Source organism: Pongo pygmaeus, chromosome 15 (assembly GCF_028885625.2).
Source record: "Pongo pygmaeus isolate AG05252 chromosome 15, NHGRI_mPonPyg2-v2.0_pri, whole genome shotgun sequence".
In the NCBI taxonomy this organism is placed as follows: Eukaryota; Metazoa; Chordata; class Mammalia; order Primates; family Hominidae; genus Pongo; species Pongo pygmaeus.
The window spans coordinates 103,888,189-103,949,136 of record NC_072388.2 but is presented as its reverse complement, the minus strand read 5'-3'; the positions used below and the strand labels follow the sequence as shown (position 1 = coordinate 103,949,136).

Below are 60,948 nucleotides of genomic sequence, written 5' to 3'. Positions count from 1 at the left end.
GGGGCACAGCCTGAAAGTCAACCTAAGCCACCCCCGCCCCGCGCGCGGAGGCAGAAGTCCGGGATTCGTCCCTGACCTGTCTCGGGCCCCTTCTACTAGGGTCACGGCAGAGCGAGCCCAGAAGCGCCGAGTCACTTTACAGACGGGGAAACTGAGGCCAGAGAGGGCGTGGCCCCGGGACGGGCTGGCTCGTGGCCGGGCTCCGTTAGCAGCCCAGCCCAGGGCCCAGGTCGCCGGAGGCTGCCCCTCAGCCCGGCCGCGCGCTCCCCGGGCGCGCTCCGCCCTCGCCGCCGGCCGCGCGGTGGGGACGCCCCGGGCGGCGGAGGCGGATGTGGGCGGGCGGCTCCGGGCGCGGGGCGGGCGCGGGGCGGGGAGAGGGCGGGCCGGCGGCGGCGGCAGGACCGAGCGCGGCAGGCGGCTGGCCCAGCGCAGCCAGCGCGGCCCGAAGGACGGGAGCAGGCGGCCAAGCACCGAGCGCCGGGCACCGGGCACCGAGCGGCGGCGGCACGCGAGGCCCGGCCCCGAGCAGCACCCCCGCCCGCCGCGGCCTCCAGCCCGGCCCCGCCCAGCGCCGGCCCGCGGGGATGCGGAGCGGCGGGCGCCGGAGGCCGCGGCCCGGCTAGGCCCGCGCTCGCGCCCGGACGCGGCGGCCCGGTGAGTCCCCGCCCGCCGTGGCCGCCCGGGCCTGGATTTCCTCCCCGCGGGCCGGGCCGCTTTGTTCGCGGCCGGTCGGGCCGGGGCGCGAGCCGCGGCGCCGCCAGAATGGAGGAGCGGGAGCAGGAAGTGGCCGAGCGGGCCTGGGCGGGGAGGGCGCGGGGCGCGCGGGCCCGGCCAAGGGAGGGCGGCCCCACGCCGGGCGCCGGGGGCGCAGGCTGCCGGCCCCAGCCTCCCTCATGACCTTGGGGAGGCCGCTCCGCCGGGCGAGGCCGGGGCCCGGGAGAAGGGACGCTGCCGGGCCTGGAGCTGGGGCTCGGGGTGCCCCTGCGGGCCGTGGGGCTCCCCGGGCGCTGGGCCAGCGGGGCAGCCGGCGGAGGTGCCCCGGGGTTGGAGAAAGACTCGCCGCGGCCGGCCTTCAAGTTTGTGGGAGGGCCCCGGAAGGAGACTTCATTTCCCACGGACAAAAAGTTGTACGTGGTGGCGGGGTACCCAGGCTAGCCACAAAGGGCTGTGACCCTCCTGGGCCCCGGAACTGCTTCCTGTCTTGGGTGGGCCCTGGAGGTCCTGCCCGCCCATCCCAGAGGCCAAGGCTTGCAGGGCAGCTGGGGCTTGTCCCTTAGATTGAGTATCCTGGGGCGCTAGCGAGCTTGGTCGTGTCGGGACGGCCTCTGAGTGCTGCTGTGGTAAGCGGGTGGGCTTGGGCCCCTGCTCTGTAGCCAGAGGCCGCCCCACATTCACTCCTGGGTCTCTCGGCCTTGCTCCAGGTGGCCACTTCTTGACTGCTTTGAGTCCCTCATCCAAGCAAAGGGCGGAGTGCACTGGTGGGGGTCCGGTTCCCTCTCCCCGGAGCTGTGTAGACTTCTCATACACCAGGGTTCTGGAGGCAGATGGAGGAGCCCTTTCGAAACACAGAGTATTTTTTTTTTTCAAGTTGTGACTTAAATAATAATAGTAGCAAGAATATGTGCTTATGGTAAAGGCAGGCGGCAGGTACAGAGGCTGTGGGAAGTTGGGGTCCCTCCGCCCCCACAGGCAGCCCTGTGCTGGCCTGGTGTATACGTTTCTGTGCAGACGTACACCACCCTGCGTGTGCACAGATGTATTTTTACACATGGCTCTGGACAGCTGTCTGACTCTGTCAGCAGCGGGCCTTGGAGGGGCTCAGGCCCGTGTGGGGGTGGGGGGACATCCAGAGGTCTTTGAGTCCAGCCCTCTGCCTCCAGGCCACGCCCACTCAGTGTCGTCAGAGCCCCCTGTGCCTGAGGCGTGCGCGGCTTGGAGCCCTGCCCTCGGAGTCCTGCGGTGCCTTCCTCGAGTCTGGCCTGCTTTCCATCGTGCTGAGTACTTGGGGCATTTCCCTCTTTGGGCAAGGTGTGGTCTTCCCTGTCCTGGCATTAGACACAAGGCAATGGGCCTTCCTGCCATTCTAAATGTAGCTTAAGACAATCAGTGCAAAGCAACCCTCTGTGGGTGTCCAGCCCTTGCCTCAGGAGGCCAGAAAGGTGGCCTGGCGGGAGAGCATCTAGGCTGGCTGTGGAAAGACCCATGTTGGGATCCATTCCACAGAGGTTGTCAGGGGTCTCTGCCTGGCCTGGAGGTCCCAGAGAGAACCTTCCTCCCCTCAGGAAGGCCCATCTGGAAGGGTAGCAGAGGACTGCTCACAGGAAGAGCATGCCAAATGTTCTTTCTGGGGATGCCTGTAGTTGGTGATGTGGGAACTGGGTTTTGAGGGATGCCTAGGAGTTCATCCATCAGAGGGGAAATGAGGAAGCCATGCAGGATCAATGAATAAAGTGTGCTTAGGTGAGGGTTGGCTGGTGCAGGATCAATGGATAAAGTGTGCTCAGGTGAGGGTTGGCTGGTGGGCCACTGCAGGGCGGGGGCCTGTCCAGTGCTCCTCTACTTACTTGCTGCCTCCCGACTGCTGTAATTATGGGTCTGTAACCACCCTGGACTGGGTGCTCCTCACTGACGGACTTGTCTGAACCTCTCTTTGTCTCCAGCGCCCAGCACTGGGCCTGGCAAAACCTGAGACGCCCAGTACATGTTGGCCAAATGAATGAACCAGATTCAGACCGGCAGGGGCGCTGTGGTTTAGGAGGGGTCTGGGGTTTCTCCCAGGAGGTTTTTGGGCTTGCCCTGGAGGGCTCTGGACTCCTGTCTGCGCCAGTGGCCTGCATCGTGGTCCTGCCTTCCTCATGTTTGAATTTCTTTGCTTTCCTAGTCTGGGGAGCAGGGAGGAGCCCTGTGCCCTGTCCCAGGATCCATGGGTAGGAACACCATGGACAGGGAGAGCAAACGGGGCCATCTGTCACCAGGGGCTTAGGGAAGGCCGAGCCAGCGTGGGTCAAAGAAGTCAAAGGGGCTGCCTGGAGGAGGCTGCCTGGAGGAGGCAGCCTGTCAGCTGGTGCATCAGGTTAGGGAGGCTGGGAAGGCCTTTGGGGATGGGGGTGATTTGTCCAAAGCCTGAGGGAGGTGGGAATGGGGAGGTGAGCAAGGCAGCAGCTCTCAGGGCCTGACTGTTGGGGGTGGTGGTGGCAGGGGCTGGGGGCTCTAAGCCTAGAATGAGGAGAGACCCAGGTCCAGGGAACTGTGTTCAATTACATGGATTTTACACTTGGCAGCCGTGAGTGTTTTAGGGAGAGGTAAGGCAGGCCGGCAGATGGGGGTCAGAGAGCCTAGAGGGATGGCAGCCCACCTGGGAAGGCAGATGCGGGTGGAGCCCCTAGGCACGTGCAGTGGGTCTCTGGCTCACCCAGGGCGAGGATCTGCCCTTAGCCGGGCATGGCCTCACACTCAGCTTCCTTTGCTTCTCCCAGAGGCTGTGGCCAGGCCAGCTGGGCTCGGGGAGCGCCAGCCTGAGAGGAGCGCGTGAGCATCGTGGGAGCCTCGGGCACCATGAGCGACGTGGCTATTGTGAAGGAGGGCTGGCTGCACAAACGAGGTTAGTACCCGCTGCCGGGGCTGGACCTGGGGAGGGAGGGACGGGGGTAGTGGCTGTGGCCCCAGGGTCTGTGAGTGCTTGTGCCCAGGCCTGCTGGGTGGGAGGGGCTGCCTCCCCTGGGGCTCCTGGGCTGGCCTAGGGTGAGTGTCCGGTGCCCCATGTCTTCCCATGGCATGGAGGGCACGGCCTCGGGGAGGCCAGGAGGATGAGGCCCTGTGCAGGGCCGGCCATCTGAGTGGCTTCCTGGTGTGGGCCCTGGCAGGCGGGGGAGCTGCTGCCAGCCTCTCTCCTGGCTTTCCTGGAAGGCGGCGAGGACACTGGGCTGTTCCAGGGTCTGGCACGCTGGCGGCCCAGGGCACTGCCCAAGGGCTCCTGAGGGCAGGGCAGGGCTGCTTGTCTTGGCCTGGTGCCTGCTTCAGGCCTGAGCTTTGGGGGTGGGGGGAATCCGTACCGCCTGGGCGCAGGGCATGTTTGCCTTGGAGCTGCAGAGCTGGCTGAGCCGAGGCCCCCAGCCCCTGTGTCCCCCTCCTCACTCATTTGGCCCTGCAGCCTATGGAGGGGGTGCTGCCCGAGGGGCCTGGCCAGCAGCTGGGTGGGACGGGAGCTGGGGACATAGCCCCACCCCTTCCAACCCTGCACAGGCCCTTCTGCCTCACCCACCCTCCATTGCTCAGGGGGGTGCGGTGGAGGCTGGGTGGCTGTTTTGCTCCTCTGTCCTGCTGGGGTGGGCTTCCTGTTCAGGTCCAGGTCCTCTGGCCAAGTCACTCTCTTCTGCCCCAGGCGGAATCGGTCCACCCTCTCCTGAGTTCTTTTTCCAGACTTGTTCCCTCCTAAGTTCTGGTGATCTCATGCCAGCAGCCCCCCCGCTTTACGTGTACCCTCTAGCAGATGGGTTTCACATCTGGTAGTGGGGAGACCCCAAACACAACTGGAGCAGACAGGGAGGTGTGGCAAAAGTGGGTGTCACAAGATGGGGCATTGTGGGATGTATAGGAGCTCACAGAAGAGCAGGCCCGAGGAGCCACAGGAGCCTGGGGGTGGAGTGAAGGAGTGACGGAGATGAGATGCTGGGGGATCGGGGGTGTGGCTGGCTGTGTGTTTGGAGCGTTTGAGTGGGCAGCTACCAGTGACGGCATGCGGGGCCTCAAGATGAAGACAAGGAGGCTGCAGAGGCCTGTGGTCCTTGGGGAGCTTCTGGCCCAGCTTCCCCTGAAGACCTCCTGCCCCATCCTGCCTTCTCCATCCCCTCCCTGTGTGCTGTCCCCGGCTTGTTCCCCAGGAGTCCTGCCACCTGTGCCTGGAGGTGCTCTGTCACCTCACCTCGCAGCCCTCTTTGGTGTCAGGGACCCCCTGCCCCGACCCTGGCCCTGTTCCTCTCTGTGTCACACACAGTCTGCTGCCTGGGGCTGCTGCTTCTTTATCCTTGGCAAATGTTTGTTTGTTGATAGACTCTTGGATTTAGGGCTGACCCAGGAGATGCCAGGGCCTTGACTGCCCCGGGGCCCAGGCCTCAGTTACTGGGGCACCCATCAGCCAGCTGGGTCCAGGCAGGAGTGCTCCCCCGAGGCCAGGGTGATTTTCAGGTTGCTGCTGATGTCGTGCCTTCAGGAGGGGCCTGGCAGGGACAGGACATCCGGCCCAGTGGGGCGTCCAGAGAGCTGAGTTTGAACCCTGGTTAGCCACTCATCACCATGTCCCTTTCCAAGGGCAAGGTCATTGAGCTCCTTGGGCCTCAGTTTCCCCACCTACACCAGGGAGCGGTGGTGGGAGAGAGACCTAGTGGAGTGGAGAATGCCTTGTGGGGGGCCCTGAGCTGGGGTCCAGCCAGCCTCAGCAGCCTCTGGGCTCTGTCGCCTGGCCCCTAGCCTCAGGCCAGGAGAGAGGGTCCTGTACCTCTACCCCCGGCTCTTCCTCCTCCATCCCCAGTGTAGCGGGCGCTGAAGATGGGAGGTGGCGTGGATATGACATATGCCCTTGGCAGGCATAGCCCCTCTTGTTGCCGAGAGCAGGTGGGCGTCCACCCGCATGGCCGGCCGCTGCTTGCGGAGGAAAGCCTGTCCTCCAGGGCCTACTGCATTTCCCCACTCCCGTCCCCAGGGTCCCCTGTGTGTTGCAGATGTGCTCTGCCACCCTGCTGGCAGGGCCAGCCCCATCCGCAACACTGGTTGGAGGTACCAGCTGCCTTCCTGTCCCTAGCAGGGCTGTGCTGGGCTGACCCCACCCCTGCTTCACAGTGGTCAGGCCTGGCTGGGGGTGGTGAGGGAGGGACGGACGCAGTGACTGTCCTCCAGGCCCGGCCACAGCCCCTTGCAGATGCCCTGTGCCACTCCCCCCGCTTCCTTGCTCCTGCAGGTTAGGGTGCTGTCCCGGAGGCTGGCTCGCACCTGTCCCCTTTGCCAGGACTCCCCACGGCCATGGCCTGGGGCACTTTGGTTCTCAGCTGAACCCCCAGGTGACAATCCCACCACGGCTACTTGGGCTGGCCACACATGGCGTGATGGTGCCTTCAGGGCTGATGTGCTCATTGAGATGAGAGGGGATGAGTATGCCCTGTGTGTGAGGGGTGGGGTGGTAGTGTCTGCAGACCCCAAGCCCAGGCTCCTTCTCCTGCTCCTTGGGAGGTGAGCGTCATCTCTGGGAAGTGGCCCAGGCTGCTTTCTATTGTTCTGATGTGTGTGCTCTGAGTCAGAGCAGCTTCAGGGACAGAAGGGACCAGGCATTGGGACACAGGAGTTCCGGCTGCAGGCCTGTGTGGACCTGTGGCTGGACCCAGGCGAGGCCTCTGGGTCTGCGCATCTAACAGGGAGATGGTTCCTGGAGGGTGAGCTTAGGCTGTTAAGGGCAGGAGCTAGTGAGGAGGCTGGTGGGGCCTATAGGGACAGGCGGCCAGATGTCCCCTACTGTTTCGGCTGTCTCACTGGATAAGCGGCCCAGCTCAGCTCTGGCCATTGGTGGTCTGGTGGGCTCAGTGTTGCTCAGATGTTTGCGTTTTCACAGATTTGTTCTGTTGTGTGAAGTCTCCTGATTTTTGAAGGTTGACAATTTTCAAAAATCAACCCTGGGCCAGGGCACAGGTCTGGCTGAACTCGGCCTCCAGCCTGCAGTTTTCCTTCCTTTGATAGCTCCGTGCCAGGCTTTGGCCAGAGGCCGCACGGCTCTTTTGAGGTGCTTTCCCCCAACAGCTTGCTCACCTTGCCCGCTTGCCCCAGTGCTCCTGGGGCCGCGCACCAGCCTGGCTGCAGCCTAGCCCCGTGGAGAACTGCCCTGGTGCAGCCCCGGCCTGGGGCCCGTCCTTGTCCACTCGCGGCTGTCTTCCTGAGCGTCCCCCCGTCCACTTGGCTGGACCAAGTGGGTCAGGAGAGGGCTGAGGCGGGTGGCCGGGATGCTGGGACCCAGGATGAGGCGCTCTGGGCTCTCGAGAAAGGGCTGGGCTAGGCCAGGAGCGTGTGCCGGCCGCAGGGGCACCTCCTGAACTCCCTCAGGCTGGTCGCTGTCTGAGAGGGACCGGGGAAGAGCCGCGGGCCTGGCTGCCTTTGGCAGGCTATGACCCCACAGGCCAAGGCCGAGTGGGTGGGGATTGAGGGAAGCTGCCTGTGGTGTATGGGTCTACGCGGCAGATGCTCCTGAGTGTGCGTGGGCGGCGTGTCCAAGCCACGGATCTGGGTGCCTGGCTGGGCCCGGGTGACACGGGACCGTGTGTCCACACAGCTCACGGAGGGTCCAGTCTCCGGACATCTGAGTCCTTGCCATGCCCCACCCCGGGCCCATGCCTGGCATAGACCCCCCAGTCCAGGCCTCAGGGCAGCCCCCTCACCACTCCTGCTGAGTTAGCCCCAGGCGTCCCGGTGGGGAGTATGGAGGCTGGTCTCTGACCCCAAGCAGGTGCCCAGGCTGGGCCTCCTTCCCACCCCCTCTCCCTGCCTTGAGGTCCTGGCACTGGCTATCCCTGTGGGGTGCACTGAGGCAGGGAGAGAGTGGTTCTACCCCAGTGTGTTACTTCACATTGGTGAGTGACACAGACCCTCACTGCAGCCCCAGCTGCTGCTCAGCCATCCAGCTGGTCCTGGGGTCCCTGCGTGAGGTGGGGGACCTCAGAGGGTACAGCCCATTCCCCTTCATCCTGGAGGAGGCCTTGGCTTTGCTGAGTAAACACCCTTGAGAAGAGGTCTGTGGGGGGCTCCGAGCCCACTCCAGAGAGCAGCTGCTGCGGAGGGCCCCGCAGGGCTAATTGTCTGTGTGCAAATGGAGGCTGCTCATTACCCTGCCAGGATGAGGGGCCCAGCAGGACCCTGAGGGAGGGAGCCCGCAGACTCTCCCCTCAGCCTGTGGGAACCTTTGGGCTCCAGGCCAGGGCTGCCTGTGCCTCCTGGGCCTCAGTTTCCCAGGCTGTCAGGTGAGGGTCAACCCCAGGCTGCGTCTGGGTGGCTTCAGTGTGAGTCCCGCGGGCCCTGGGCTGGTTAGTGCCAAGCTCCGCCTCCCCTGGGGGAGCATTGAGGGTCTGGAACAGCCCCCGTGGGCAGGCCAAGGACAGAGATTGGGAGGCAAGTGTGCTGGCTCCTGGTGGGAGGGCTGGGCAGAGAGTGGGGGTCCCAACAGACCTGGGCCTACCTGGGAGAGGGGCAGGAGGCACAGGCTGGTGGAGGTCATGGTGTGGCTGTGGTGGAGGCCGCCAGCATCGGGGAGGTTCCTGTTTTGGGAGCTTGTTGAGTTCTCACTTCAGAAACAACAAAAGAGGAAGCCGAGGTGGCCTTGAGTGGGGGTGAGGGGTCACTGCTGGCCCCAGCCCTGGACCTCAGCCCCACGCCTGGTGGCTCCTGAGTGGACAGCTCTTCTTCCTGTTTCTTGGTCACTGGCCCTCTCTGGACAGGGATGCCCTGTGGGGGGCTGGACTCCAGGAAGGGAAACTGAGGCCCAGGAGAGTGGACAGAATGCGGGTGGAATAGTTCCTGCGCTGGGGCCTAGACCCCTGCACACCTTCCACTCTCAGAAGAAGCCTGGCTGGGTTGCATCAGGCCGGGTTCCTAGAAGTCCTGCAGGAGGCTGAGCGGAGGGAACTGGCGCGGCCCCTGCTGGCGTCCCCTCTGCCTGGGCACACCCGGCCTGGCTTGGGGCCAGCACCCTGCCCTCGGGCCCTCCCATAGCTAAGACTGGCGGCCGTGGCTCTGGGCCTGCGCCCCAGGCCACCCTTGGTGGGCAGATGCCTGCTGCTTCTGTCTGCTTGGACCACTGTGCCCAGTCCCATGGCCTCAGGAGAAGGTTCCCCCAGCCCAACTCTGGGGCCCCGGGCAGGTTGGCAGAGGGCCCTGGGGCTCCAGGCCAGGATGGGGCTGTTGGGCGAACCCTAGGCCCCTCACTTCCTCATCTCCAGTGGGAGTTCCCTTCCCTGCCATGCCGCCTTTAGGTGTGTTTTCCTTGAACCTTAAGGAATGATAGGTTCGGATTTCAGAAACATTGGAATTGAGGGGGTTGGGAGTTCATTGGTGACTCTACTGCCAATGTTGGGGGCTTTGGGGTGGGATCCTTGGGGCGCTGTGTTTGGGCTCACACACCCCCCGGCAGGCCCGGTGACCGCAGACCCCACCCGTACCCTGTAACCTGGCAGGCCCACCTGCCCAGGCCTTCAGCTGGTTGTCCAGCTCAGGGGTGGAGACACCCCCTGGGCAGGCCTGGCAGGGAGGTGGCTGCTCCCTGGGCCTGGAGAATGCAGAGAGGCCCTTCGGCTGGCCAGGGACTGGCTGGCTTCCCCACGGACTGGGGCCAGGGGCACAGCAGCCAGGCGTAGGGCGCGGAGATGCTGAGCTGCACAAGCTTGGTGGGGTGGGGGGTGGGGCCGTGGGGGTCAGGGCCACAATAGCCCAGCAGGCCAGGGGATCAGAAGGAGCAGCCTCCGCAGCTGGCCGTGCTCTGGGGGCCCTCCTGCCCCAGGTGTGGCTCCAAGTTGGGGCAGAAACAAGAGCAGGCCGATGGTGGGGAGGTGGAAGGCCCCTCTCCGGCGGGTGCTTCCTGTGGTCGGTGTGGAGGACGAGGTCCCTACTGCCTGGTTCCAGTCCCCCCGGCAATGCAGGGCACTTTTCCTGGGGTGTCAGGGATTGAGAGGCCAGTACTGGAGCCCTTCAACCGCCAGGGGCCCTGCCCGAGAGAGACGGGAGGAGGGAGGGGCTGTGGGCATGGCTGCGTGCCCCCGGCCGAGCCCCGGAAGGAGCCTGTGCCCGTGCCCACTGCCTTTCCCGAGGGCAGTGTCTACACGTGGGACACTGTGGCCAGCCCTCCCTCGCAGCAGGCACTGTGTGCTGTCCCCATGCCCAGCTTCCTCCCACACAGGGAGCGAGGGTGAGGGCCCTGGGAACCCACTGGGTGGAGGGCACTAGGCAAAGCCTGCTGCAAGTTATGGGGAGAGTGGGCGGGGCAGAGTAGGAGGTGCCAGGGAGGGGCTGCAGCCTCATCTGCAGGGGTCCTGAGTAGGCAGGGTGGGCCGTGACATGGGTGGGGCTTGTTTGGGGCAGACCAAAAATGAAGTGGGGGACAGGGACAGGGACAGGGCCAGATCCACAGGGTCTTGGGATGTGCCCCTGCTGGGCTCTGCGATGGATGGGTGTGTGGCAGGTGGGGTGCCTTTGCCGGCCCAAGGGGTGGGTGACGGGCAGTGCCTGTGGGGGAGGACATCCAGGCTCAGGTGGTCTGTCAGGGGCAGCACCAGGCAGGCCCAGTACCCCACCCAGTAGAGCCCCAGGAGAATGGAAAGCTGAGAGCCAGGTGCTGCCCTGGAGTGGCAGGAAGAGGGGCCCCAGCACCTCCAGCTGTGCCTCAGCGAGGTGGACGGGGTCATGGTGGTGCCGCCTGCCGGCACCCGTGTTCCTCCCGATATGTGTGTGTCGGGCTGAGGCCTGCTCAGTGGTGGAGCAGAAGGAGGTGAAGAATTTGCAGTTTGTGTCAAGTTACAACCCCTGCCTTGGCGGCAGGACCTGGGGTCTCTGGTCATGATGTGCCTCTGAGGGTCACCTCCCCTAAGTCTCAGTTTCCCCAGGGAGCTGATGGGCATGATGAGCCCTGCCCGCCCTGCCTGCCTGGTGGGCTTTCTGGGAGAGCAGAGTGGGTCCTGGGCTGGGAGAGGCCCAGGCAGGTGGAGCGCCAGCCCTCTGCCCGGCGGGAACAGACACCTCTCCTTGTGCAGACTGGCCACTTGTGCCCCCTCAGAAGGGCTTGTGCCGGGAGGAGCAGTGGATGTATTTCACCCACAGACATGGGGGCTCCAGCCGAGTGGGGTCAGCTGGCCTCCGTTGTGTGGCGCCTCCCCTGCCCCCACCCCAGCCTGGTTGTTTACAGGGTTTGAGGGCTGCTGGTAAAGGGGTGTGTACTCCCGGGCCCGGGCAGAGGCCTGGCAGGCCGGGTCCTTCGCGGTGAGCTGTGCGGTCTCCTGGCAGGCAGGGAGGGTGGGTTGCGGGCCCCTCATGGGCTGCCGTCAGCAGAGCCGTCTGCTCAATGTGCTGGAGAAGGTAAATGGGCCCCTGGCAGCTGTCGGGGCGATGGATGTGTCGGCAGTGGGGACCACGGTGGCCGCTGTCAGCTGGCGCCCGCTCCCAGGGCCTGCTGGGCTCACTTCGCTGTGGAGAAGCAGCTTGGTGCCGCCTGGCACCCTGCCAGCCGCTGCCACCACCGTCTCTGCGAAGTGTTTATCCAGCAGTTTCCTGAGAACTGGGGACTTTGAGAGAATGTTCACGGAGCTGAGGACGTGGTGGCCTAGAGGGGCTGACACACCTGGTGGCTCAGGAGGTGGTCAGTCCTGGGATGTGGAGGGCCACCAGCTGGCCCTCAGGGGCCCACCCAGTCCTGCCCATGGCACGTGGGTCCTGGCCCCCATGTCTAAGTGGGTGCTGCTTTGGGGGGCCTGACCCACAGTGTGGCCTGGGACACATGTGTGCGAGGCGTGGAGAGGGTGGGCTGCCTGTGACTGTCCATATGGTCCTCGTGGTGGTGGTGTGGGTTGGGGGAGGCCAGGCAGGAACAGCTTCCTCTCAGAACCCCGGTATTTGGCCCAGGAGGACTTCTGGGAAGGAACCCTCTTTCCTTGGGGGTGCTCCAGCCCCTTCCTGGGGATGAGCGGGGTTGGGGATGGAAGATCACTCCTGCTGGAGGGCCACCCGGGACATCGGGATGTCAAAGGGACCAGGGCTGGGGGTGTGTGGGGCCCAGGAGGTGCAGGAGGAGTCGAGGGAGCCTGGTCCCCGCTGTCCCCCCAGGCAGGGCACAGGAGTCTGGCCAACTGCCTACCCCCCACCGAGGGCAGCCACCTCCCATGCCTGGAGCCCTGGGCCATGGATGTGCTGGCTGGTGGGGAGGGTTATGGGTTTCATCAGGCACAGGAGCCCCTTCCCTCGTGGCTTCGCAGGACTTGGTCTTGGATAGGTGCAGTGCCCCAGGGTTAAGGGTCAGGGTGGCTCCCACCCGGCCCAGGGCTGGCCTTGAGAGAACCCTGAAGGGTGGGACCGGAGCTGCTGCCTCCCACTGCCCAGGGGACCAGCAGGAGGGTGGGACTGGAGCTGCTGCTTCCCTGCTGCTGAGGGAACCCACCATGGGGCAGGAGGGTGGGACCAGTCCCCAGTGCTGTCCTCCACTCAGTCCCCCACTCAGGTCTTCTGGCAGTGGTGTGGGGTCTCCCATCCGGACTTGCTGACATTTCTGAAGGGGCACCGAGCCCTCTTTACTGCTAGACCCTGAGGCCCAGGCCGGGGCTGCACTGGGACCCTGCCTGCTGCAGGTCCCAGGTCTGAAGCATGTACAGCGGTTGGGGACTTGGGGGTTCTCGAGCCAAGCATGGGGGTGTGAGAGTTAGAGACTGAAGAGGCCCCCTGGGCCTGAATACCGGGCGGTCTCCACTGCCCTTGGGAGTGGCTGCTGGCAGGAGATGACTCTGGCTGTGTGTGGGGTAGGGCGTGCCCTGGGCTCCCCATTTGTTGCCTGCTTGTACCCGTCTGGAGTGAGGGCCTGGCGTGGCAACCTAGGGGTCTGTGCCCACTCTGTGTTTGGTGCCCTCAGCTGTGTAGGCAGGTGGGTGGGGTGGGGTGGGGTGGGGTTGGGGGGGTGAGTGGGGTGGGGTTGGGGGGGTGAGTGGGGTGGGGTGGGGGGGACACCAGCTGGCCGATGGTGGGGAGATGGAAGGCCCCTCTCTGGTGGGTGCTTCCCATGGTCGGTGTGGAGGACGAGGTTCCTACTGCCTGGTTCCAGTTCTCCCGGCAATGCAGGGCACTTTTCCTGGGGTGTCAGGAATTGAGAGGCCACTCTCCAAGTGGACCCACTCCTGCCTTGAGTGGGGGGCATCTGAGACCCACAACAGGGTGGGGAACTCAAGAAAGTCCTGGATGACAGGTTCCAGTTCCCCTGGGGACCCTCAGGATAGCGAAGGAGAAGACTCCATGTGGGTTGGTCTCTTTGTCTGAGGGGTCTGGGGGGGCGGCCCTGGCTGATGTGTCTGTGCTCCCACCCTCCTGAGGGACCCGGAGCAGGCAGGTGCTGGCCTGCAGGCATCCCGCGGCCATGAGGACAGTGATGCTGGGCCCCGGGTGGCTGTCTCCTCCACCTGCCCCGTCCTGTGTCACCCTAGTCCTGGATCAGGGAGTAGTGGGGCCCTGGGGCATCTGCTGTCGGGGCTGGCCGCCCACCCAGCATCCTGTCTGGGCTGAACTCGTTAAGATTCGAGACACGGCCCTGGCTGCAGCTGGCACCCCCGAAGTGGTCCTCTAGCTGACCCTCTGGGCGAGAGATGAAGAAAGAACTGTGTGTCTCCGGACCCCTTACCCCGGGTCCCTGGGGATTCTGCTCCTCCCCTGGGGGGGGTCTGTGTGCTGGGCTGGGCTGCCGAAGACAGAGACCACGTGAGGCCCCTTCACTCACACCTGTCTCCTGGGCCAGGCCCTGATCCCCGTCTGTTCCCTGGGTCTGTGGGGCGAGGCAAGGGGAAGGCACTGAAAACCCAGGGCCCATTTGGGCCTCTGCCCATCCCAGGACTTTCCAGGAGTGCTTGGGGCTAGGCACCTGTCCTCTCCCACCCCCCACGCCTGGTAAGCGCTGCTCCTGGGCCTGCCCCTCCCGCACCCCCAGATCCAGCTCCCAGAACCCCCCAGATGCAGCTCCCAGAACCTGGGGCTGGGCTTGTGGCAGCAGGGTCAGGGGCGAGGCTGGGGTTGGGCACGGGAGCTGCGTGCTCGGGGGCAGCACGGGGCCATGCTGGATACGGTGGGGGCTGGCAGCAGTTGGTGGATCAAGATGGGTTTCAGGGGTGCCGGGCCTGGGCGCTCATCAGTCTTCCCGCTCAGTTAGCATCCCGGGGAGTGGCAGCTGGCAGGATGGGAGGCACTCCATCAGGGGCCGACAGCTCCAGACTGGCACGCAGGCGGGTGGGCGTGAGCGGCAGGGTGGCCCAGGATGGGGGACGGGTGGGGTGGGCTGTATGCAGCCCCCTGAGCCTGCTCTGCTCTCACTGAGAGCCCCTGCCCTCCTGCTGCACCTGCAGGGGCCCTGTGGCTGAGGGAGGGGACCTGGGAGGCGGGGTGGAGCTGCGTGGCACATATGTGCGTGTGTGTGCACACTCGGGGGTGTGCGTGTGAGATCCCAGGTCAGGGACAGGAGCCAGCGCCCAAGGGTGGCAGGACCACGCCTGCCCGGCAGCCCACTGGCAGGGGCATGGAGGGCTTGTGGAATGGGTGGGGTCCCCTGATGAGTGCTCTTGGGCACAGGGGCAGATTCTGGGCCCTGGATCGTCCTCCCTGCAACTGGGTGTTGGCCATCCTCCAGAGGTGTCAGGCAGCTATGAGTGGGCTGTGGCTGTCCCCTTCCTGGTCCACCCCAGACCTGACAACAGCCTCTCCCCACACTCACGCCCTGCTGGGTGGGGTGTCCCCGCCCTCCACCAGCATCCCCCCAGCAGCCCTGGCTTGGGCAGAGAGAGGGCTGGTCTTGTGGAGACCTCGCCTCGTGGTGCTGGTGGGAAGGGCATTAGGCAGCTGGGACTGGGGTAGGAGGGAGAGGTCACCTGGCCAAGGGGTGGCCATTTGTCCAGCCTTGGTGGCTCACCTCTTAAAGAACTCGCCCGTGGCTCCCTGGAAAGTAGAATGCCTGCTGGGGTACCCATGGCCCATGTCCTCTGAGCTCCCCTGGGGCTGCTGCCCTTCTGGGACTTCCCTGTGCACCAGGGAGGGCTGGACGCGTCTGGGCTCACTACAAAGACCCAGCAGGACTGGGTGGTGGGTGGTCTGGTGATGGGACAATTGCTTGTCCCCCACATCCCTCCAGATGTCCCTGTCTGGGGCTCAGTGTGGCAGGAAAACCCGGGCCCCAGGGCTCAGGGACCCCAACCCCCTACCCTGGCCCCCTCCCCAACCCCTGCCCAGCGGCCCCCTCCCCAACCCCTGCCCAGCGGCCCCCTCCCCAACCCCTGCCCAGCGGCCCCTCATATGAAGCAGTTGCCTAATTAGTAAGTTCCCTGTTGTTCAAACTCCTTGCTTGGCAAAATGTAAGTGCAACATTTTTTTCCGAGTGTCAGTATGAAAAATGGTACTTGCTGGGCTATCACCAAGGACAGCTGCTCTGATTCTGAAGTGTGAACGCTGCGTACGGCTGATGCTGCAAAACTCGAGGGAAAATGTTCCCGTGTACCTGAATGACCCACGGGTGGGACGCGGCAGGGCCGACGGCGGCAGGGCCTGAGTGTGGGTCTTAGCCTGGGGACTTGACACCCCCTGTGCCCTGGGGCCCCTGCCCAGCTGGCTGGGCCACCTCCGTGTCTGATTTCGTCGGCAGTCCCCAGGACGGTGCTCCAGGCCCCTAGACAGAGAGTGCGGTCCCACGGCAGTGGGCAGTCCTGTCCCGCTAGCCCGGCCCTCAGTCTGAGTGGTGCTGACCTCTAACTGCGGACGCCATGCTCCGTCCTCTTGGCGGGTGGCGGCGGGGGTGGGGGCCGGCCATGCTGGGCAGCCCACACATGCCACTGTCACCTGCTGTCGCCACCTGGCCGACCCTGGTTGATTGGGGAACGCTCTCAGCCCCGCAGCCCCTGTGGCCATAGCTGGAGCCCGAGCTGCTGCTGGTGCCTGCTGGGGACTGGCTGGTTTGGGGCTGCCTCCTCCAGGAAGGCTGTGCAGACTGGCCCAGACCTCTTCCTGGCCTCCTGTCCATGGTACTCCATCCCCTGCGTCCAGCTGGCCCAGCCCGTTTTCAGACACAGCTCGGGGTGGCTCTTCTGAGAGGGGCGCTGTGGTGGGGCGAGTCTGCCTTCCCATTGACCCAGGGCCGTTTCTGTCGCTGGCCCTAAGAAACAGCTCCCGCACCACGCCTGCCCCCGGGGACTCAGGCGTTCCAGGCACATCTGTCCTGGCACACCCAGTTGCTGCCTGGCTGCCTGGTGAGGGTCTGACGGGTAGAGTGTGTGTGTCTCTCACCACCCGCACATCTGTAGGGGAGTACATCAAGACCTGGCGGCCACGCTACTTCCTCCTCAAGAATGATGGCACCTTCATTGGCTACAAGGAGCGGCCGCAGGACGTGGACCAACGTGAGGCCCCCCTCAACAACTTCTCTGTGGCGCGTAAGTGTCCCCTCGGCCTCTCGGGATTCAGATTTGGGGGTTGGCTGGAGCCCTCTTTGCCCACCGGGCCCCACGATCGGGGTCCCCTGGAGCCTCCATGTCCTGGGCTGGCAAGCAACAAGCACTGGCTGGGTGGGGGTCTCTGGGCCGAGTCCCGAGGCTGGCTGGGCAGGGGTCTCCGGGCTGAGTCCCAAAGCTGAGGCTGGCTGGGTGGGAGTCTCCAGGCTGAGTCCTAAGGCTGAGGCTGACTAGGCGGGGGTCTCTGGGCCGAGTCCCGAGGCTGAGGCTGGCTAGGCGGGGGTCTCTGGGCCGAGTCCCGAGGCCGAGGCTGGCTGGGCAGGGGTCTCCGAGCCGAGTCCTGAGGCTGGCTAGGCGGGGATCTCTGGGCCGAGTCCCAAGGCTGGCTGACCCTGGAGCAGTTCCCTGGTGCCCATGCTCTGGAAGCTGGAGGGTCCGGACAAGTGGCAGCAGAGCCCAGTCTCAGGGTGGACAGCTGACCCGGGGGCCCCTCCTCCAAGGCGGGTAGATAGAGCCCATCAAGGCCTCTCCCTGGGAAACCCCTTGGGTGAGGGGGCAAGAGTCCATGGGGGTCTCCAGCTCTGAAGCCTCCATCACTCGAGGAAGAGCTCATGCCTCTCCCTGCACAGGCTCTCAGCCCCCAGACCCCGTGGCGGAGCCTGTGCTTCCCCTCTGTGAGGCTGCCTCCTTGCCCATGGAGGGGCAGGTGCAGAAAGGCCAGCGGGGGCCCTTGGCTGGAGCATCCCACAGAGATGAGAGACATGTGACACTCCCTGCTCCGCCCTGCTGTAGCTTTATTCCCTACCTGTAGCGGGGGCAGGTGCAACCCTACCCATGTCAGACGGGAACCCTGGCACGGAGACCCAGGCGCCCTGCTAGGTGGGAGGCTGGGGACACGTGGGCCTCCCAGCATGGTCCCCATTTTCTGTGTCCCTGTCCTGGAGCCCAGCTCTGCCTGTGGCAGCCAGAGACACGGGTTGGGCATGCAGGTGTGGCCGAGTGGCTAATTAGGGCCCAGTTGTGGGCCATCTGTATGTGGCAGGGCTGGGTAACTGCAGGCCTCCGGGATCTGTCTCAGGCAGGTCTGTGGTGCAGAGCGAGGTGCTCACCAAGGGCTGGCCCTAGGTTCCATCCCCATGTGCTGCATCGGCCCCTCCCCTCCAAGTAGCTCCGCCCTCCTTTCTTTGAGGCCTGTGGTCCGACTCCCTTGACTTCGCTGGACCCCCAGGTTCTGGTCCAGGGTCTGGGAGGAGGTTAAATGCAGGGAATCCGTCCCCAGGCTGGACAGGGAAGGACTCCCAGCCTTGGTGCCTGCAGGTATAAGGGGAGGTGGGGTCAGTCTGGCACCCTGGCTGCTAGGTGGCCTGTGGCCAGCAAACCCTGCCCTGAAGCTTCTAGTTGGGAGGGGCAGAGGCCTTGCCCTGCAAAGCCCCAGGCTGAGGGGCTGGGGTTGGGGTGGGGTTTACCAGGACCTGGTTCCTGTAAGCCGAGGTCTCCTTGCCTGGCTCTTCTAGCCTCAGGCCAGCAGCAGCAGGGCAGCCTGATAGAGTAGGGCACCCCAGGGGTGAGGGGAGACCAAGAAGGCAGACACCCCTGACAGCCTCGTAACCACGCAGGAGACTCACTGTGACTTGTCCCACGCCCTCCCCAGTGTCTCCTCGGTTGGGGCTGGGGCTTCAGGGATCAGGAAGAGGCTGGGTACCAGCTGCGTGCCTGGCGGCACCTGGGACAGGGCCTTGCTGGGGGCGGGTGCTGTGGGTGTGCTCGCCAGGCCGAGGCATCGGGAAGGAACGAGGTGGGGAGCTCTCTGGAGAGGCACACGGGTGTGTACCAGCTGGAGGTGTTGCCTGAGCAGCCGGCAAGGCTGGGGCCTTCAGATTAGGCCATAGGTGGGTGGCCTGGAGCGCCTGGCCAAAGAGCAGAGCTGGGCAGGGGCCAGGGGCCGTGCTGGGCCTCTGTCCAGGGGCTTTTCTCCGGGGAAGGGTTCCGGGGCAGTGGGCTCGAGACCCTGGCCCTGGGGATTGCATATTGGAGCACATCGGACCATCCAGGAGCCAGTGGGAGGTGGGTGTGCCGGGGCTTCACACCGGTTTCCACTTCTCTGGCCTGTGTTGACACAGGCCACCCTCCCCACCAGGCTGGTCCCGAGCCCCCTCCTGGCCCCCAGGCCTGGAAGACAGCTCCCTTGCTGCCTGGCCAGGCCCCCTTGTGGTTGCCAGGGCCCCGATGCTGGAATGTGAGAGGCCCCCCAGTGGCCTCTCAGCCTCCTCCTGCCTTGCACAGGCTGGGCCAGAGCCTGCCATGGAGCCCCAGCGGCTACACACTCCACTCACTCACACCTCTCAGGGCCCTGCACGTTCCCACAGCCCTCAGGGTGTACGTGCTGTAGGTGTGGCTGTGCCCCAGGTATGTGTTCCCCAGATGTGCATGTGCCTCAGGTGTGGCTGTGCCTCAGGTGTGGCCGTGCCCCAGGTGTGCGTGTGCCTCAGGTGTGGCCGTGCCCCAGGTGTGCGTGTGCCTCAGGTGTGGCCGTGCCCCAGGTGTGCGTGTGCCTCAGGTGTGGGTGTGCCCCAGGGGTGCATGTGCCCCAGGTGTGCGTGTGCCCCACGTGTGTGTGTGCCCCAGATGTGGCTGTGTTCTAAGTGTCTGTGTATTCCAGCGTGGCTGTGCCCCAGGTGTGGGTGTGCTCTAGGTGTGGGTGTGCCCCAGGTGTGGGTGTGCTCCAGGTGTGGGTGTGCCCCAGGTGTAGGTGTGCTCCAGGTGGCTGTATTTCCCAGGTACTCAGGGTGAGGTTGGGAAAATAGGACATTTCTACACTAGGTGGGACAAGCTGCTTTCTGGGGTGCCCCCCTCATGCCAGCCCCTCTGTGGGATCTCCATATCCCTCATCCTCTGAGGCCTGGCGCACAGTGGGGCTCAGAGACTGAAGGAAGGACTGTAGGAGTGGATGATGGTGGGGGTTTGACCTGACTCTGGGCCAGATACCCTGTGGGGCTGCCTCAACCTGGAGTAGAGTGTCTGAGCTGGAACGGGGGTCCTAGCCCCACTCTGTGAGGCGAGAAACAGGCTTGGAGAGAGGAAGAGATGGGGCTTCCCAGGACCTGGGGGGTGGTATGCAAGGGGAGCTGGCTGGTGCGGGGGGGGCCCTGGGAGGGGCAGGGGAATGCACGCAGACAGAGGCTCTGCCTGCCCGCAGAGTGCCAGCTGATGAAGACGGAGCGGCCCCGGCCCAACACCTTCATCATCCGCTGCCTGCAGTGGACCACTGTCATTGAACGCACCTTCCACGTGGAGACTCCTGAGGAGCGGTACGTGGGCTGTGGCGGCCAGGCCAGGCGCTTGGGCAGCCCCAGCGCTTAGGAGGGACACGGGGATGGCGGGGTGCTGGCACCTCTGCCTGTAGCCGTCCTCACTCCCCAGTGCTCCCAGGCCCTCCTCAGAGCCCAGTTTGGAAACTGGCCCAGTCCTGCCTGTGGGGTTTGGGTGGGGAAACTGAGGCTGGAGTTAAAAACTGGCTAGGGACCGGGTGCAGTGGCTCACATCTATAATCTCGGCACTTTGGGAGGCCGAGGTGCACGGATCACTTGAGACCAGGAGTTTGAGACTAGCCTGGCCAACATGGTGAAACCCCCGTCTCTACTAAAAATATAAAACTTAGCTGGGCGTGGTGGTGCACACCTGTAATCCCAGCTACTTGGGAGGCTGAGGCACAAGAATCGCTTGAACCCGAGAGGCGGAGGCTGCAGGAGCCGAGATTTTACCACTGCACTCCAGCCTGGGCGATAGAGCAAGACTCCATCTCAAAAAAAGAAAAACCTGATGGAGAGGGCCAGTCATGCTTGGGGGGTGGGGTCCTGCTGGGGGGCTGAGTCCTGCTGTGGGCCTGAGTCCTGCTGGGGGTTGGAGTCCAGTTGTGGGGACAGAGCCCTGCTGCGGGGCTAAGCCTGGGTGTCCCCCACGTCCAGGAGGGCTTCCTGACCCTGAGTGTGTGTGGCCAGCCCAGGTCAAGTGGTGGCCTCCTCAGGGCTGTCTCTGGGGACCCCGACAGCTGCGGGGCCATGCTTGTGAGGCTGGCGGGTGGGCGAAAGCCATGGGGTGGAGCTCCTGATCTGGTGCAGGGCTGCAGCCTCACCTGACCTCCTGCAGGGAGGAGTGGACAACCGCCATCCAGACGGTGGCCGACGGCCTCAAGAAGCAGGAGGAGGAGGAGATGGACTTCCGGTCGGGCTCACCCAGTGACAACTCAGGGGCTGAAGAGATGGAGGTGTCCCTGGCCAAGCCCAAGCACCGCGTGGTGAGGCCTGTCCCCACTTCTGCCTGTTCCTGGGGCTGCCTTGGGCTGTGAAGGGCTGGGTGGGTCGTGGGGGTCCCAGCTCGGCCCAGGAGACACTCAGCACTCCACGGCATCTCCACCTAGGCCGGTTTTCTGTGTAGGGTGCAGCTGCCTCCCAGGTGGGTCCTCTTCCCTATGTCAGAGGAAAACTGGGGCTGCTGAGCCCTGCCAGGCTTGGGCAACGTTACCCCACCCTTCCCTGAACCCCGTGCTCTGAGCTGGGGCCGCAGCTGTGTGTTCCCTGTAAGCCCGGACTCCCCGCTGAGCCCAGCAGGCCACCAGGTGTGAAGCGGGCGCCTGTCCTGGCTCTGCCTCCAAGACTCTGGGGCCCCTCATGCCACCTCACGCATGCCGACGAGCTGGGCACTGTGGGCAGCGCTGCGTGCTGACCCTGGTGCCTGCCCACAGACCATGAATGAGTTTGAGTACCTGAAGCTGCTGGGCAAGGGCACTTTCGGGAAGGTGATCCTGGTGAAGGAGAAGGCTACAGGGCGCTACTACGCCATGAAGATCCTCAAGAAGGAAGTCATCGTGGCCAAGGTGAGGCCGGGGCGGTGGGGCAGGGTGCAGACGAGGGTGCGGGGCGGCAGCTCACCCAGCCCTGCCTTACAGGACGAGGTGGCCCACACACTCACGGAGAACCGTGTCCTGCAGAACTCCAGGCACCCCTTCCTCACGGTGAGTGGGAGCCCAGATGGGGCTGAAGGGCTGGGGCCAGATAGCGACTCCTGGGACTGTCTCTAGGGGACGATGTCCTGTCTTCTTGGGCACGTGAGGGCTTTACACACTGTGGACTCCACCGCTGGTGAGACGGGCCTGCCCTGGAGGGTCAGGCTGTGGAGGTGCCCAGTGTGGGCTGGGGGCTGTGCTCGCCCCTCCCGTGTGCAGGCAGGTGGGTGGAGCAGGTGGCCCTGGTCTTCCTTGCACTCTGCCGAGGCTCCAGGAGGCCCCAGCTCCTCATGCCCTGCAGCCCTGCCTGCCAGGCTTCTGTTGAGGCCCGGGCTCTGTCCTGCGGAGCCTGTTCTGGGGACTCAGCCCAGGAGGTATTTACTGTGAAGGGGGCCAGGCTCCAGCCACTTGGTTAGTTCCAGGTCACTGTGTTTGGGGACGATTCTCCTGCAGATGGGGCCTTTGCTTTAAAAGCACAGTCGCCTGTGGTGGAAGGCCGGAAGGTGGGTCTCGCCTGGGAGGGTGTGTCCTCCCCTTGCCAGGGCCCTGGTGCTGGGAGCACTGTCCCCTGCTGAGGTCCCAACTCGCCCTGGAGGACCTGAGCCCAGGCCGCCTTGCTCACCTTTCAAACACTCCTTGGCACCTCAGGGGCTGCTGGGGCCCAGCCTGATGGTGGCGTGGCATGAGGCAGTGTGGTGTGGGGCAGTGGGTGTGAGGCAATGTGTCGTGGGGCAGCGTGGCGTGGGGCAGCATGGCGTGGGGGCAGTGTGGTGTCGGGCAGTGTGATGTGGGGGTGTGTGGTGTGGAGCAGCGTGGTGTCGGGCAGTGTGGTGTGGGGCTACGGGCGGTGTGGTATCAGGCGACGTGGTATCAAGCAGCGTGGTGTCGGGCAGCGTGGTGCAGGGCTGCCGTCCTGCCTGTGGGGCCGCAGTTGCAGCTTCGCTTCCTTCCAGGCCCTGAAGTACTCTTTCCAGACCCACGACCGCCTCTGCTTCGTCATGGAGTACGCCAACGGGGGCGAGGTAGGGGCTGGGGCTGCGGGGGATGGACTTTGTGGCCTGTGGGCCGCCCATGGTGGGGCTGGTCCTTCCCAGAGCCTCGGCTACTCTCCATGGCGCCAGACGGTGCTCCCTGCTGGGTGGGTGGTGTGATGCCTGCCCAGGCAGCTGCCTGCTGTGGGGTGACTTGTTCCTGCTGAGTTAGGGCTTCTGAGACTTTCCAGGCCCCCGTGCCTTCTGGGGGCTGGTCCCTTCCCTGTGCCAATGCCCTGAGACGCTGTCTGAGAAGCCCCAGCCCTGCAGGCCGTGGGGGCGGAGGCCCCAGCCACGGCTGTGCCTCAGGTCGCGCCTCCCGCAGCTGTTCTTCCACCTGTCCCGGGAGCGTGTGTTCTCTGAGGACCGGGCCCGCTTCTATGGCGCTGAGATCGTGTCAGCCCTGGACTACCTGCACTCGGAGAAGAACGTGGTGTACCGGGACCTCAAGGTGCGCTGGTGGGCAGGCGGCGGGGCAGGGCCCCGGGGGCCTGGTGGCACTGACCTGAGGCCACCTTTCCCCTAGCTGGAGAACCTCATGCTGGACAAGGACGGGCACATTAAGATCACAGACTTCGGGCTGTGCAAGGAGGGGATCAAGGATGGTGCTACCATGAAGACCTTCTGCGGCACACCCGAGTACCTGGCCCCTGAGGTGTGCGCCCCACCTGCGTGCATACGCGTTGCTGTGTCCCCGCGTCCCGAGCACACGCAATGCTGTGTCCTCTCTGTGCCCCAAGCACGTCACACCTCCCTCGGCAGTGTCCCGGACACTCCTTGATGCCGAGTCCTGCCCATCTGCCACCCGTGCAGGTGCTGGAGGACAATGACTACGGCCGTGCGGTGGACTGGTGGGGGCTGGGCGTGGTCATGTACGAGATGATGTGCGGCCGCCTGCCCTTCTACAACCAGGACCATGAGAAGCTTTTTGAGCTCATCCTCATGGAGGAGATCCGCTTCCCGCGCACGCTTGGTCCCGAGGCCAAGTCCTTGCTCTCGGGGCTGCTCAAGAAGGACCCCAAGCAGAGGTGAGGGCCGCCCATCCCGGCTGCAGGCTCCACCTCCATCCCCTCATCCCCAGGCTGCACCTGCCCCTGTGCCAGGCGGTCCTGGCACCTCCCAGACTACACTGATAGCCAGAGCTTGATGTCCTTGGCCAGGGCTGATCCCCAAAGCCTCAGGCCCAGGCAGAGTGGCGGGCAGGCCGGGGTCAGTTGGGCCTCTGTCCCCAACCCTGCAGCCCCCACACACCCACTCAGGAAGCCCCTGCCCTGCCGTGAGCTCTGTAGTGCTTTGCTACCCACAGCTGCTCAGGGACGCTGCACCACCGGCTCCCCTCCCTGGCCCCAGAACGTCCTGTCTGGCGGGCCCTACATCACAGGAGGAAGCGGCCTGAGCCCAGGGCCTGGGCAGGTGGCGGTACCGACACTAGCCTTTCCTGCCTGCAGGCTTGGCGGGGGTTCCGAGGACGCCAAGGAGATCATGCAGCATCGCTTCTTTGCCGGCATCGTGTGGCAGCATGTGTACGAGAAGAAGGTGCGGCTGCTCCCCGCATATCCACGCACACGTGTGCTCCCCACATAGCCACACTCACGCATGCACGTGGCACACTCGCTGGATTTCCCACACACTCGCCCTCATCTCGGGAGCCTGCTGCAGTCCTGGTACAAGGAGGGCCTTGCTGCACCAACCTCAGCACCTGGTGCTCAGAGGCTGGCACTGCTGGGCTCCACCAGGAAACTGGCCTGGTCCTCCTTATTTCCTCCTCCCCTCAGAGGTGTGTCACACTCTGAGTGCCAACCTTGGGGGTCCCTTCCCTGACGCTGTGCAGTGAAGGCTGGCTGGTGGTGGACCAGGGGTGCTGCCCCTTGGTCTCTATGAGTTCCTCCTGTTTGACTTCAGTCCCTTCTGCCGCAAGGAGAGCCCAGCCCTACTGTCTGGCTGTGCAGGGACGGGACAGCACCTACTTTTCTGGCACATGGGGGAGTCCGTCCTGGAGGGAGGCAGCTCTTTCTGCATGAGTCGCCATCCTGGGTGCTCATCTTTCAGGGACGCTAGGAGCCCTGGCCATCACCCCGGCTGATGGGGTCTGCCAGCTGGGTTCGGAAGCCTGCACTCTGAGGTGCTGGGTGCCCTGTCACCAGGTGTGCTTCTGTCCCATTCCCAGCGTGCCCCTCCCTGAATGCCTGTCCTAGGCCATGTGCAGCTGGTTGGGCTAGGCAGCCCTGGGACCCAGCTGGGCACCTGTCCTCCCATTAACACAGGGTGCCCTGGCCCTGGTCCCAGTTCCTGCCTTGAGGCCTGCCACCCTCCAGCCCTGCCCTGCCCTCCAAGGGTATGGGGGGCCTGGGCAGCACTCAACCTCTGCCCAGCCTTGACCAGAGACCTTGCTAATTGACAATGGACAGTGCTGGTGCCCAGGCCAGACTCTGGGGTGGGGCAGTGCTTGAGAGGGTCCTTGACTGTGGGACCTGAGGGGCTCTCTGGCAGCTCCTCAGGTGGGCACATCACCTTATAGTCACCCTTGATCCTGGGTCAGTGAGAGTCCTGTCTGCAGCCAGATGCCAGCAGGCTGTGGTCCTGTAGTCCCTGAGCTGTGGAGGCAGGGTGGGCTCATCCTGTGCACCTTGTTCCACAGTCTCCCTCTTTCCCAATTTACAAGAAGACCAATAAGAAAAATAAAACAAGAAAGAAAAAGGAAAAATAAAGTCATCACCTCCTGGTAGCAGGGAGGGTCTCAGAGCTGGGCTGCACTACCTCCTGTCGCCTGCTGGGGCTGCTGTGAGGGCAGCTTTGCGTCTCAGCTGATGAGGGTTGTCTCCATGCTTCTGCACCCCTCATGTCCCTCCCCTCCCAGAGCTGCCTCTGTTGGGGGCTGGTGGCTTGCTGCTCTCTGACATCAGTCCTGCCTGGAGACCCCTTGGAGATCCAGGTGCTTTGAGGGTCTTGAGCACACTTGAGGGTGTGTTGGGAGTGGGGAGCGAAGCTCATGACTGTCCCGTCTGCCCACCTCTGCAGCTCAGCCCGCCCTTCAAGCCCCAGGTCACATCGGAGACCGACACCAGGTATTTTGACGAGGAGTTCACGGCCCAGATGATCACCATCACACCACCTGACCAAGGTGAGGGGCCACTGTGCCTGCCCCTGCCCACTCCCTTTTCTCTCCACACTCAGAGAGGCCTGCAGTGTTCAGCTTTTTTGGCTTCAGATGTTTTAAAATCTAAATCTTTAAAAAGGTTCCTTTTGGAGAGTGCCAGTTATCAGGGTGGGAGGCAGTGCTCTGAGGGCCCAGGTCCCTGTGTTAATCTGTGGGGCCCTGCCTCAGTTTCCTGGCAGTATGGCAGCGTGCTGGCCGCGCTTTAAGAGGTTGGCTCCCTACTGGAGCTGTGGGTGGGTGGAGGTGGCAGAGAGGTGGGGCGCCCGGGTCTGAGCTGTCTACACCCACAGACGACAGCATGGAGTGTGTGGACAGCGAGCGCAGGCCCCACTTCCCCCAGTTCTCCTACTCGGCCAGCGGCACGGCCTGAGGCGGCGGTGGACTGCGCTGGACGGTAGCTTGGAGGGATGGAGAGGCGACCTCGTGCCATGATCTGTATTTAATGGTTTTTATTTCTCGGGTGCATTTGAGAGAAGCCACGCCGTCCTCCTGAGCCCAGGTGGAAAGACGTTTTTGTGCTGTGGGCAGCACCCTCCCCCGCAGCGGGGTAGGGAAGAAAATTGTCCTGCGGGTTTTAATTTATTTCATCCAGTTTGTTCTCCGGACGTGGCCTCAGCCCTCAGAACAATCCAATTCACATAGGGAAATGTTAAGGACTTCTGCAGCTATGCGCAATGTGGCGTTGGGGGGCCGGGCAGGTCCTGCCCACGTGTCCCCTCACTCTGTCAGCCAGCCGCCCTGGGCTGTGTGTCACCAGCTATCTGTCATCTCTCTGGGGCCCTGGGCCTCAGTTCAGCCTGGTGGCACCAGATGCAACCTCACTATGGCATGCTGGCCGGCACCCTCTCCTGGGGGTGGCAGGCACACGGCAGCCCCCAGCACTAAGGCCGTGTCTCTGAGGACGTCATTGGAGGCTGGGCCCCTGGGATGGGACCAGGGATGGGGGATGGGCCAGGGTTTACCCAGTGGGACAGAGGAGCAAGGTTTAAATTTGTTATTGTGTATCATGTTGGTCAAATGCATTTTGGGGGTTTTTAATCTTTGTGACAGGAAAGCCCTCCCCCTTCCCCTTCTGTGTCACAGTTCTTGGTGACTGTCCCACCGGGAGCCTCCCCCTCAGATGATCTCTCCACGGTAGCACTTGACCTTTTTGCCGCTTAACCTTTCCGCTGTCGCCCCGGGCCCTCCCTGACTCCCTGTGGGGGTGGCCATCCCTGGGCCCCTCCACGCCCTCCTGGCCAGACGCTGCCGCTGCTGCTGCACCACGGCGTTTTTTTACAACATTCAACTTTAGTATTTTTACTATTATAATATGAAAATTTCCCTCCAAATTCTTCAATAAAAGTTGCTTTTCAAGTTTTTGGCTCACTTTGCTGGGTGCAGGAGTGGGTGGCCAGGGAGGGCAGTGGGGCATCCTGGGAGGCAACCAGCATCCTCAGAGCAGCTGGTCCTCCCCAGCTCCTCCTGGTGGGCACCGCCACCCCAGCAGGTTTGGGGACAGGCTGTGTGGTGGGCTGAGGCGGGAGTCTGCAGGCCTGTGCCCAGGGGCAGCCTCCCATGGAAGGTGTTCCTCCCCCATCTCCAGGCGGGGCCTGAGAGGAGATGGGAGGCCCTGGCTGGCCCTGCCCCCGTTGGGAGCCACCTCTTCTTCCCTTGACCCCACCCAGCTTCGCCGCCGCCATGAGGGAGACCACTGGACCACGTGGCCATCTGCCCCCAGCCCCAGCTGCTGTTCCCCTGGGTAGGGAGTGAATGACAGACCACCAGGAAGGACAGACAGGGCAGGGCCCAGAGTTGGGGCCAAGGTCATGACCTGGGCCACGGTGGAAGAAAGGCTGGGGGGCCTGAGTGGCGTGTTGGAAGCTGGACAGAGCGGGAGGAGGGGCTGCCGGGGTTGGGAGGGGATAGTCTGGGGCCCAGGTTACCCCCAGAGCACTACATCGAGCTCTGAGCCCGAACAGCCTGCAGAATGTGCTGGTGCTGCCACCTGGTGGACGCCTGCTGGAACCGCTCCCTGAGCCAGGAGAGGAGTCCACTGCCAAGCAACTGACATAGCGGGTTGGCCACCAGGTTCCGGGCGGTTGGGTGACCAGCAGAGGGGGTGGGAGCCAGGGGCCTGGCGCCTCAGCTTCCTCATCTCTCAAATGGACTCCCCGTAGGTGTGGACGGTTGCAGAGTCAGGCCCCTGGCGATGGCAATTGGCCCCTCTCTAAGGCATTCCCAGGGGTGCATGGCTGCCCTCACTTCCACTGGAGGGGGTGCCCCATAGGGAGCACAGGCTGGCGAGGATGTTCTGGGTCTGTGGGAGCCAAGAACAGCCACATCTGGAGCAGCCCGAAGCTCTCCTCTGAGTGATCCCTTATTGCTTCAGTTCTAACAGGCTGCAAAACTGACACCGCTTTTCAGGAAATACACGAAACATGACACAGTGATGTTCCGAGGGTAAGAGGCATCTGGATTTCAGATCTATCAATAATGTGACTCTTAGAAACAAAAAAATACAGCAATGCCCTTCCAATATCCTCAAACTTTGAGCAAAGCATTACTGAAAGTAACCAAGGTATGGAAATGGTTAGGCAGAGGCAGCATCTCCCAGACAGCCCGGCTAAGGAGCATGAGCTGCTTCTCCCAGCAGGGCCCCCTCTGACAATGTAGGACTGCCTTAGGGCCATTTCTTACCTTTTTTGTGGTAGAGACAGGGTCTCGCTATGTTGTTCAGGCCGGTCTTGAACTCCGGGCCTCGAGTGATTCCCCTGCCTTGGCCTCCCAAAACGTTGGGATTACAAGGTGTGAGCCACCACACCTGGCCTCTTAGGGATAGTTCTATAGTCCAGAGAGAGAGAGGCTTCAATGTCATTGGCATTAATACAGACATGACCCTGTGTTATGTCCCCGTTACAAGTGGCTGAGGACCTAACAAAATGAACGCAGAAATGGAGACCCTCTGAGAATTTCCCGACCCTCCTAGCTGCCCCAGACAGAACCATCTACAGCAGGAGGCAGCATCCCAGGGGTGGGGTGGAAGGTGTCAGTGAGGGGTGAGATGTGCAAGGAGATGCACATCTCAGAGGGAAACTCCAGGAGGTGCAGATGCCCTTGCAAGGGGCAGTCCAGTCCTGGCCAGCAAGGCCAGAGCAGGTGGAGAGGACCAGGATCCTGCAGCCCCACCAGGGCCTGCTGAACAGCAAGGGCTGTCTGGAGAGGTTATAACAGGAATACGCCAACCAAGAGGAAGCTCTCCTTCCTGTGTCGGAGGTACCCCGAAGGAAACAATGCATAAAGTGTCCATTTCCAAGACAAAGTGCCTAAAATCAGCTTAGGTCAGCAAACTACAGAAGCAACAGGATACACTAGGCCCCTGCTTGGATAGCCAATGCCTGTTTGTCGCCGCCATCCCCCGTCCCTTAGTTTCCCTCACCTGAACCAAAGTTTAGTCTAAAATGAAAGCTTACTAGCCTCCAAAATAGCTCGCTTTGTCTGTTCTTATCAGCCTGCCCAGCTACTTAGGTCGTAAGTCAAATACTTGAAGAGCCCCTGCGCTAACTAGGATTGCAATGCATTGTGGGCTGCAACAGAATGCAACAAGACAACCCTAAAGAAAACACTTAAAGCCCCTACCCAACAACCAATAGGTGACGTCCAGGAAGGTTGTGACCCCATAGTACTCAGCCTATGTGGAACCAGGGGAGGGACCTGCGCACTAGGGGATGAATTGCTTGTTGAAACTGTGCTGGGTGTGCCAGCTCATCAGACACCCAATCTTGCAAGACCATCATTAAAAGTCTCACTTTCACTGTTCTCCGGTCTCTGAGTCCGTTCTTCGGGTGTAGATGGGTGAGTTTGTTTCTCACATACCCACGTCGTGCTCTTTCCAGCACAAGGCTGACCTGGAAGGGAGGAAGATAATAAAAGTGACTTTAGCACTTAGACCTCTCACGTTTCAGCCGGTGTGGGTAACTGAAGGCTCTGCAGGTCTCTGGGTCTGGGGGCCTCAGTGTTGTAGACGAGGTCCCAGGAGCTGAGAGTGCTACTGGGGCATGTCAGGATAAGGGCTAGGCCTGCCTTCCCAGAAGATGTCACTTCCAGTGAATGTCTGTTCAAAGGCTGACTTTATCACACAACAGATAATTATTTCATCCTTTTGCTTCTAGCAAGTCTGGGAAAGAGCTACAGAAGGGGCTGACAGCATGTAGGCTTTTTTGTTGTTGTTGTTATTTTAAAAAAGTCTAACAATCATTGCCCGTTAATTAAGGTGTCTAGACCATTGACATTTAATGCAACTATTGATATGGTTGAGCTTAAATGTACTATCTTGCTCTTTTTCTATACGTTCCATTTGTTCTTTGTTCCTCCTTTCCTTTCCTGTCTTTTTTTGTATTAAATAAGTATTGTCGATTGTCTCATTTTATCTCCTTCATTGGCTTATTTTTTGGATTTTACCAGTTTTCCCACTGATGTTCTTTTTCTATTCCAGTATACACATACAATCCAGGATACTGTGTTGCATTTAGAATAAATATATTTTGAATAAATGAATGAATGTAGCTCCCCAGCCCTCTGGGGATTTCATATATGTGAGATCATGCAGTGTTTGTCTTTTTGTGTCTGGCTTATTTCACTCAGCCATAGTATCTTTAAGGTTCATTTGTGGCCGGGCGTGGTGGCTCATGCCTGTGATCCCAGTACTTTGGGAGGCCGAGGCAGGTGGACCAAGAGGTCAGGAGTTCGAGACCAGCCTGACCAACATGGTAAAACCCTGTCTCTACTAAAAATACAAAAAAAAATTAGCTGGGTGTGGTGGCGCGTGCCTGTAATCCCAGCTACTCGGGAGGCTGAGGCAGGAGAATCGCTTGAACCCAGGAGGCAGAGGTTGCAGTGAGCCGAGATCGCGCCACTGCACTCCAGCCTGGTGACAGAGCGAGACTCTGTCTCAAAAAAAAAAAAAAAAAGTTTCATTTGTGTTGTAGCATGTCAGAATTTTATTTCTTTTTAAGGCTGAATACTATTTTATTGCATGTATAGACCACATTTTGTTTATCCATTTGTCCCGTGATGAACATTTGGGTTGTTTCCATCTTTTGGCTACTGGGGATAATGCTGCTACAAACTTGTGTACAAATACCTGTTCACGTCCCTGCTGTCAATTATTTTGTGTCTGTACCCAGAAGTGGAACTGCTGGATCAAACAGTAATTCTGTGTTTAGTTTTTATTTTCCTTTCCTTTTATTTTATTTTTTTGAGACAGAGTCTTACTATGTTGCCCAGGCTGGTCTCAAACTCCTGGGCTCAAGTGATCCTCCTGTCTCAGCCTTCCAAACCACTAGGATTACAGGCATTAGCCACTGTGCCAGGCTTATGTTTAATGTTTTGAGGAACTGCCTACTGTTTTCTGCACTGGCTGCACCATTTCACATTCCCACCAGTAGTGCACAAATGTTCCAATTTCTCCATATCCTCCCCGACACTTGTTTTGTTTTCAAATAGTAGCTGTCTTGATGGGTGTGAGGTGGTATCTCATTGTGGTTTTGATTTGCATTTCCCTGATAATCAGTGATGTTGAGCATCTTTTCATGTGCGTGCTGTTTTTATATATTCTTTGGACAAATGTTTATCAAGTCCTTTGCCCATTTTTGGATTTTTTTTTTTTAATTGTTGAGTGTTAGGAGTTCTTTATGTACAGATGGTCCCTGACTTGCAATGGTTCAACTTATAATTTTTCAGCTTTACAATGTGCAAAAGCTATACACATTCAGTATGATCCTTAACAATATTTTCTCTTTTTTTTTTTTTTGAGACGGAGTCTCGCTCAGTCACCCAGGCTGGAGTGCAGTGGCACGATCTCGGCTCACTGCAAGCTCTGCCTCCTGGGTTCACGCCATTCTCCTGCCTCAGCCTCCCGAGTAGCTGGGACTACAGGAGCCTGCCAACATGCCTGGCTAATTTTTTCTATTTTTAGTAAAGATGGGGTTTCATTGTATTAGCCAGGATGGTCTCGGTCTCCTGACCTCGTGATCCGCCTGCCTCGGCCTCCCAAAGTGCTGGGATTACAGGCATGAGCCACCGCGCCTGGCCCTTAACAATATTTTCAACTCGTGATGGATTTATCTGGATGTAACCCATTGTAAGCTGAGGAGCATCTGTATAGACAATTTTTTTTCTTTTTTTTTTTTCTTTGAGACAGAGTCTCGCTCTGTCACCCAGGCTGGAGTGCAATGGCGTGATCTAGGCTCACTGCAACCTCTGCCTCCGAGGTTCAAGCGATTCTCCTGCCTCAGCCTCCTGAGTAGCTGGGATTACAGGCGCCCACCACCATGCCCAGCTAATTTTTTTTTTTGTATTTTTAGTAGAGACAGGGTTTTACCATGTTGGTCAGGCTGGTCTTGAACTCCTGACCTCAGGTGATCTGCCAGCATCAGCCTCCCAAAGTGCTGGAATTACAGGCATGAGCCACCACGCCTGGCCTTTTCAAAAATTAAGATAGTCTTGCTCTGTTGCCCAGGCTGGAGTGCAATGGCGCGATCTCAGTTCACTGCAACCTCCGCCTCCTGGGTTCCAGTGATTCTCCTGCCTCAGCTTCCTCAGCAGCTGGGATTACAGGTGTGTGCCACCACGCCTGGCTAATTTTTGTATTTTTAGTAGAGATGGGGTTTTTGCCATATTGGCCACACCTTGAACTCCTGACCTCAGGTGATTCGCCTGCCTCAGCCTCCCAAAGTGTTGGGATTACAGGTGTGAGCCACTGCAGCTGGCCTAGGCAATTGTCTTTTAAAGAGATTATATTTTGTAGGTTGCCTGTTCACTCTGATGGTAGTTTCTTTTGCTGTGCAGAAGCTCTTTAGTTTAATTAGATCCCATTTGTCAATTTTGGCTTTTGTTGCCATTGCTTTTGGTGTTTTAGACATGAAGTCCTTGCCCATGCCTATGTCCTGAATGGTAATGCCTAGGTTTTCTTCTAGGGTTTTTATGGTTTTAGGTCTAACGTTTAAGTCTTTAATCCATCTTGAATTAATTTTTGTATTGTAAGGAAGGGATCCAGTTTCAGCTTTCTACATATGGCTAGCCAGTTTTCCCAGCACCATTTATTAAATAGGGAATCCTTTCCCCATTGCTTGTTTTTCTCAGGTTTGTCAAAGATCAGATAGTTGTAGATATGCGGCGTTATTTCTGAGGGCTCTGTATCTCTGTTTTGGTACCAGTACCATGCTGTTTTGGTTACTGTAGCCTTGTAGTATAGTTTGAAGTCAGGTAGCATGATGCCTCCAGCTTTGTTCTTTTGGCTTAGGATTGACTTGGCGATGCAGGCTCTTTTTTGGTTCCATATGAACTTTAGAGTAGTTTTTTCCAATTCTGTGAAGAAAGTCATTGGTAGCTTGATGGGGATGGCATTGAATCTATAAATTACCTTGGGCAGTATGGCCATTTTCACGATATTGATTCTTCCTACCCAGGAGCATGGAATGTTCTTCCATTTGTTTGTATCCTCTTTTATTTCATTGAGCAGTGGTTTGTAGTTCTCCTTGAAGAGGTCCTTCACGTCCCTTGTAAGGAGAAAATTTTCGCAACCTACTCATCTGACAAAGGGCTAATATCCAGAATCTACAATGAACTCCAACAAATTTACAAGAAAAAAGCAAACAACCCCATCAAAAAGTGGGCAAAGGATATGAACAGACACTTCTCAAAAGAAGACATTTATGCAGCCAAAAGATACATGAAAAAATGCTCATCATCACTGACTATCAGAGAAATGCAAATCAAAACCACAATGAGATACCATCTCACATCAGTTAGAATGGCAATCATTAAAAAGTCAGGAAACAACAGGTGCTGGAGAGGATGTGGAGAAATAGGAACACTTTTACACTGTTGGTGGGACTGTAAACTAGTTCAACCATTGTGGAAGTCAGTGTGGCGATTCCTCAAGGATCTAGAACTAGAAATACCATTTGACCCAGCCATCCCATTACTGGGTATATACCCAAAGGACTATAAATCATGCTGCTATAAAGACACATGCACACGTATGTTTATTGCGGCACTATTCACAATAGCAAAGACTTGGAACCAACCCATATGTCCAACAATGATAGACTGGATTAAGAAAATGTGGCACATATACACCATGGAATACTATGCAGCCATAAAAAATGATGAGTTCATGTCCTTTGTAGGGACATGGATGAAATTGGAAATCATCATTCTTAGTAAACTATCGCAAGGACAAAAAACCAAACACCGCATGTTCTCACTCATAGATGGGAATTGAACAATGAGAACACATGGACACAGGAAGGGGAACATCACGCTCTGGGGACTGTTGTGGGGTGGGGGGAGGGGGGAGGGGGGAGGGATAGCATTAGGAGATATACCTAATGCTAAATGACGAGTTAATGGGTGCAGCACACCAGCATGGCACATGTATACATATGTAACTAACCTGCACATTGTGCACATGTACCCTAAAACTTAAAGTACAATAATAATTAAAAAAAAAGAGATTATATATATACATATTTAAAGACAGGGCCGGCCGGGCGCGGTGGCTCACGCCTGTAATCTCAGCACTTTGGGAGGCCGAGGCGGGCAGATCACGAGGGCAGGAGATCAAGACCATCCTGGCTAACATGGCGAAACCTCATCTCTACTAAAAATACAAAAAATTAGCCGAGCGTGGTGGCGGGCGCCTGTAGTCCCAGCTACTCAGGAGGCTGAGGCAGGAGAATGGCATGAACCCGGGAGGCGGAGCTTGCAGTGAGCCAAGATCAGGCCACTGCACTCCAACCTGGGTGACAAAGCAAGACACTGTCAAAAAAAAAAAAATAAATAAAAATAAAATGAAATAAAATAAAATAAAATAAAATAAAGACAGGGTCTTGCCATGTTGCTCAGGCTGGCCTTGAACCCCTATCAAGTGATTCTCCCAGCTTAATCTCCTGAGTAGCTGGGACAATAGGTACTTTTAAAAATCAGAAAAAACCCTGCCTTTTGTGTCCTCCCAAACAGTGACCATTTCAGGTGCTCGTCATATCTTTGTGTACACGCAGTTTCCATCTGGTGTCATTTTCCTTCTGCCAGAAAAGCTTCTTTTGACAATTTTTGTAAATCTTTCAGCTTTGTATGTCTGAAAAGTCTTTATTTCACCTTCATTTTTGAAAGATATTTTCACTGGGTACAGAATTCCAGGTTGACACTCTTTTCTTTCAAAACTAAATTTGGATAAATGTTTATTCAAGCTGGGCTTGGTGGCTCATGCCTGTAATCCCAGCACTTTGGGAGGCTGAGGCAGGCAGATCACCTGAGGTTGGGAGTTTGAGACCAGTCTAACCAACATAGAGAAACCCCGTCTCCACTAAAAATACAAAATTAGCCAGGCATGGAGGCGCATGCCTGAAATCCCAGCTATTTGGGACGCCGAGGCAGGAGAATTGCTTGAACCAGGGAGGCAGAGGTTGCAGTGAGGTGAGATCGTGCCACCACACTCCAGCCTGGGCAACAAGAGCGAAACTCCGTCTCAAAAAAAAAAAAAGTAAGTTTATTCAAGTTCTTTGCCCAACCCACAGGTGTTCACTGTCTGCTTGCAGTTTCTAGTGAGAAGTCTTGCTGCCATTCTTTGTTCCTGTAAACACAAAGTGTCTTTTTTCTCTGGCTGCTTTTAAGATTTTTATTTGTCACTGGTTTGAAGGAATTTCATGATGATGTGCTTCATGTAATTTTCTCCATGTTTCTTTTGGGGTTTGTTGAGCTTCCTGGATCTGTGGCTTAATGTTTCCACCAAATTAGGAAATTTTACAGTCATTATTTTATTTATTTATTTATTTAGAGATGGAGTTTCGCTCTTGTTGCCCAGGCTGGAGTGCAATGGCACAATCTCAGCTTGCTACAACCTCCGCCTCCCGGGTTCAAGCGATTCTCCTGCCTCAGCCTCCCAAGTAGCTGGGATTATAGGCACCCGCCACCACGCCCGGCTAATTTTTGTATTTTTAGTAGAGACGGGGTTTCACCATGCTGGCCAGGCTGGTCTCGAACTCCTGACCTCAGGTGATCCGCCAGCATCAGCCTCCCAAAGTGCTGAGATTACAGGCATGAGCCACCACGCCCAGCCTACCATTTTTTTTCCAAAAGTTGTCTCCACCCTGCTATGCCCCTTGTCCATGGGTCTCCAGTTAAAGGCACAGTAGGCTGCTTGAAGTTGTCCCACAACTCAGAGGGACTCTGCCTTTTTCCTCATTTTTTTTCTGTTCCCTTTTGGATAGTTTATACTGCGATGACTTCAAGTCCCCTAAGTTTTTGTTCTGCAATGTCTATTTTGGTTTTAATCTCATCAGTGTATTTTCCATCTCAGACACTGTATTTTTGTCTCTGGAAATTGGGCCATTTTTATGTCTTTCATTCCTTTTCGTAACATGCTCGTTTTCCTCTATCCTTCTTAATAATGGCCATTCCGATGTCTTTGTCTACTTAGTAGACAGAATTATTCTATCACCTTGTGTCATTTCTGGGTCTGTTTCTACAGACTAACTTTTCTTCTCATTGTGTGGTGTAGTTCCTGCTTCTTTGCATGTTTGATTGTTTTTTTTTCTTTTTTTGAGACAGAGTCTCACTCTGTCGCCCAGGCTAGCGTGCAGTGGTGAGATCTTGGCTTACTTACCTCCACCTCCTGGGTTCAAGTGATTCTCCTGCCTCGGCCTCCCAAGTAGCTGGGATTACAGGCACATGCCACCATGCCTGGCTTATTTTTGTATTTTTAGAGATGGGGTTTCACCATGTTGGCCAGGCTGTTCTCAAACTCCTAGCCTCAAGTGATCCATCCGCCTCGGCCTCCCACAGTGCTTGGATTACAGGCGTGAGCCACTGACACCCGGTCTCGTTTGTTCTAAAAAAAACAAAATGTTTTCCCCCTTACTTTTGAGTTTTGTTCTGGATGCTATTCAAGTACTTGCAACCGTTTGGTCTTTTTGAGGCTTGACTTAAATTTGTTAGGAAGGCACAGAGCAGTCTCTACTCTAGGGCTAATCTAGCCTGAATATGGCATCAATATCCTTTTGAGTCCTCTACCCTGTTCTCCATGAATGATGTTTCTCCACACTTAGTGCTGGGAATGTGACTTGCTTCCCGCTTTCTTCCAATGGCTCTTTCCCCAGCCTCAGACAGTTTCCTCACACACAGGAGCCATCAGTCGTCAGCAGGAGCCTTAGGGGAACACTGAGGCAATTTCTACTCCAGTGTTCCAGCTGCCCTGGGCTCCTGGCATTTGTTCCCTCTCTCAGGCGTTACTATCCTGCACTGGCTGCTGTCCGATGTCTCTCTCTATATATAGTCATCTATGGGCCAGTTTTTGTTGCTCCACCACAGCTGGAAGACCGACAATATTTACTGCAAACATATATGCCAGGTACTGCTCTAGGCAAAGTCCCACCCCTCACGGAAGCGATACCAGTTAGTAGAGTTAGAGTAAGTACCTTTGCATATTTACTTATATATGCATTATGTCCAGTGGTAAAGTTAGGTAAGGTGAGAGGGAGAGTGATGGAGGGGTTGTCCTACACATTAGGGCACTGGGAGGCTTCTCTGAGCTGAATCCGGGGGAGCCCTATGGACGTCCAGAGGAAGAGCTCCCCAGGCAGAGGGAGCGAGGGGGGTGCAGGGGAAACATGCTGAGCATTCTCAGAACAGCAGGAAGGCCTGGCTGGGGCAGAGCAAGCCTTGGGATGGGGGAGGAGGGGTGAAGCCAGAGGCCGTGGGGCCACAGACTTTTACTTTTAAGGACACATTTAGCCACTGGAGTGTTGGGACAGGGGAGTGACAGATCTGGCTGCTGTATAAGGACAGACTGCCAGGTGCAGGGCAGAAGCAGGGAGCCTGGAGGGCACTATGTAGTGACCCTATAGGGGAGCGAGGCAGGCTGGCTGGAGTAGTGTGGTCCTGTGGGGCAGGGATGCGGCCAGAGGATGTGAAGAGAAGAGCCGACAGGCTCGAGGGGGCAGTGACAGGAGTAACAGAAATGAGGGCTTGGGTGGCAGTCTGTTGTGGAAACCTGGAAGGAGTCAGCACGTGGCTGACCATGGCCACTTGCTCCCGCTGCTCGCAGCAGGCGGTCAAGGCCATCCTCAGTGCAGGAAGCCCCCGGCCAGTCCTCTGCAATCCCCTTCTAAGTTGCCCCCTGGAATTTTACCATGCTGACCACCTCTCTGAGCGCCCCCTCTACCCGTGACACGGGAGTGGTATATCCTTGGCCCCAGGGCAGCAAATCCCACTCTGGGCCTGGCTCCAACCCACCACTTGGGCACCACTGACTTTTCTCTAAGAATCAGCATAATTTGCTCTTCTAACAGCTCCCCAGGAAGAGCGAAGGCTCTTCTCAACTGTCCCCAGCACACGCTCCCACCCACCCTCTGCCCCAAACCTTTACTCTAGTCCAGAGCTTCTCAGAGGGGCTGTGGCTCAACTGCTCACTCATCCCTGGAGGGGCTGGGACCTGCCTCAGTGGACTTGTGTGGGGACCAGCACTCAAGCAGCCTGCCCTCTTCTGTCCTCCAGGCCACCCCACCTCCTCTCGTGTCAACTCCTCTTCCTTCAAGGCCCCACACAAACTACACCGACTCCAGAGGGAGCACTGCTGGGCCCATCTCCCCTGCTAGAGCAAAGCTCCTGGAGGGCAGGGGCCTATCAATCACACGGGGCCTGACCACACAGGCATCAAAAAAGTAAAGTGGACACCAAGATGTGATGGATCAGGTGTGCATGACAGTGGCGTCTGGGGATGGTGTGCGAGTATCACCTCTCTCCGTGAGGGTCTAGTATACTGGTTGTGTACCCTGGAGCCAGACCTGGGTCCTTTCTCCCCATTTACCAGCTGGGCGAGCTGGGGAGGAGCGTGCTCTGGGCTGAGCCTTCCCATCTGTAGCAGGGGGAGAGTGAGGGGCCTCACACAATGCACAGTGGGGTCTCTAGGAGCTGGCGGGTAGACAGCAGGTGCAGCAGGCCCTGCCCACTGACTGATCCTTTGGCCTTCCCAGGTGGAGGGTCACAAACTCCACCCTCAGAAGTGCTGACAGACAAGAGTCCTCTTGTGCAAATATAAAGAGGTTTATTCATTCTGTTATTAGGATACAAAATAGAACACGTAAAAGGCACCCCTCCCGTCGACCCCACAGTTCAGTGTGAACACCGAGCGCTCGTCCAGGGAAGGCTGCCATGCACGGCGTGGCTCTCGGTGAAGGCAGCCGGCTTGAGCCAGCCTCAGGTCTCGAACATGGCACAGCTGGTGCACAGCACTTTCTCGTACATGTCACTGCAGCTGCGACAGCGTCAGGGAGGGGAGAGAAAAGCTGCTGTCAGGGGCTGAATTGTGTCCACCACCCCCCCACCATTCAAACGTCAAAGTCCTAACCCAGAACACCTCAGGACATGACCTTATCTGGAGACAGGATCACTGTGGGCATAATCAGTCTAAATGACGGCACTGACATGGGGGCCCTAAGGCAACACGACCAGCGTCCTAAAAAGACTATGTGAAGAGAAGGATACAGAGAAGGAAGACGACATGAAGATACAGGGAGGGGGCAGCTGTCTACAGGGAACACCAAAGATAACCAGCAGATGCCAGGAGAGAGGCCAGGACAGGTTTCCCATTGCAGCCTCAGAAGGAACCAGCCCTGCCAGCACCTTCCTCTCAGACTTCTGGTCTCCAAAGCCATGTGGCAGTACCTCTTTGCTGTCTACGCCACCGGGTCTGCGAACTCAGTTACAGCAGCCCTAGCTGATTCCCACTGCCGATCAATCCACATGGGGCCCAACCTGGGTTTCCAGTAGGATAGAAGCTCTCCAAAGAAACCTCCAGATGACCTGCCAGAATTCACCGAACCACAGTGGTTTACACTGAAGCACATCAAACAGTGCTTTTCTGATATATCAAGACTAAGGATAGGGCCGGGCATGGTGGCTCACGCCTATGGTGTGGCTTACCTCAGCACTTTGGGAGGCTGAGGCCGGAGGATCACCTGAGGTCAGGAGTTCGAGACCAGCCTGGCAAACATGGTGAAACCTTGTCTCTACTAAGAATACAAAAATTAGCTGGGCATGCTGGCGCACGCCTGTAACTCCAGCTACTTGGGAGGCTGAGACAGGAAAATTGCTTGAACACAGGAGGTGGAGGTTGCAGTGAGCCAACACTGCACCACTGCACTCCAGCCTCGGTGACAGAGCGAGACTCCGTCTCAAAAAAAAAAAAAAGAAAGCTCTAAAAGTAAAGCCTAGGGAACCCGGCAAAACACAGGGAGAAAGTGATTAAGAGAGATGTTGCGAGGAAACAAGACTGGCAATGGCTACCCCAAACACGACAGGACCGTGGAGTCAACAAGGCAGCCAGAACTGCTTGCCACCTGGTGTTGCAGAGTTTGCCAGTAGTATTGTGGGTGAGCCGTGAAGACGCCCCCTCCCTGCCACCAGCAGCCAGCTGGAGAGCCCTGCAGAGGACGGGCCAGGCGTGGGCCAGTGCAGGCCATCAGGCAGGATGCCAGTGGCTGCTGGGCTGCATCTGTGTTAAACCAGAGCCATGTGGACAGATTCCTGTTTTCCCCCACTCACGCGACTCCTGGTCCTGAACTAGGAAATGGCAGGGGAGGGGGTACAAGACTGCGGGTGCCACGGGCCGGGCTGCCTGGCCTGGGAATGCCACTTCTGGCTTGTGACCTGGAACAAGTCATTTATTTGTGAAAGAGGGCAGAGCCCACCTCCTGTGCTGTGGCTGCAATAAAAGAGTGTGTCCACGGTGGGGACAGCGGCCCACTCAGTTCAACGTGAACTCTGCGGGTATGGGAGGAAGAAGCAGCAGAAAGTAGGTAGAGGCCAGGAGGAAACGGGCGTGAGGGAGTCCCTCAAGGATGGTGTGCAGGGCAGGAGGGGGAGGCCAGCCACGCAGGGCTCTGGGACCCACCTCTCCGCTGAACCTGCCCATGGCTGTGTTCACTTCCGCTTTGGTGAGAGGGCCGCCAGACACTGAGAAAACCCTGCCCTTTTCAGTTTACATGTAAGTAGGAAAGATGAATTCAGTGGGTGAAAAGCAAAGACAGAGTATCCCACATTCATAGCTAGCCCTGCAGATGATTCCCAACCTGGATGGGGTGCGTTACCCCACTCCTGCCCATGCTGAAGCCATGGGAGCCGATCACTGGCATGCGGTGCTTCTCCCTGGTGCTGCCCACCCCCTGCCCGGGGCTCTCCATCTCCAATGAGCCTGGGCCTCTGCCCCGACTGAAGAGAGGCTCGAGAGAAAGGACTCGAGATGTAACATGTGGTTTCTATTTTAGATGGACAATTTCAGACATTGTTTGGACTAAGCTTGCTTTGGGTCTATGGAGCCAGTTCCACATGTGTCTGGATGAAGTCATCTTTCTCACGGGGCAGGGCAAACAGGCTCCACACTGTCCACTCCCACCAACCAGCTGAGTAGCCCCTGGGGTGAGAACGCCCCTCCCCACCTTATGAGTAAGGATGGGATCCAGCCAGCTGCAGCAAACCCATCCACAAATGGGAGACTACGCAAACACTCCACTTCCTGCCTGAGAGGGTCTACAACCAAATGGCACGCATGACTGTGGTGAAGCTGCAGTGTGCACCTGTGTCACCAACCAGGGGCTCCTCGGACAGTGGGGGGGGGAGGTGCTCAAAGACCAGAGGAGGAGGAGGTGGGGGGCTCAAAGACCAGAACAGGAAGTGGCTGAAGACAGGGACTAGAGCTGGATACAGAGCAGGTCATCTGTGAGGTTCAGCTTTCCCTTAGAGAGGATTACTAACCACTAAAGTTGGGCCAAGCATCTATTGCCACCATGTCCCGTTAGGCAATGCCAAATGGCACTGCATCAGGAGCCACACATGTGTGTGCTCTCGGCCCTTCCCCACATGGGTGACCCACCCATCCCCCATCACAGCTTGCTGGGGCTATGGGATCTCAGCAGCTCCAGGGACTGAAGTACTTACTCCACGAGGCCACACAGGGTACAGGCCACGGAGCCGCAGCCCCAGCAGGTGCGCACACACTGCCCGCACAGGGCTCGCTCACACTGGCCGCAGACCGCCTTCCCATCCACGGCTCGCACACATGAGGAACAGGCGATGGACGCTACCCCGGATGGGTCTGTGAGGAAGAAACGCCATGCTGTCAGGCTGCAAGTAGACTGGAGTTTCCGGGACTGCCGGGCTACCTGCCTTCATGCACACCTGAGGGCAGAGGGCTCTGACCTGCCTACCCCATCCCCACCTACACTGGATCCTTCTGACAACCCGTGAGCCTGGTACAGTGCACAGGACCCCTGTTTTACTAGAGAGATCCAAGGTGAGATATGCCTGTAGTTGACTCCAAGTTCAGTGCTCCTTCCCTTACCAGGTCCCTCTGCTACCTGGAGGCCAGTGCTGGAAGGACCATTCTTCCCCTGTTGCTTGTCAGAACTCCATGTGTCCCATCCGGGTCTCAGTGTGGCCTACTGCCTTACTGGTTAACAAAGAGGTGCCTGGGCTCCTTCTAGACACACCAACCAGACTTGAGGTAGGGTTGGCGACTGCGTTTCTAACCAGCAACACAGGTGATGCTCTGAGACCCACACTGCACAGGGATGGGACCGGCGTGTTTCCAGCCTTGTGGGACTATCTGAGGGGGCTGCAGGCGGAAAGCAGATGGGATACCCGTGGAGTCTCTGCTGCTTTTTTGGCTCAGTACTTAGAAGCTGTTTAACAACTTCCAGTCTTGAATGTGAGACCTCCTGATACCAGGAGCCTTCTGAGCCAGAAGGCCAAGCTCTGGGTCAGACTCCTGCTTGCCCAGGGAGGAAAAGTCTGAGCTTGCAAATGAAGAAAAATGCTCGTGCCACCACCTGCCCTCAGTGCCACAGCCACAAAGGGCTTCTGGTGCCACTCACCAGCTTCGGAGGCCTGCCCAAGGCTCCTGATCAGGCGGCCGTCTGGTCCAATCAGCATCTGCCCACGTGCAGCCCTCGGGGCCCCTGTAGGGCCAGGCTTTGGGGACTCTGGCAGGTGAACGACGGCACAGCCTTCATCCCACACATGGTCCAGGTAGGCCTGGGCCCCGAGGAAGAGGAGTCGCTTGGTCTTCTCTGGGGGAAGACAAATCATTCTCACGTCCTTCACTGTGTACCAACGAAGCCCCTGCATGGCCATTGAGTCTTTCTAGCCTCACATGAACCCCATCGTCCTCCTGTGTGCCATCTGTCTCCCAGTAACCCCAGCCTGCGTTGTGTCCTGGAGAGCTGGGTCCTGCTCTGCCTCTATGCTGAGAACGCTCGTGCCTCCTTTCCTTACCTGGCTTAGCTGTCATCTCCTCCAGGAAGGCTCTGGCCCTGCAGCCCCACCTGTGTCTGATGCAAGGGTTCCCTCTCCTATCACTCAGTTCATTTTCTGCAATTCACGCTGGCCTCGCCTCACTGAGCTTGCTCCCCTTTCTCCCTTTTCTGCTTCCCCAGCACTCCCCACCTGGAAACCAGGCTCTGTGGAGTGCACAGAGGGAGCTCTGCACTGTGGGGCACTAATTCACAAAACTCGTCCCCTGCCAAGGAAGCAGCCAGAGGCTTGGAGCTGGGCCTGCAGCCTCTGGCCAGCGCACACCCCCTTCACCTGCTACAGAGTTGCTGGCAAGACAAGCATCTCAGAGCCTTCCAGACCTCTTGTTCTAGAACACCCACCCATCCCTGAGAGCAGTGGTTTTCCATCAGGCCACAGTTCAGTCACCTGGGGAGCTTTGAAAAATCAGCTGCCCAGGGCCAGACCCAAAAATGCTTTGTTTTTTGTTTTGCACCCCACCGTAACACAGTGAAGGCAGAGATCCCAGAAACTCTATGTGGCTCTACATGAAATGGGCAGCAATAATACTGACAGGGTAACTCAAATGGAATAGCTGATGCCAGCCCACAACACCCTGCACCTCTTCCTCCTGGACCCCCACACCTTCCCCCCTCTATAATGGGAAAGGAATGGGACAGACACGTGGTGAAGCTAATCCTTGTCCTCAAGGCCTTGTGGACAATTCGAGGTTAAGAGATAAGGGTAACAGCTGTGGCCTGGAATTTGGAAACTGTCACACAGTTCAAAGTAGGTGTCCTGCATTTACCATGGAAGGCCCACTGCACCCAGCAGACCTCCCTGACCTGACCCGGTGAGTGGCACACACCTGCCAACGCCCAGGTCAGGGCACTCGGGAAGAGTAAAGAGGCAGACTGAGCCAGGCCCCATTTCCATCTTCCTCTTCTTGCCTGCAGTGTTTGAATTTTTCAACTGTCCTGAGAGGGCACACGCTTGCGGTCCTGCCACAGTTCCCACGGCACCATTCCTCTTACCTCCCCAAGGCCCAGGATAGCACTCGCTTTCACAGCCCTAGCACACTGGAGACACGGCACAGAAGAACCTCGGGAGGCAGAGTCTTTCCCTCATTCCCAAGGCACAAGCGGCACCAGGTAAATCACACACCCCGGGTCATCCTCTAACTGCTCTACAGGTGCAGACTTTGTGCCCCAATCACTAGGCAAGATAAGCTCCACTTTTTACCTGCCCCAGGATATTAATCACCCCAGTCAGAGTGATGATCAATAAGATCAACACGCCTGAAATCCACAGGAGAAAGCCAGAGAAGGCCTAGGAGCTCACTGCCCTCACATCCCACCCAGAACTGGACATTCCAGCCACACGGAGTCCTATTTCGCTCTCCTGCTGCCTGGCTTCTGCCTCGTCCTCTTCCTTCCCTTCCTCTGCCTGGCTAACTCCTACTCGCCCACACAGGATTCCGCTCAGACTGTTCTTCCAAGAAGCCTTCCGTGCCATCCCTGCAGGTGCGCCTGCACAAACCTGCGCCTGCGCCGATCACCTGTGGCGATTCCTTCTCCTGCTGGTCTCCCCAACTAGGCTGGGAAGCTCCCGGGAGACGGGGCACATCTGTCTTGCCTGCCTTTGGTCTCCCGAGACAGCCGCAGTGCCTGGCAGGGGCGGCGCGCTCCATGAATACCTCTTGGGTCAGGAGGGGCACTCTTCGGGTTGACTCCATGCAGGACGCCCCGCTCCCCAACCTCTCCCAGGACATCCTGCACGGGACAGTCCTGAGGAAGCACCAGGCGGGTGCCGCTCACTGCAGGGCGGCGACTAACCGGGATCGTGGAAGAAGGCGCGGGGGCTAAGGGCAGGGACCCTTTTCTTTCGGGCTGTTGGACAGGGTGGGTGAACGCTGGGGTCCTCACATCCCCCTCACTGACCCCAGCCCTGGGCGCGGCCAGCTTGTGTCCCCGGGGCCTCCCAGCTTCTGGGAACGCGGGGCCAGAAAGCAGGGCCCTCGAGCCCCCCGCTCAGGCCTCAGAGGGGACGCTGAGGCCCGGCCCGTTCCAGGTCCCGACGCAGCGGACCCTCGGCAGCCCGCCCGGCACTCACCGAAGACCTCCTGCGAGTAGCGCTCGGCGCACACGCCGCGGCTCAACTCCCTCTGGCCCACGCGGACCTTGAGCTGTAGCGGGGCCGCGTCCGCGAAAGGGCAGCCCCGCTTGGGCATGGCCGCGGGGCCGGGAGCTACGCAGCTCCCCTGCAGCCAGCCCCTTACCAACGACACCGTGACGTCACAGCCGCGCGCCCATCCGCGGGCGTGGGCGGGTTTGAGGCGAGGGAGCGACGCAGCGCGTGACAGGCTGCGGGCGAAGTGGGGGGCGGGGCTCCTGCGCGGAGCGGCGCGGGATAGGCCGAGGGAGAGATCGGGGGTGGGACTCGTGCGTCGGTGTACTGGACTGGACGCCGCGGGAAAGGCCAGGGGCCAGGTTGAGGATCAGGGTGGGCGGGTCCGTGGGAGAGGTTTGTGCGCGCGCGGCTCAGGATAGGCGGGAGGAGAGACTAGGGGCGGGGTTCCTATGCGGCGCGAAGCGACGTAGGGTGGGAGCCAGGTCGCGGCATTCGGCAGCGCGGGAAGAGCCAGGGGGCGGGGGCGAGGCCGAGGGTCAGGACTGTGCAGCGAGGGCGGAGCTTGTGCATCGGGGGCGGGCCTCGTTTGAGGATCGGCGTGGGATAGGCCAGGGCGACGTCGGGGCGGGTCTAGTTTGAGGAACGGCGCGGGATAGGCCAGGGCAACGTCTGGGGCGGCTGGGTCGGTGGCGGGATTCCTGTCAGCTTTTGTTTGGTTCCTAAACGGTAGACACTGGTTATAGTTCCTCGTTTACTTCTCCGAAGTTAAGAGGCAGCCCGCTTCTTCCTAGCTCTTTTTTCCTTTTAGAGACAGGGTCTCGCTCTGTCACCCAGACTGAGTGCAGTGGCACAGTCTCGGCTCACTGTAGCTTGCGCCTCCCGGGCTCAGGCGATCCTTCCTTCTCGGCCTCCCAGGTAGCTGGGACCGCAGGCGCGCGCTTTTTGGTTTTGGGTAGGAACGGGGTTTCGCTGTGTTGCCTCAGCTGGTCTAGCTCCTCACTGTGGCGGTCCCCGCCTTCCGGAAGTAAAGGCGTGTGGGGGCTGCGCTCTGAGGGCCGCGTGCGGCTGCCGAGCGCCCCCGGGCGGGGGTATGCGCCGCTGTGTGGAAAATGTTCTTGCACAGCGGGTTCGTCTGACTTGGTGTCCCCAGGCTGCGCGGTGCACCCGCGTCGTCCCTTCTCCGGGGTTCTGCTCACCAGAGGCGGCTCTCCCCTGCCCCGACGGGTGCAGAACCGACCCGTCCTGTGGCGTGGGCTTCGCCTGTGAGAGGTGACAGCGTGCTGGCAGCCCTCGCTCGCTCTCGGTACCTCCTCCGCCTCGGCGCCCACTCTGGCCGCACTTGAGGGGCCCTTCAGCCTGCTGCACTGTGGGAGCCCCTCTCTGGGCTGGCCGCGGCCGGAGCCGGCTCCCTCAGCTTGCAGGGAGGTGTGGAGGGAGAGGCGTGGGCGGGAACCGGGGCTGTGCGCGGCGCTTGCGGGCCAGTGCGAGTTCCGCGTGGGCGTGGGCTCTCGGCGGGCCCCGCAATCGGAGCCACCGGCCCCAGGCAGTGAGGGGCTTAGCACCCGGGCCAGCAGCTGCGGAGGATGCGCCGGGTCCCCTACCAGTGCCGGCCCACCGGCACTGTGCTCGAGTTCTCACCGGGCCTCAGCTGCCTCCCCGCGAGGCAGGGCTCGGGACCTGCAGCCCGCCATGCCTGAGTCTCTCCCCTGCCGTGAGCTCCTGCACGGCCCGAGCCTCTCCGACGAGCGCCGCCACCTGCTCCGTGGCACCCAGTCCCATCTACGCCCAAGGGCTGAGGAGTGCAGGTGCACAGCATGGGACTGGCGGGCAGCTCCACCTGCAGACCGGTGTGGGATCCACTAGGTGAAGCCAGCTGGGCTCCTGAGTCTAGTGGCGACTTGGAGAACCTTTATGTCTAGCTAAGGGATTGTAAATACACCTATCAGCACTGTGTCTAGCTCAAGGTTTGTAAACCCACCAATCAGTACCCTGTGTCTAGCTCAAGGTTTGTGGATGCACCCATCGCCACTCTGTATCCAGCTAATCTGGTGGGGATTTGGAGAACCTTTATGTCTAGCTGAGGGATTGTGGATGCACCAAATCAGCACTCTGTGTCTAGCTCAAGGTTTGTAAATGTACCAATCAGCACTCTGTATCTAGCTAATCTGGTGGGGACTTGGAGAACCTTTATGTCTAGCTAAGGGATTGTAAATACACCAATCAGCACTCTGTGTCTAGCTCAAGGTTTGTAAAGACACCAATCAGCACCCTGTATCTAGCTCAAGGTTTGTAAATGCACCAATCAGTGCACTGTGGGGACTTGGAGAACTTCTGTGTCTAGCTCAGGGATTGTAAACACACCAATCAGCACCCTGTCAAAACAGACTAATCAGCTTTCTGTAAAACAGACCAATCAGCCATCTGTAAAATGGACCAATCAGCAGGATGTGGGTGGGGCCAGATAAGGGAATAAAAGCAGGCCACCGGAGCCCGCAGCCGGAACGTACTCGTTTATTTTCCACATGGTGGGGGCTTTGGTCTTTCACTCTTTGGGTCCACACTGTCTTTATGAGCTGTAACACTCACTGTGAAGGTCTGCGGCTTCACTCCTGAGGCCAGCAAGGGCCCAAACCCACCGGGAGGAATGAACAGCTCCAGACGCACAGCCTTAAGAGCTGAGCTGTAACACTCGCTGTGAAGGTCTGCAGCTCCACTCCTGAAGCCAGCAAGACCGTGAGTCTTCCAGAAGGAACAAACTCCAAACACATCCAAACATCAGAAAGAACAAACTGTGGACATACCACTTTTAAGAACTGTAACAGTCACTGTGAGGATCTACGGCTTCATTCTTGAAGTCAGTGAGATCAAGAACCCACCACTTCTGGACACACCTGGACTATGTTCTCACGGCTCCATTGGTGCTGCCTCCGGTGTGAGGAGGTGATGGCTGGAGCCCTGCAAACGCATCCCACGTGACTCCCGCATTGCAGCTGCCCACACCACCTCAGAGGCAGTGTACTCTTTCCTGGCCATGGGTGGCTGAAACCCTACCAGTCTGCAGGTTAGATGTCCTTTCTCCTCCTGCCGTGTGGGGTTCCCTGCGGTGGGGACGGGATCAAGTGTTCTCGGCTCTTCCTTGCCACTTTGCCACTTTGCCGGCATAATGGAGAATTTCTTCTGCCTTAGGGAAATGACTTGAAAGTTACTCAGTTGGAGTCATGTGTGACTAAACACACATTTGGTTTATCCCAGGAATAGATGAAGTTTTCAGAGAGGAGGGTTGTTTTCAATCTTATAGATCATGGGGATTTCTAAATATTTCCCTGTGTTTAGACTTACAACTACCCTAGGGTCTCATCACCATCATGGACAGATACGGAACATCGGGCAGCTTGTGGAGTGGGGCTGTCCCCCAGGCCACATGCCGGTTCTTCAGGCTGCTGGGTAGGATTCTGCTGCTTTAACAAACTTGCCTGGCTAACACCACTGGCTCGCCCTTGAATGCCTTCCTGGGTGAAGCCATGAACCCTCCAGGGTTAAGCCCCAATTTTGGGGCTCACCTGCCATGCATCAGATTGATGCTTAACTTGTAAAGAAACTGGTAGCTTTCCAGAGTGCTAGGAAAAAGGAAAATTATCATTAAACAAAATTATTGTCATAGATTTCCTCTAATTGGTCTTGAGGTCTCTCCTGGAGAGTGGCTGTAAACTTTGGCCCTTCCCTGATGGGGCTCTGGGGGCGGTGGGCGTGGGGTTACAGTGTGTGCTCTCGTGGGATACCTCCTGACCCTGGCTGATGGCCTCAGGCCTGAGTATCCAACTGTGCTGGCATTCCTCTCACCAGCGGCTTGTTTCTAGGCCTTGGCAGGCAGCCTGTGGCTTTTGTCTGAGCAGTGATCAGTTCATTCCTATCATGATGGTCTCTCTGGGAGAGTCCTGACCAGGAGGAAAGTGAGGTTTGGGTGCGAGGGTCAGGTGAGAGCTGGAGGAGGCAGCACAGCAGGACACGTGAAACTGCAGAGCACGTGTGTAACTCACGGGGCAGGAGAGAGGAGGCAGCGTTCCTCACAGGCCAGTGGGGAGGGGGAGCCACGGGGAACAGGCAGGCCCAGCCAGATGGTGGGGAGCGAGCCAGCGGCCTGTGCAGCAAATCTGTATTCGGGTCCAGGGTGGTGTTACTCAAGTGCATTTCCTGTGGGGTGTGGTTTCGAGCCGGCAGGCGTCAGCTTCATGGCATCTTGCTGTGACTGGGTGGTGGTCACTGTGGCATGTCTGCACAGTCTGTGAGGGGTGTGGGGACCAGGGGCTGAGTCCAGTAGGTTGTATCCAGGTGTCCCATAGGGAGCTGGTCACCAGCAGGCAGGTGTATAAAGCAGAGATCTGGGTGGACCACCCTGGGCAACTGGGAGGAGGTGAGGAGCTAGAAACTGTGTCAAGAATGACTGAGCCCTGCTTCTGTACCAGAAAGTCCAACTTTTATTCAGAATGGATGGCATTGTGAATAAATCTTGTCATAAAATGATAAGAATTCACTACAATTATCATTAATTTGTCTTTTACCCATGTATTCAACAGAGACCACTCTGACCCCATCTACACTGGGGCTGTGTTATTGATGCAAAGTGGAGAGAGCCCCTTACTATAACCACTCAGACCCTCCAAACATCTGCTACTGAAAGGAAGGGGGTGGAGACCCGAATGATTGACCTGGCTGTCTGCACTAACCCACCGCTCAGACGCCAGAGCCTCTTGTCTCTGGTCCACGTGGAAGTGAGTGAGTTGGTACTAGGGGAGAAATATTTCCCCTCTGCATTGGTGTCTTTTTACCCTGTGAAACGCCTGCCTTCCATCCCGAGAGGAAGGAAAACGATGACAACTTGTGTTCTGGTGGAAGATTTAGCAGCTACTACAAAACAGAGGTTTGAAAACCTATTTTGCAGCTCTCAAATTTCAATTTAAATGACTTGACTTTGAGGGCCCAGTGTAGATGTAAGGGCTGAGTGGAGAAAGCCCTCAGCCCCCTCTCCTCAGGAGCTTACCCCTGCCTCGGGGCTCCCTTTTTGTCTCTCTTGCTATGTTATGAAAGGAGAGCATCTGGGAACACTCAAAGACTGGCTTCTGCCTGTGTGTCCCACCCCATCTCAAGGTGGCTGTGCTGCTGAGGGACTCCAGCTCGAGGAAAGAAGCGCCCGTGGCCTGGGGCAGGGCCGTGACGTTGCATGGCTTTCCTTTCACTCAGGTCACTGAGGGCTGTTTTTGGTACTGTCTAGAAAAGTTGCTTGCATCCCTGGAGTCACAGGAATCTCATAACCCAGCCTATGCCCCCAGGCCCCTGCCGTGTCAGTAGAGCCTGCTGAACTTCCTGGGCTAGCGAGACCAGCTGACAGCCCACAGTGCTCAAAAGTCAGGGTCTAACCCCGCCAGACTGGCCTCTCTGTAGGATTCTCTGTCTTTGAAAGGATACTGGAAGGGCAGTTGTTTTTCTAAACTTACTCCGAACTTTGAGCCACTGCATCCAGCCTAAATATCATTTTAAAAACTAAACACGCTGGCGTGGTGGCTCCCGCCTGTAATCCCAGCACTTCGGGAGGCCAAGGAGGGCAGATTATGAGGTCAGGCGTTCGAGACCAGCCTGGTCAGCATGGTGAAACCCCATCCCTATTAAAAATACAAAAATTAGCTGGGCATGGTGGTGGGCGCCTGTAAGGCCAGCTACTCAGGAGGCTGAGGCAGGAGAATCACTTGAACCAGGGAGGCAGAGGTTGTGGTGAGCAGAGATCGCGCCACTGCACTCCAGCCTGGGTGACAGAGCAAGACTCTGTCTCAAAACAAAACAAAACAAACAAACCATAATTTAATTCACTTGGTCTCTTATATGGGCTTGTTCTCTTTAATTTTCTGAGTAAACACAAGGCTTGGCTTTGTGACCCAAAAAACATGGGCAGCTCTTAGGAAGCTACATCCTCCAGACTCCTGTCACAGTGAATTGTTGTCTTTCAGTGTTTAAAAGCAAGAAAGATAAAGTCAAATCAAACATGTAATGACTGCTCCCATTCGGCGGCCATTGGAGATGTTTATTACGCTGCTTCGGCTGGACACGCAACCATGTGACACTAAGGTGTCATAGAAGGTCTCTGCTTTGAGCACTTTGGCTCATTTTAAATATAATTTTTAAAAATATACACAAGGCTGGCTTTCCAATGTTTAAAATCATTGTAGAAACCAACAGGTTGAACAGAAATATAAAAGTACAGAAAATGGTTTTCCTGCTTTGGTGTTGGTTGTGGTGGCCGAGGAACGTGATTGCTGCTGTTTATACAAGTCCAGACGCTGCCAGGGCCTGTTGGGATCAGCTCAGTCTGCGACTAAAACAGCTGGATCATCGACTCTCTTGACTTGCCAACACCAACCCATTTGACTGAGAGAGCAGAAAAGACTGTTACGATACACACTGGAGGCAGAAAGTTCAGAAAAAGTTTTCTTTAGTGTTGTATCTTTCTGTGTAGTTCAAATGGTAAAAGGGGCAATTTTCTCTCTAAACGGAGGCAGTTGTAATTTTTAAGTTATGAAGGTAGTGCATGTTGGGGGACTGATCCTCCCGCAGCGGAAAACAGGAGTCTCTTCCTTTCTGCCTTGGAAATGGCAACATTAGTTACTTAGTGACTCTCCCTGCAGGCCCTTTCTCTGTAGGTGCAAACACCTCTGGGCTATGAGAGGAAACATATGACACACTCATACGGCTGGGATGTGTCCCATCTGTTGTTCTGGATGTGGAGAGGCAGGGGCTCCTGGCAAGGTCACACCCACACCCTAGCCCGGAGCCACACTGCCCCAGATCTGAGTCCTCCTCCCCTCCTGCCATGCGATATATTCACTTGGTGACCACACTTGGTTTTCTTATTGCTCACCAGGCCCTGCGCTGGGATGTGGGCCCCTTGGGGCATCCAGGGTGCACGGAGGGTGGCTGGGGATGCAGGGCACCCACCTGCGACTCCCACGTGATTCTCCACAAAGCGGATGTAGTTCTGGGCCTGCGGGGGCAGGTCCTCCCACCTCCTGGCGCCTGTGGTGTCTGCTTTCCAGCCAGGCAGCGTTTCATATTCGACTTCGACCTTCTGAAGCATCTCCTGGTTAGCTGGGGGAAGCACACAGGAGATGAGTGGGGCCCACAGACCTCCTATCACCAGGGAAGCAGATATTTGGTGACACGGCCACCCCCATCCAGGGCCTCCTTGCCTAGGGACTCAGCTGCGAGGAAGGCAGCAAGTGGGCACGTGGCCCAGTTTGATTTTCTCAGTGTTGGGTGGTGAGCAGGGGACAGCAGTGGGGCTCAGACACTGAATACACGCCTTCCAGACCAGAGGGACGTGACACATGTGCTACCCACTCTGCTAGAACTTCCACTGTGACATCAGCTGAGGCACTCCAAGCCTTGGCTTGGAAATTCTAAGAGACTCTAGAATCCTGAAGCACTAAGGGATCCTGAAGCATCTGTGTCCTCCCACCCCAAGAGCATCAGCTCCCAGAGGGCAGGGATCCCCGCTCTGTGCGCGACTCTGTGGCTCCTGGTAGAAGACAACCACCCTTACAGATGGAAGATGCTGGAACACGGGTTCTCGCTGCAAGTGTGTTTGAGCCTTGGAGCCAGGCAGTGTTTGCATGTCCTCCTGGGACCCTGGACCACCATGAGGAGAGCTTGCAGTCCTCAGAAGTGCATCCTCTCAAAGGTCAAGGGTCAGGAGGGTCAGGGACACTGCCTGCAAGGACACACATGGCTCCTGTAGCCAAGTGGCCCTCTGTGGTCTATAAAGATGTGCTGAGTGGAGACCAGCCAGGAGCAGCTCACCCAGGGCCACTGAGGAGGAAGTCATTGTGGGGGACAGGGTCAGAAGATGACCCAGGACTGAGGTCGAAGGGGCACATCCAGATGTACACGAACTGAAACCTGTGAAAATGGCATCTCTTTCATGCTTTCCAGAAGAAGGGTTGCACGGGAGCAGGGATCCCGGTTAGGTCTAAAAATCTCACCACAAAGCATATTTTCTCAGATGAAATAGTCATCTTGTACATCTGCATAGAGCTTTAGGTTTTCCAGAGCCAACCGCATCCACTAATTCCTGTGTACCTCCCATGGCCCCCTGCAGGTGGGCCTTTTCCTCAAGGCAGCTGAAGGTACCCCAGGGTCCCAGGCAAGTAGTCTCTCCCCCTGAGCCATTCCCAAAGCACTGGAAGGGGCCTACAGCCACCCCTGCCCAGCCAGGCCTCCTGGGGAATGTTGTGGGGAGAAACCCATGAGAGGCAAAAGCCATGATGGAGGCTGATCACTGGAGACAAGCTGCTTGCCCTGTGTCCTGTGAACGTGGGAACTCACCCCTCTCTGAGAAATCACAGGTCCCATCTATTCCAATGCCATGAAACGGCCCAACAGGCAGAACGGTTGCCCTACTTCACATACCTGGGAAATAGGGAATCCTTTTCCCGTTCAGCTTGTATGAGACGCCGACTTTAATCTCACCCAGTACGTCCAGGATGTCCAGCTTCGTCAGGGCCAGCCTGTGGAAAGCCAAGGGGCCGGGCAAACCCAAGAAGTGGTCAGCAATGCTGGGGTTTCTTCTGTTTGCTTTTCACCTCTTGCTTCTGTTATTTACAGCAGGGGTCCCCAATCCCTGGGCTGCAGACCAGTACTGTTTGGTGGCCTGTTAGGAACTGGGTTGCAGAGCAGATGAGTGGCAGGCAAGCTAGTATTGTGGCCTGAGCTCCACCTGCTGTCATTCAGTTCTCATAGGAGCCCGAACCCTATTGTGAACTGTGCACGCCAGGGATCTAGGCCACATGCTCCTTGTGAGAATCGAATGCCTGATGATCAGAGGTGGGACAGTTTCATTCCGAAACCATCCGCCGCCACACCCCTGCCAACTGCCCTGTCCATGGGAAAATCATCTTCCACCAAACTGGTCCCTGGTGCCAAAAAGGTTAGGGACTGCTGATTTACACTGAGTGGAAAAGAAAGGTTAAGTGATCCCAAAAAAGTGCCATTGACAAACATGCCAGAGGGTGGGGGCTTCTGCTCACGCCCTGCACCTCGTCTCTGCCCTTCCAAGTCCCCTGTACCTCAAGTGCCCCACGGGACCCCTGCTCCCACAGGCTGGATCCACTTTCTCCCCTCCCGTCGCCACACATGGTGGCTGCTGCTCACCTGTGTCTCTGGCTGCACTTTCCCCACAGCACAGCCGTGTTTAGGGTCCCCGCACTGCCCTTTCCCCACAGCACGGCCGTGTTTAGGGTCCCCGCACTGCCCTTTCCCCACAGCACGGCCGTGTTTAGGGTCCCCGCACTGCCCTTTCCCCACAGCACGGCCGTGTTTAGGGTCCCCGCACTGCCCTTTCCCCACAGCACGGCCGTGTTTAGGGTCCCCGCACTGCCCTGTGTCCAGCCCATGAGCATGGCACCCTTGTCCTAGTCACCTTCCTGGCCCCTGACCACCCACCCACCAATGCCAATGATAGAAGCCTCCCTTCCTGGTCCATCTTCCACACCAGGCCCTGTGCCATGGGCTCTGTTTTTCCTCCCTCCGTGGGCAAAGCCTGAAGGAGCACCAGATGCAGCAGGCTATGGATGGGTCTGCTGCGCGCTGCTGGCCCTGCCTGTCTTCCATGCTGGCCCTAGCACGTGATGAGGCTGGCGCCGTGAACCCTGCATTGCGCACAAGGAAAGTGAGGGTCAGGGACCCGAGACGCCACACCCTCAGCTACTCTGCTCAGCTACTCTGCTTCCCGTTGCCGGACTGGCTCTATACCCACCCAGGAGGAGTCTGGTTAATTCTCCAGGAATTTTGGCTGATGCTCTCAACCCTGATGAAAGATGTGCGACTCACAGCCTTGGCCTGTCTGAGTGAGCTGGAAAGGAAACCGTGAGCCCACCCATCGCATAAAGCCTCTTTCTGATCCCTAGGAGACAGCCTGAACAGCTGGGCAGCCTGGGTCAGTCTGTGGAAAGCAGAGGGGCCTGCAGAGTGGATGCCTCGACAGGCCGGCACCCATGCTTCCATCCTCCTAGCAGTGCATCCTTTTGTCCTGAGTACTTCCAGTCTCCACATGAAGCATTTTAACCTTTCACAAGTGCCGGAATGCCCTCATCCTTCACGGCATCAGCCCTGGGGTGGGAGTTTGTGCTCTTAGGGCTGGCTCCAACACACCCTGCACAGGCCTCCATGCCGCTAACCCCTGGGCCGTGCTTTGTGGAAGGGTCGAGATCAGTGGAAACCTTGTCCAAGGAGACTTGGTGGCCCTCAGCCCCTGCGTCAAGGGCTGCTTGCCTCTGCAGGTGTCGGGAGTCAGAGACGGTGCCAGTGGGGATGGCAGCATGGGTTGCTTACGCAGTGAATCCGTTGACCATGTGAGCATATCTCAGAATCATCAGGTCGAGCCAGCCACAGCGCCTCTTCCTGCCTGTGGTCACTCCCCACTCGTGACCGCGGGTCTGCAGCAGGTCTCCAATCTCCTACGCGAGAACAGGGCGGACGTCACGTGAGCTGTGGTGGGAGCCTTGTGCGGCCTGGCCCTGCTGCTCCCCCTCCTCCCTGCACACAGCTCTCAGAATCCCTGAGGGTGGCCCGCCTCCGCCGACAGTCCTTACGTCCAGCTCCCTACATCCCCACGCCCCTGGCAAGCCTGTCCAGCAGCTGAGGCTCACGACGGGCAGGGCCTGGCCCACAATGCCACCTGAGCCGGCGAGCACTCTTCCTGAACACACCAGACCACTAGGCTTTGTGAGCTGGGGAAGGCACGGGCAGCCTTGCTGTCTTCCCCTCCTGCCATGGGCAGCTGGGGGAGGCGGGCCTGGCCCTGCAGCTTGGCTTTGGGGGTCAGGGGTGTGTGTATCTCCTGACATGTATCCCTGCACCCTCTCAAGCCTCTCTGGATGGCGTCCGCCCGTCCCCGTGTTGGCTCTCCCAGCACCTGCCCTTTCTCCTGCTCAGGCACAAGGGCCGTGTCCTTGCGCTACCAAGGGTCACAGATTGAGGCTGAAAGAGGAAGGCTGGGGCCTCCTGAGGATTCTGGGGCCACAGCAGCTTCCAGAAACCTTCCTGAGGCTGGAGAGCTGGGCAGGGTTGTGGGGTCTGGCTTTCAGCCCCAATTCTAGCTTGGTTGTGACAGAGGACCCCCCCAACCTGGGGACAAGACTGAGGGAAGGTGCTTAGTGTCCTCTCTGAGCCAAGGTGAGTCCACCAGCTACCCCGAATGAGGGTGTCCTGAGGAACTGCAAGGCGTCCCCGCTTGCCTGTGGGCCTCACACACTCCGAGGGGAACGAGGTCATGTACGTGTGTGCATGTGCACACCCTGTGTGAGCTCACGTGCTGCGGCCGTGGGAATAGGCCCACCCCAGCGCCTCTTACTAAGCTCCCCACTGGCCTGCACAGCACGAAGGGCCCTGGTGGGAGATGGGGAAATGGTACTGGCAGGGTCCCCACAGCCCCTACCCTGGCACTGCTCACCCCACCCCTGGCACCCCTGCCTGGCCTCCCTGTCCTCCCATGGGGTCCTGAGGGGCTGGGGACTCACGTTAATCTGTTCGGTGGGGAAGGCCCCGATGCCCACGCGTGTGGTATAGGCTTTCACCACGCCATACACGTCACCTATGTTCTGTGGGGGGATGCCCAGGCCCGTGCACACGCCGCCCACGGTGCAGTTGGATGAAGTCACAAAGGGGTAGGTCCCTGCAAGACAGAGCAGGTTAGGGGGCTACCTGTCACCCCCTGTAGATTATTCCACCCGGCCCAAGAGGCCTTCTTGGTAAAGGGCAGTGGGCAGTTCAAACCGTGGGGGGTCCCCTTCGTGGGGGTCGCCAGCCTGGCCTGTCCTGGGGGAGTGGCTGAATGGGTGCTGTGTGCTGGGTCATGTGGCTCACATAAGAGTCTGGGGTGAGGGGAGGGAGAAAGTTGCCCACAGCATGGCCTGAGGTGGCCAGGCCACCTCGGGGGTGAGGGTGAGCTGGTGCGCCCGTGGGGGTGAGGACGGGATATGGCTGTACAGACCATCGGAAGGGCTGGCTCTGACCCACCTTGCCGGGCTCACTGGCCCCACCCCTGACCTTGTCACCCTGTTCTTTCATCTCTAGCCCAGCCCTTTCTCCTCTCCCCTCCCTTGCTGACAACAGGAACACTAAAGACACGAGGATCATTTCCGCGGCCATGCATGGCACCATAGCCTTGGAAGGCCGGTCTGCCCCTCCCTCCGCCATCGGTTCCCACGGCTCTCCCGCTGCTGGGTCTTCCCCGGCAGGCACGAAAGGTTGTTGGCACGCACGCCCTCCCGGACATACCGAAGTCAATGTCGAGGAGGGCGGCGTTGGCACCCTCCACCAGGATCTTCTTGGGGGGGCCGTGGAGTGCCTCATACATAAAGTAAACACCATCTCGGACCATGGGTCTGATCCGCTCAGCAAAGCCCTGCAAGGAAGGGCCAAGCAGCAGAGTGAGCCTGTGGCCTGGGGCAGGGGAGGCCTGTGTCCCAAGAAGCTTGGCCAGCCCATAACAATGCCTAGTATCGGGTGTGCCCCAAGGGTGTTCAACGAGCACCAGGTAGGACAGCCAGCCTCCCTGGAGGGGCACTTCCGCAGCCCCCACACTGTGGCCCCAGCTTCACCTTGAGTCTTTTGAGTTGGCCTTCAATGTCTATTTCCAGGGTGGGGAACATCGACTGGTGCTGGTGGGCCAGGTTCTTGAATCTGCACAAGGGACAGTCATCGTCACCCCCTGTCATGGTCCACGCTGGTCCTCAGGGCCCTCCCCACTAGCCACAGTCCCTTCTGGCAACTTCTCCCCATCCTCCTCCGGGACTGCAGATGGCTCAGGTACCTGGAGGAAAACTCATCAAAATCTGACAGGAGGTCGCAGATGCGGAGGCCCGTCCGGGCAGCTTTGGAAGAGTAGGTTGGTCCGATTCCCTTCTTGGTGGTGCCTATACTGAAAGATGGGGAGTGGGTGACCATGAGAACCCAGGAGCCCTGAGGAGCTCAGGCATCCCACTGAGGCCATGACCCCCGCCGGCTCATGACTCCAGTGCTCATCATTGCTGCCTGTGTCTGGCTGAGCTGTGAGGGTGTGCATGTGTGGGTGTACGCACTCGCATGGATGTACTGGTATGGTGTGTGCCTGTGTGTGGATGTGTGCATGTGTGGGTGTGCACGTGTGGCTGTGTGTACTTTTGTGCATTTGCGTGGGTGTGTGGGCTTGTGTGTGCACATGTGCATACCTGTGGGAGCACGCGTGGGTGTGTGGTGTGTATGTAAGAGCACGAGTGTGTGCCTGTGCCTGTGTGAGAGTGTGACCATCACCTCTCTGAGGCAGAACACTCATCTGCTTCACTCCCATGTCCTTGGCACATCTGAGGTTCTACTGAACTGCTTTAGTGTTCTTCTTGTCTTCCCTGGGGCCGTGTGGAGTCAGGAAAGGTGGTGGGTGTGACAGGCGATGGTAGGGCTTATGCACTCCTGGCGGGAGCTGCGTGGCAGTGGCAGCCAGCAAGGACAGTGTGCAACCCCAGAGAGAGATGGGCTAGCTAGTCCGGGGCTTAGGTGATGCGCTGTGGAATTTTGACGGTGCCATTCTCCAGGGACTTTGAGTGGGCTGAAGTACCCTCCTCGCTGTGCCCAGGACCAGACACGCCCCACAGTCTACCGGCTTGCAGGCCCAGAAGACTCCCTGATGGTGAGAGTGTCCCGGCAGACTTACTTCTTCCCCTCTTGTGCCTGGCGTTGCACTTCCTGAAGTCCGTCGACAGCCTGGTGAAAATCAAACACTGTCGGGCGGGCCAGGTGAGGGCAGCAGGGAACAGGAGAGAAGCAGAGGACAGATGTTTACACATGGAACTCACCTCCTGCTGGCCTGAGTCTCCTGGGAAGGAGGTGGTTGAGATTTCAAAGAGGACAAACTGCAGTGTGACCATGAGTGTCTGGGGCTCAGTTTCCCCATCTGCAAATGGGCTAGTGATGCCTGACCCAGCTCCCAACTTGAAGCTCTTTAAAAAGGGTAATGTACAAGCTAATGCAGCCATGTGGAACAAGAAGGCCTTGGAGACTTCCCTGATTTCAGTGGCCATGTAGGAGCAGGGCCGGCTGGCAATGGTTGGGGCAGGAGGGGCTGTTCCCTGTGCCCCAGTGGGAAACGTACCAAGGTGAGCTCTGTCAGAGATGATGAGCCTCTTCTCCCAGTCCTTCAGGCCTGCAGGGACACGGCACACAGGTGGGTCAGTGTTCACAGGTGTGCTGCAGCTCACACGTGAGGGGCCAAAGCTGGGCTAGCTCACCCAGCTCCCATCCAGGTAAGGCACGCGGGGAGGAGGCTGACAGGGCCACCTCTGTTGTGCAGCAAGCAGCAGACCCGCCCCTCGTTGCCTCCTCCCCAGCTGAGGCTCCCGGACCCTCACTCCACCCCGCTGCCAGGATGCCCACTCTCATGCCTGCAGGCTTCACCCACTCCGGGCTGGGGAGCCAGAGCTGGTGTGAGTGCCTGGCTTTCCTCCCTACCTGCAGCCACTCTGAAGGTGACCTGCCCCCTCGGCCTCAGTCTGGGTACCCCCTGGTGCCCATGTCCCCAGAATCACATTCTTGCTCTTTTTATACCCGTCCCGCCCTTGAGCCTGAGGCTGCAGCTCAGCGTCCTCCCAGACCCACTCAGGCTGCCGTCTGTCCCTGCCCACACTAGGTCTGACTTGCCCACAACCCCAGCTGGTGGGTCTGGCCTCTGTGTGCCTGGCCAGATGCTCCGCAGAGCCCCGAGGAGCCACGTCCTTCCCTGCAGGCATAGTTAGCCCAGCAGTCCCCACTTCCCACTGGGTGTCTGGTCCAGGTCCCTGGCTCCTTCCCGGACTTCCCAGGTGCTACCTGGACCCGTGATGCCGAGGCCGCCAGCATCTGAGGCCTCTGGGTTGCCCAGCTCGCTCGCTTTCTGCGCAGGTAGAGCCAGCGGGTGATGAGCTGGGCCAGCTGTGTTGGGAACCCACCCCCGCCAGTCCCCTCTGCAGGAGAAACCCTCAGGAAGGCTCCAGCCAACACAACCGCTCAGGGCACCACATCCGGGACAGGGCAAGTCTGCAGGAGCTTGGACCTACCTTTCTTTTCATTCTTCTCTGCTTCCTCAAACAAGCCTGGCAAGTGGATGACCACCCCGTTGCCTGCATGAGAGACAGAGGCATGACAGACAGAGTTGTGTCCCAGACATTGGAAAACATACCTTAAGAACAGTATGAAATGGGTGGACGTGGTGGCTCATGCCTGTAATCCTAGCACTTTCGGAGGCCGAGGCAGGAGGATTACTTGAGGTCAGGAGTTCGAAACCAGCCTGGCCCACATGGTGAAACACCATCTCTACTAAAAATACAAAAAATTATCTGGGCATGGTGGCGTGTGCCTGTAATCCCAGCTACTCGGGGGGCTGAGGCAGGAGAATCGCTTGAACCTGGGAGGCGGAGGTTGCAGTGAGCTGAGATCCTGCCACTGCACTCTGGGTGACAGAGCAAGACTCTGTCTCGAAAAACAAACAAGCAAACAAACAACAACAAAAAACAACCCAGCATGAAATGGGCACACCTATGTTCATAGCAGCATTATTCACAGTAGCCAAGAGCTGTCCATTGACAGATGAATGGATAAGCAGAACATGGTGTACACATAGGATGGAAGAGTATTCAGTCTTAAAAAAGGAAGGAAATTCTGACACGGGCTGCAATGTGGAGGGGCCTCGAAGACATTATGCTGAGTGAAATAAGGCAGTTACAAACAGACACAAACAGGATGATTCTGCTTATATGAGGTCCCTGGAAGAGTCAAATTCATAGAGTTAGAAAGAATGGGAGGCGCCAGGGGCTGGGAGAGGGAGACTGGGGAGTTGTTTGATGTTTCAGCATTTCAGTGTGTGAAGGTAAGAAAGTTCTGGAGGTGGATGGTGGTAATGGCTGCAAAACACATTCCTTGGTATTTAAGGAGCTGAAAATTGATGTCCCTGCAGAAACCTGCGCATAGATGTTTAGCAGCTCTATTCATAATCGCCGAAACTCAGCAGCAGTCAAGAGGCCCGTCAGTAAACAAAAGGAGAAATCAACTGTGGTCCATCCAGGCAGTGGA

General features: G+C 58.4%; 3 protein-coding genes and 1 long non-coding RNA gene across 11 annotated transcripts in view; 1 reads left to right on the top strand and 3 right to left on the bottom strand.

Moving 5' to 3' along the window:
* Positions 1-372: 372 nt before the first annotated feature.
* On the top strand, positions 373-26,742 carry AKT1 (AKT serine/threonine kinase 1). Of its 5 annotated transcripts, none has more exons than XM_054447964.2 (15): positions 373-654; positions 2,976-3,073; positions 3,477-3,601; positions 16,050-16,178; positions 19,393-19,504; positions 20,343-20,490; positions 20,938-21,069; positions 21,142-21,207; positions 22,152-22,220; positions 22,555-22,680; positions 22,756-22,884; positions 23,043-23,257; positions 23,678-23,765; positions 25,248-25,350; positions 25,677-26,742. In XM_054447964.2, the coding sequence occupies exons 3-15, from the start codon at positions 3,556-3,558 to the stop codon at positions 25,754-25,756; spliced, it is 1,443 nt and encodes a 480-aa protein (XP_054303939.1). In that variant the 5' UTR covers positions 373-654; positions 2,976-3,073; positions 3,477-3,555; the 3' UTR covers positions 25,757-26,742. The 5 variants fall into 5 exon arrangements, with proteins under 5 accessions (XP_054303939.1, XP_054303938.1, XP_054303936.1 ...); XM_054447963.2 differs by having other exon boundaries at positions 2,882-3,073; XM_054447961.2 differs by having other exon boundaries at positions 2,882-3,073; positions 22,092-22,220.
* LOC129012312 (uncharacterized) lies at positions 25,820-36,356 on the bottom strand. The gene is made up of 4 exons (XR_008493601.2): positions 36,035-36,356; positions 29,175-29,273; positions 28,066-28,209; positions 25,820-27,685 (listed from the first exon to the last, which is right to left on the bottom strand). It is a non-coding gene; the product is annotated as an uncharacterized LOC129012312 (long non-coding RNA).
* Positions 36,357-38,453: 2,097 nt separating this feature from the next.
* Positions 38,454-48,481, bottom strand: SIVA1 (SIVA1 apoptosis inducing factor). Of its 2 annotated transcripts, XM_054447957.2 has the most exons (4): positions 44,809-48,481; positions 42,300-42,494; positions 41,365-41,521; positions 38,454-38,683 (listed from the first exon to the last, which is right to left on the bottom strand). In XM_054447957.2, exons 1-4 carry the CDS (start codon positions 44,924-44,926, stop codon positions 38,626-38,628), a joined length of 528 nt encoding a protein of 175 aa, XP_054303932.1. In that variant the 5' UTR covers positions 44,927-48,481; the 3' UTR covers positions 38,454-38,625. The 2 variants fall into 2 exon arrangements, with proteins under 2 accessions (XP_054303932.1, XP_054303934.1); XM_054447959.2 differs by lacking the exon at positions 42,300-42,494 and having other exon boundaries at positions 44,809-45,012.
* A 2,385-nt stretch (positions 48,482-50,866) lies between these two features.
* Positions 50,867-60,948, bottom strand: part of ADSS1 (adenylosuccinate synthase 1) — a 23,312-nt gene continuing 13,230 nt past the window's right edge. The window contains exons 3-13 of one of the 3 annotated variants that reach the window (XM_054447956.2): positions 59,937-59,999; positions 58,997-59,047; positions 58,559-58,625; positions 57,683-57,790; positions 57,471-57,552; positions 57,148-57,274; positions 56,388-56,542; positions 55,201-55,325; positions 53,281-53,378; positions 51,811-51,960; positions 50,867-51,243 (exon numbers count right to left, since the gene is read on the bottom strand). In XM_054447956.2, the coding sequence (XP_054303931.1) occupies positions 51,191-51,243; positions 51,811-51,960; positions 53,281-53,378; positions 55,201-55,325; positions 56,388-56,542; positions 57,148-57,274; positions 57,471-57,552; positions 57,683-57,790; positions 58,559-58,625; positions 58,997-59,047; positions 59,937-59,999 (1,079 nt within the window). In that variant the 3' untranslated portion in view covers positions 50,867-51,190. Of the gene's footprint in view, positions 51,961-53,280; positions 53,379-55,200; positions 55,326-56,387; positions 56,543-57,147; positions 57,275-57,470; positions 57,553-57,682; positions 57,791-58,558; positions 58,626-58,996; positions 59,048-59,936; positions 60,000-60,948 lie in introns of all 3 variants that reach the window. The other 2 variants (XM_054447954.2, XM_063652091.1) reach the window with 2 other exon arrangements.

Coding starts and splice junctions, on each gene's coding strand:
- AKT1 (XM_054447960.2), top strand. CDS start 3,556: ATGAGCGACGTGGCTATTGTGAAGGAGGGCTGGCTGCACAAACGAG. Junction 3,602..16,049: donor GGGCTGGCTGCACAAACGAG/GTTAGTACCCGC, acceptor GCACATCTGTAG/GGGAGTACATCAAGACCTGG. Junction 22,885..23,042: donor CCGAGTACCTGGCCCCTGAG/GTGTGCGCCCCA, acceptor CCACCCGTGCAG/GTGCTGGAGGACAATGACTA.
- SIVA1 (XM_054447957.2), bottom strand. CDS start 44,926: ATGCCCAAGCGGGGCTGCCCTTTCGCGGACGCGGCCCCGCTACAGCTC. Junction 42,495..44,808: donor CTACTCGCAGGAGGTCTTCG/GTGAGTGCCGGG, acceptor GTCTTCCCCCAG/AGAAGACCAAGCGACTCCTC. Junction 38,684..41,364: donor ACCCTGTGTGGCCTCGTGGA/GTAAGTACTTCA, acceptor ACGCTGTCGCAG/CTGCAGTGACATGTACGAGA.